Raw genomic sequence first — 72,089 nt, forward strand, 5'->3', positions numbered from 1 at the left:
TTTTAATTTAAATAGATAGGAATAATAGATTAAAGGAGCAAAAACTACAACTCTATACATTCATTGAGGCGCGAGATCGTGTTTTTCCCTCTCGAGAAATTCTTCAAAGGGGCCCCAATGGGTAGGGCTAACACTACTGATAAGGGCTACTGATAAGGATAGCGTCCCTACGAGATGGTAACCAAAAACGAACCACATGATTTAAAGCAATTACTAAGTATTTAATGCAAGAACATAATAAAATGAGCATAATAATAATAATGATCATAATAAATAAATGAATTTAAAGGTACTTTAGTGACAAATATTTGATTTAGCTTAGAGAAAAGAAGTTCTACTTATCTGAACGCTCCGTCTTAGTGCTGCAAAAGATTACAAGGAAGAAGAGACCCCCAGGTACAGGAGAACTCACGGCCTTGAGAACGAGACAATGCAGAGGATATTCGCGAAAATTTTCTTAAATAAATGAAGATTTTCCGGAAAACACGTTTGAAAATTCAGGTGCTCTTCCAAGATCCTGCCTCCATCGTACGTGATCACAGCGCCCCCCAGAAGAGTAGCGCGAATCTCCATCAAGCACATAACACATGGTCAACAAAACTCTTTAGTCAATGTTACAGTTACATAAGAAATTTTAAAAACAATAACACAGCAAAACAAAAAATGTTCTGAAAATTCACACACTTAATTTAAAAAAATTAAATGCACATTATTACAGTTATTGGCAATGAGAAATAATTATTACACTTTTCTTTCATAATTTAAATTGATTTTTTTACCAATTTCTGAGCTATCACCAGGCCACTGAAATGCTAAGTTCAAATCCAATGTATTGGACTGGTGCAGCCATCTACTGACAAGATAGTGAAATTCAAAGTGTTCTAACATTACTCCCTCACCAGTAACTAAGTTACGATACTTAAATTGCATTGGTAAGGTCAATAATCGAATAACGTTGTAGGGTTTATATTTATTTTAACTAACATTTATTTTAAGTTTAAACTATCTTTCCTGTCAAGCCTTACTTTCCCCTGGAACTGCCAATGCCAGAATATGTAAATTTTAGTAGAACGCGCAAGGATTCAAATTATCAGCGGAAGTATTCTGATTTAAATAGAAGGAAACGAGTTCGGTGTGTGATATGCTTACTTCACGAGCGCGGAGGTAGTTAGCGAGAAATTGAAGAACCCCGCGTTTCGGCCTATATGCTTGGCGGGAAGTAGTGTTAATCGTTCAAGCGAGCTTCAAGTCTGCTGAATTAGCAGCGGTGTTGTAAAACGCTGTGAGTTAGTTATTTTAGAGAGCCTCGTAGTTAGAGTCTTGTCTTTAAGTTCTTTTCAGGTTATTATTTTTATTTGACCGCCGAGTTGGTGCCGTCTGTAAGCGTCAAGAGCACGCAATTGTAATTTATTACGTTGAATAAAAAGGGACTTAAACCCTTTACAAGACTCTGTGTTTTATCCTGTTTTCACAGTCACCCCTTGGTTGCGTGCAAGTTGGAGGCACGCAACGTTATATTGGCGCCCGAACAATTATCGAACTGAAATGGCCGAAAATTGGATGGAAACCGCTGGACAACACCAAGAAATGACAAGCCAGTTAGAAGGATTTGGATACCTGGTCCAGACTTTGAGAGCGTCAATCAAGCCAAACGTCCATTTCGACGGAAAAAATTCGGTGTCCGTATTTCTAGAAGGTCTAGAAAACCACTTTCAGCTCTACCCTGTTCCCGAAAGACAAAAGGTTGCCATCGCCACATCAGCACTAAGAGGACAGGCCACGCTATGGTGGAAAAACATAGACAAATTTTTATTAGGGGAATTTGGCAGCCAGACATATATATTTGAAAATTTCAAAAAATCGTTAGTAAAGGCCTTCCCCATAGTGAAAGATCGCGCACGGCTGGAAGCCGAACTATATAGTTTCTATCAACGGGATACAGCAGAATTGACGGACTTTATTCTACGAAAAATCAAGCTAACGGATATGCTGTATGGAAAGAAACCCGATGCGGAGATTATTGAAATAATATTACCAAGATTGTTACCCGCTGTTCAAGACTACTTTGAAATTAGAAACCCAAGAACATTGCAGGAACTTTTCGAATTGGCGGTGAAGTTTCAAAATCGCAGAATAGCGGAAAAAGCGAGAGGGGAAACATATTCTCAAAGTACCCGAAGGAAATCGTCAAAGGAGGAAACCAGAAATGGAAATCGCTCTTATGGGGGAAAAAGCTATCAAGCTAACGCATCGAAACTCGAAGGTCAAGGCCCAAAAAGAAAATTTGAAATAAGCATCCGCGTACTCAGAAGACACAGATTGAAAGGAAAGCTTTAAACGAGTAGAGGGGCCTGTGAAAGGGAGGGTCCAGACCCCGGAAGTTTAAAAAAAACCCTCAAATAGACATTTAAATACGGTCATCGTAAAAAACTCACAGCTACCAATTATACAAGTCCTGGTTGGCGATGTACCAGTAGAAGCCCTCATCGATACAGGAGCAGAAGGAAATTTTATGAGTGAAAATTTCTTCAAAAAGAATTTTTATAGGGTACGATTATTTAAAACCAAAAATACGGAAATTATAGCGGCGCAAGGAAAAACATGTCACTGCATCGGGAAATTATCATTAAACTTACAGGTAAAAGAGGAAAGTCTCAAAGTATTAATTTTTGTGGTGAAAGATCTGCAACATTCTCTTATTTTAGGTATGGAGTTTTTAAGGGCCGCGAGGGCCAAATTAAATTTTCAAGATAGTTCCGTGGTGTTGGAGATGGACCAGAGGGTGGTGGAACCTGTGGAGACACCGCAATTGGACCTTAGCCATCTGAATGACCATGAAAGGAAAGCAATACAGCAAGTGGTGAGTAATTTTTCTCATTTGTTTTCAGAAAAACAAGGAAACTGCCAAATAGTGACGCACAAGATTCAATTAAATGCCGAAAAACCTTGTAGGACTAAGCCATACCGTTATGACAAACAAAAAGACTTAATCATTAAAAGAACATATTCAGGAGATGTTAAAGAATAAAATAATAACGCCCATAAATAGTGAGTACGCGAGTCCAGTCGTACTATGTAGGAAAAAGAACGAGTTTCCTCCTTCGGATAAAAGGGCTTGGAGGTTTGCTATTGATTACAGAAAACTAAATAGTATTACCAAATTTCCAGTTTACCCTTTGCCGGTTATAGACGAGATCATTAGACAGATCAAATCGACAAGATATATGTCTACTTTGGACTTAACGTCTGGCTACTATCAAATAGCTATGAGACCCGAAGATATACATAAAACTGCGTTTATAACAAAATCGGGCACTTATGCATTTTTACGCATGCCTTTTGGGTTGTGTGGGGCCCCATCAACATTCCAGAGAGCTATGGACATTGTTCTAAAGCCTGTCCTAGGAAAATCAACTTTAATTTATCTAGATGATATAATTATAACGAGTAGTACGTTGGAACAACATATGAATGATCTAGAACAAGTTTTTAAATTATTAAAAGAGGCCGGTCTTACAATTAACGCCTCAAAATGCAAGTTCGCAACTAAAGAACTTAAATATCTCGGGTATAAAATTTCGCAAAAGGGCATAGAAACGCAAGATTCAAAAATAAAAGCTATCAAGAATTTCCCACCGCCCAACACCACCAAGAAACTTTCTTCTTTCCTTGGGTTATGTTCTTACTATCGATCTTTCATAAAAGATTTCGCTAATATTGTTGAACCACTCTTAGTAATCAAAAGAAAGAAAGGTAAATTTACGTGGACAGCGGAAGCAAACACAGCTTTTGAAAGATTAAAAGAAGCGCTTATTAATGCCCCTGTTTTAAAATTCCCGGAGGGGGACGAAAACCTGGAAATTGCAGCAAATGCGTCAGACTATGCGGTGGGTGCGGTTCTTATGCAAAATAACCATCCTCTGGCATTTTTTAGTAAAACGTTGAATCAGACACAAAGGAATTATACAGCTACAGAAAGAGAAACATTAGCCGTATTAATGGCTGTACACAAATTTCGAGTTTATTTCGGCAAATCGCCAGTAACAGTCTTTTCGGATCATGCGGCTGTTGGTAGACTTTACTGGGGGAAAAACCTAACGCCCAGGTTAATAAGATGGGCTTTAAAACTCCAAGAATATAATATCACAATAAAATATAAACCGGGTAAGGAAAACAATGTAGCTGACGCACTTTCTCGTATAAAACTGGACGATGAAGGAAATGAACTTAAATGCGCTGTGTTGACTTCAAAAATTTTAGATTCTAGAGATACGGTTATTACTGAACTGAAAGCTGATCTTGAATTTGGAAATATCTATGCTTATTTGAAAGACCCTGAAAGCTTTGAGCATACAGATATCGATGCGATAAGAAATAGAGCAAAAAACTATGAAATAATAGATAATTTATTATTCTATACGAAAACAACAAACGAAAATCTTGAGTATAAGCCAGTCATCCCAGCCTCGCTTCGATTAAGCATTTTGAAGGAGTTGCACGAAGCAAAAACAGCGGGCCACCTAGGGGTCAGAAAGACTTTAAAAAGGATACGCGAGGCGGTATATTTCCCGCAATTATACAAAATAGTAACGGCGTATGTCAGGTCCTGCAATCAATGTCAGTTAATAAATGATATTAATTACAACCCGGCCGGGTACTTAAATAGCATTCGCGCTACATTTCCGAATGAAATTTTAGGCATAGATCTTCTTGGTCCCTTCCCCCAGAGCGAGTTAAATAAAAATCGTTTTCTTTTAGTAATAGTAGATCATTTTTCAAAATGGACAGAAATTGTTCCACTTAAACGCGCGTCAGCCAAAACAGTCGCAGATGCATTCTTACACAGATACATTTTAAAATACGGTGCACCAATAAAAGTCATTAGCGATAACGGAAAACAATTCATTAGTCAAATATTTGAAAACATATGCAATGGACTTGGCATACGCCATATCAAAATGGTTCCGTATAGACCACAGGCTAACATAGCAGAAAGAGTTAATAAAAACATAGTAAAAATAATTCGCAGTTACGTGAGCACACATCACAAGCGCTGGGATGGCTACATAAATGAATTAGCTTATGCTTTAACCCATTAACGGTTTGGCCCGGATTTTCTCGTTCTTTTATGCAGGTCTCTTAACGGTTCGTTAAGGATTATTGTTAGTTTAAATGTACTCTCGAAAACGGACAGTCCCGTGTTTTTGTATTATCGAAAAAGCACGCTAAAAAGGACTAGCCCGTATTTTTGTATGTCTTCCAACCCCCAATGCCTAAGGGGACAAGGATCCATGCAATTCTGACGACAATGGGTAATGGCTGTCATTAGCGTGGGGAGAAATCTTCTTGATGTTTTGGGATAGAGGCCTTACACTGACTCTAAAGAAACAAATTTATTACCAGTTATAAAGTGGATGCATATATAAAGGGATTTAAGAATTTCCGTTTTAGAGCAGTTATTGAATAAAAAATAGAATTTTTTTACAAAATGAACGTTTACCTATAAGAGCATTAATGAATTAAAACGAGAAAAATAAAAGTAATAAATGGAAACATAAAAATCTGAAAATGCAAATCTTTCAGATTTTACATTAGGCCCAAAGGGCGTTTTTTTAACGGTTTGTGGGTTACCTTTATTTTTAAATATCGTGTTCTTAGCACTTAAACCGTAAAACTTCAGTTAAACAGCAATACCGCAAAATAAATTTTAAATGAGCATATCTTTAGAATTTCCGATACACAGTCTCGCCCGTTGAAGATAATTTTTTATATTATCATTTTCATACAGTGTTGCCTTTGCTCGCTTTAAAATCGTTGAGTTTCTTAATTAAAAATTCATTGAAGTTTTACGAAATATGAAACATATAATAAAACAAATTCCAAATCTCGGCTTCGAGTTGCTCATATTCGGGTGGAAATGTACGTTATTCAAAATTGGATAGGTCTAGGTACCGTTGTTTTATCACAATGCGAAAAACATACATATATTTATGCAGATTATTCATTATTTAATTTCAAAGCAGATAGCCTCGAGTGCTTTGCTGTAATCTAATAAACCAAAACCATTATTTAATTTCTTTAAATATAATACAGGGCTGTAATATGTGGTAGCAACAGTTTGAAAAGTGAACTGACATAGTTTTCAACGGAAAATGAAAAAATGAAGTTAATAGACCTTCTCGGCTAACGCCCTTTGTTTTAAAAATAATGTATCGTGTAATTTAATGGGAATACGAATTTAAATAATTCTCTTTAAGAAATTTATCTACAAATTTATATCACGAATAACAAAAACGTGAGGCTGTCTTGATAAATTTATAAATATTATGCATCTGACAATGCCATTCAATTATTTGATTTCGTAATTTAAGAACCTATGATTCTTCTTATAAAACTGTACAAGAATTTAGCAAAGAAGCTATTAAGTAATCTCTTATTACCATTAATCTATGCGATAAATTATTATTATTATTAATACTATTGGTTCAGTCTTTTACTTCCAAGTACCCTTTTACCTCAAATAATCGAAAAGATTATAAATTTAAAACAAAATTCGCCCCAAAATCAGAAATTAGGTTACGAATTTCATGCAAATTTTATTTCAAAAGCCATTTTACGCTCTGTAAAATGATGCAAACTTAAAAATTTTGAGATTTTTAGTTTATTCTTAAATGGAAATATGCGCAAAAAATTTCTTCGACATTAAATTTTAAAAACTCTAAATCGAATTATTATCATCCGTAAACGGTGTGTGTACAAAATTTGAATTCAATAGCTTATCGATAAGTAGTTCAAAAATCGACGACGAGCTTTTGATTAAACACCGTGAATGAACTGAATACAATTTTTGGAACAGCTCTATTTTTAAGCACTTTGGAAAGATCGGTAAGTTGTTGATATATCATAACCGTTATTTTTATAACATTCTTGGCATTATGAAACGTGTAAGTGACATTCATAAGCGATTCCCAACAGTTCTGTTCATTTGTCAAAGTGGCTGCTTTTGAAAATATTGTAAAGCTCACTCGATGTGCTCCACTGTCTATGATCTCATTAAAGATATTTAATTATGTTAATTATTTCTATACAGAAATACTGGTAAAATTAAGAGGTCAAATATTTAATTATTTGAGTTATATAACTACTTATACTGTCTCAAGAAATTTTGAGTCATTTTGTAAAAATAATCTTTTTTTTTAAATTCCTTTTTCCCCTCTACCCCCTATGCTTCATAATTTTATTACTATTCTGATGAATGGAAGGTTTGTAGAGACATTACATTTTTTTTAATAGCAAGAGACATGAAAAATGAGCAATGCCTTACCCGGGACGCGAACCACGGACATCTCGAATGCGCGCCGAGCGTACTGAGACCACGAAGGCATGCTAAAAGGGCGGGAGAAAATACCGTATATACTCCCCCTTTTAAAGGGCGACTGGGGATTAGGGGACCGAATCGCCAAATCCTTGCGGCGGAGAATCATCATCCACCACCTTTTTTGTTTTGGGTGCCACTATAGAAACATTAGGTTATTTCGAAACAGGACATGTGAAATAGGAGCAATGCCTTCGCCGGGAGTCGAACCACCAACCTCTCGAATACACGCCGTGCGTGCTGACCATTACACCACGAAGGTATGCTAAGAAGGCGGGAGAAAATACCTTATAGGTTATGAAAACCAAAAGTTGAGTAGGTAGTCACAAATCTAACTAATAAATGCTCTACAAATACAACTTTTAATATTTAAGCAGAATTTTTTGGAAACGTATTTATATAGATTGTTGTAGAAATCGACACAGTTTGATGCCAATTTAGAGGAGAGGTTGTTTATGAGCGTATTAAAAATGCTTTTCCCACTCAAAATGTTAACTACTTTAAAATAATAATTCATAATCGCATTGAATCTGATGTTTACGATTATTTCCCCCGAGATTTCTTTAAAAAGAAAGAATTACAATTGTGTTTAATGCAGAAAATTTAATGGAATTGGCATCTGCGCAAGAGGACGGAAACTATCAGGGAGGACTTTCTAAGGAAAACTAGATTTCCTTCACACTGAACGTAGAAAACTTTCACCGAACAAGCGTGTTCACCAGGATTTGAACTTATTTAGGATTACCAGTTCTAGCGCTTGGCCACTGGGGCCCGCAGACCGATTAAAAATCTTGTTTAGAAACCTTTTATATTGATTTAGTGTGACAGGTGCCGTAGTTTGGAGGTTAGGATTACTTGAATACAGCAAAACACACGAGGACTATCTGCTTTTAAGGAAAGAGATGCCTTCGTAGAGGACTTTTTAACGAGAAAAGTCTCATATTCATGTTATACATAGGAAAAAACATGGGAAAATACCATTCAGCCATCGTATTCATTCGTCAGGGTGTAAATCTAAGTCGAACTACCAGTATTTACCGGCCACTAATATGGCCGTATTTTAATAGGGGAAATAACTGTTGGATTGTAAGGCATCTAAATTAAGAAATAGAAAAAAATTCACTTCTGAGGTAATCTTAAACCCAAATTAAGTTTTTTATTATAATTATGAAAGAGTTCAACTCATTTGTTAATTTTTAGATCGTTAAAATTAGTGTGGCTGTAATGAATGATTATTTAGACCTGTTACAGGAAACAAATATGTCAAAAGTTTCCTTTAAAATATCAAGAATTATTGAAAAATCTTCTGTAATTTATAAACGAGAAAACGTATTTAACCAGATTTTACATGTGTGAAAAAATAATGAATTTTGATCTTCCCTAGTAGAGACATTTGTAATTATATTTCTAGTTTCAAATTCAAAGTGAAAAATCTAGGTGCCTGAAGCCAGAGAACACTATCGATTCTTCTTGGCTTCTATTTTCAGCGACGAAATAGATCAACTGCATGGAATTTTTATGATTTTTCTCAACATGTAAACTAAATGCTTGTAAGTGTTTCTTAGAAAGCTCGTCGGAAGTAGAATATCTCTAGATAGATATCGTGTGCTTTAGTAAATTTAGCAAATCTAAACGCAGAGCCGACAGCACTATGTTTGAGGCCTTTCTCTAACATAGTCGAATAGTGTATCGAATAGTCGAACAGTGAAATCACTCTACATCGCCCTCTTTTACTTACTTAATACTTTTATCTCAATATTATATATTGCATCCACAAAAAGTTCTCTAAATTAATGTTATTTGCATTCGAAAACCATTTTATGCTTAAATACATCTTTCCAGATGTTTGTCTTTTACTCACTGAGAGTCAATGCTTCTTGAAGATGTCGATTCATGAATAAAAAATTATTTCTTGCTTTTCCGGTTTCCCCTAACTGTTCCCACAAAAGCCGAACACTTGGGCAGAAACAGTCCTCCTATGATGTTAATTCCTTAGTAAAAGAGAAAGCACTGAACGGGGTAAAGTAGTAGAAATCTTGACTTTCCTGTTCACTCAAAATTCAAGCATTCCCAAAATCTGCTATAAAAGATATACTCCCTAAGGTATAAAATTTTTGTGTAATGAAATTAGAAAATGAAATATATATATGCATTCTAATATATACATATGCTAAAATATGAATGCATATATATATCATTGATTATATATATATATCATTGATGACATATATATATCAATTAAACCATTAGACACACTCACACACATACATATACAGATATAGAATCACATAGTATCAGTAGGTGAAAGAAGAAAATAAATCCTACTGGTGAAAGATTGCTGAAGAAATTCATGAATCGACATCTTCAAGAAGCATTGACTCTCAGTGAGTAAAAGACAAACATCTGGAAAGATGTATTTAAGCATAATGAAAGTTTCTTTTATCTTGAAATCAAAGAACTTTTTTATCGCTTTAGTTTTTGGGAGACTATTAGATTAAAATGTAATAAATAAATAAGTATATGGAAGAAAAATAAATCTTTAAAGGAAGAAAAAGGAAAAATAGAACCAAACAATCAAATCATTTTCAGCATTAAAACCAATTTTAAATGCGACAGTATATTTTTCTGCCGACACGAAAACTTAAGAAAATAGACAGAAATCTGCATTGTTTCACCTATCAATATACGAAAAATGGAAAAACGATACAAGAAAAAGTAAATTTGAAAAATTTGCGAAAGCGGAATAATTTCGAATGCTGCACAAACAGAAAGATACCATGCAGAGACATTGGATTTTTTTCGAAGCAAGAAATGCGAAAATTCAGCAGTGCCCTCATTGTGCTTCTAATAAGGAGGTCTTCCAAATTCTAGCTGGAAGGATTTGCATTTATAACAAGATAGTGAGAATGACATAATTCCTTTATTATTTGTTTCATTTAAAGGGCGAGAGAGAAGAAGCACGAGGCACTGTCGGAATAATTCATGTGTTAACGAATTATCGTCTGACATGTTTTCGTTGGGGTGCCATTGAAGAGACATAGCGTTTTTACGAGGAAAAAAAAAAAAAAAAACACGAAACATCCATCCGTTATCCTATCAGCGGAATACGCACCACAGGCATTCCGACTGTTAGTCCGATCTACTATCACTTACACCCCGAGTTTAAATTCTAGCTGGAAGAAGCTCCATTGAGCAATTTCCAGCTCAAAGAAGAATGAGATAATTTCTCATAATCAATACGGTTATATAACTGATGATTCTAAAATTTTATTATCATTAAGACTGGAAAAAATACACGACTTAATTCATTTTCATACATTTTAAAAGAAGTTAAATTTTTCAGAGAGTTACTATAAAATATTTATTAGAATGTCAAATTTAAGCATTTCAATTATTTATATAATAAAAGATGAATTTTATATTTATATAATAAAGAAAAATCGTTGATAATATCACTCTGATTTTAGTGGAGATATTTTAAGAAGTAAATAAGTGAAAGCTGGAGGAAGAAAAACTATTTCAAGTTACATGTTTATCTTAAAAGTAACGAGAGAAAAACTATGTTAAAAGAAAAGGCACGCATATCGAAATTGTTTCCTGTACTGCTGACAAATTGTTATATGGCATGCATACTATAATGTTCATGAATAATTGATTGCTACTAGATTAATACAGGCATAGCATATTTCTAGGGACTGATTTGCTGCAATTTCCAATTTGATTTTTACATACTTTTATATTTAGGACACTAATTACATCACACTGAAGATTACTCAATGCAATAATTCTATTGCAGTTTTTAGAAAATTATAAAATTTTCAGTTTCAATAAACAAATATATAATATTTCGATGACTCAGCAGGTAACATAATTTATTATCTTTCAAGTTTTTTTCGAAAACACCTCGGCAGATATAGAATCAGCCGCAGACTGTACTAACTTTAACAAGCGCAGTATCTGAGTGTTCACATTTCTGTTTATAACTGCAATAAGAACAAGTATAAGTTTGAAAAGTTTACCAATGGCTATGTGGATAAAAGAGATGATCATAAGTATTTTGACCTGGTTTTGGTTTCTGGTCAATACGTTGGCTGTAAGGAAGATTTCGTGATTTTTTCCATGTGAACTAGTTTTCTTTATAAATTCCTCTAAGTCTTTCGTTAAGTACATACAAAGTTGCTACATTAAAGATTAGTAAGTGTTTACATAGGTAAACATTTTAAAAGCGACTAGCGTAAAGAAAGATTATTTAAATTATGTTTTTAAAATGCAAATTCAGAACACTGAAAACCAAACAGTAAACATTATAAGACTAATTTAATAATCTTTGGTTTGGTTTACTTGAAATCTTTACTTAAAAAAACGTTGAAATTTAAAATGTTTACAACAACTATTATTCTGCCATATTCATCGATTGCGTTAATCAAAATCTAAAATTATTTAACGTAAAATGTAATTATCCGAAAATTATGTAAAATGAGAATTTTTTCCCACTATATCTGTAGCTTACAATGGCTAGAAAAAAAAGATAGCTCTAGATAATGAGTATTTCTACAATGAAAAAACTCTATTGACTAGAAATAGTCTTTGGAGACCTTAATGTCAGTTAGCCTGCGGAGGTCAGGTTCCCTTCCAAGTCGTTTTTCTTTTCCCAGGAGGCAGGGGTAGAAAGGATTCTTCCCGATTATTATTACTTTTAGCAAAGACGTTTACAATTATCTATTCAATCCTTGCTAATCAGACGAATTTGAGAAGAAAGGGAAAGTTGTAGATAAATTTTGCTTCTTCCAGTGCCAGTTACAAATCGTACAGTTGTTCAATAACATTTGAACTATATCATTAACGTTGCATATTACTAAAATGTACTTGTTTTTTAAAGTCCTTGATCTGTTCTAAAAATAATACCGCAAAAGTTTCAGAACTGAAGTACAATTTAAATCTACTTAACATTTGTATGCATATAAAACAGTAAAACTGTTTAAAATGCATGTAGTTTAACGCTTCCTGTTTTATTTGGAATAATATTTCAAAAATAAAACTCGTGTTGGTTACGACCCAAGCAATACTTAACGGGATAAAGAGCCGTACTTTGATAATGCATTCAGTTTTCGTCGTTTTAATAAAATCCATTATGATACTTATGCTGGAAATTATAAACTGCATTTACGGATACAGAAGTATGATTAATACACTAATATCACAGAATATACGCTTTTTATGCTCTGAGAAGTTTTGTCAAAATACCAATTTTTTAGTTCATATACAAGTCGTAAATTCCCTAGCCAGATTTCTTTTTTTATATAAATAGATGCATAGAGGACAAAATTGAACGGTTAATTATATTTTTTATTCTTTTACAAAAATTACTTCTTTTAGATATAATTTTTAACGGTAAACGATATTCTGTTAAGTTATAATACAAAAATTATTACTAATAATAATTTATATCCTGTTATTTATATCCTAATTTAATAATATTTATATCCTCATTTATATCACTCAAAAAACAGAATTGGAAAACTTATTCAAATCATATTTAATCAAAACATTTTACGAAGTTTTGGGAAAAAGGAATTTTGGGGTTTGTTTGATTTTTAACGGTGAATTCAATCATTAAAACATTTTTACCGTGTTTCATCATTCATATAACATTAGCAAAATAATTTACTTAATAATTCTTAGATGTAATAGTATTCTTGTTTATCTTTCGTTATATGACTAAAAATAAATAAAAAAGCGGCTGGTATTCAATATTTATTTTTATTTAATTACAAATACTTGGCTATTGGTACTTAAGACATAGTCTTTCCATATTATCACTTTTCTATTCGGCCTTGAAATTATGTTAACGACCTAATAGAATTCGGAAAATCCTATGATTGCATAAAACTGCGGGAGGTGCTAATAATGACAAATTTTAAATGAAAATAGAAATTTATTTAAATAAATTTATTTAAATTCTATTTGTGCGTGTCTGCTTTATGCATTTAATCTATCAAATGCAGAAAAGTGAGAAAAATCCATCCAACACAGAGAAATAATTCTTCTAGTCTGTGCTAAGATTGTATCAAATTCATTTAAACTTCCATTTAAATTCGAAATGCGATCTCTCAAATCAACGAAGGAATACATTTTTTGCTTTAAATTCCAAAATATTTGTAGAAAACCGCCAAAATTCTAGAAATTGCTATAAAATCCCGATAAATATTAGGAAGATTATTGCTTGCCATTTCCATGCTGAAAAGATCAAGCGTTTACGAGGATGAGCTCGACTGTTAACGAACAACTTGTGGAAAAAATTCAACGCTAAAATATAAATCCGTATGCCAAATTTTCCAAACATTCCTGATAAATATTGTACTCTTATCGTAAATATATATGGTCTTATAATGTGATGAAAACAGTCGGTAAAAGAATGGATTAAAATTTAATTTCCAAAAATAAATTGGCCTACTAAAATCAAATAAAATAGATTAGTAAATAGTAAAAAATTGTGTAACAAAATAAATAATGATCTTTCTTAAAATACTGCCCAATAAAACATGTCGAATAATTGAAAATTTACAAGCTTGGAAGATAAAATTCTAAAAAGATTTCGGAAAATTCGGCCGTTACATGTTAAAAGAAACAAGTTCACAGGCTACTAGTACAAAGAAAGAGGAGGGAGACGAAACAAAACGCAAGCCATTCAATACCGGGGAGGCAATTTTATGGCTTATCCATCACACTAAGGGGAAGCAAACATACTGCCTTAGGCTGGGCCATCTTAGAGAGATTTCAGAAAACGAAAGCGATTTTTTTGGAGGGGTTTGTTGTCTGACAACGCGGCCGTTTTAAAATCATTTCGTTCCGAGAGGCGGGCTCGTTGATGGGTTAAGAACGGCACATCATGATACTACGGAAAAAACTCCAGCAGAATTATTCTTAGGCCGAAAATTAATTACGCCTTTAGATAAATTATTCTTTGTGCAACAAAGAGAGCAGGAGTTTAAACAAAAAGATGTGCAAAAGTTGATTGATCAGGCGCTTAAAACCTCGGATACGGCAAGAAATAGGCAGAAACTATATTACGATAGAAAACGCCGTGAAGCAGATTTTAAAGTTGGGGATAAAGTATTGAAGCGGAAATTTTCTTTATCAAGTGCCCCAGACAATTTTATGGCAAAGCTAGCTCCAAAGTTTGAAGGCCCCTATGTAATTCAGGAAATCAAAGGAGTAGTATTATATCTTAAGAACGAGAGAGGGGAGATCTGTAAAGCAAGTCCCCGACCAGGTGAAAAAATACTATAATCCAAATGATTTTGAAATCCTTAAAAGTTTCTTGCAGGGCTCAAGTCTAAACGAAGTAGAAGGTCCAGAAATAACAACAACTATTCCACCACCCAAGAAGCAGAGAACTGAAGAGAGACCTAGCCCTTCTACAACCCGGACGTCGGTATCAAAAAGAAAAAATAACTCAAACTCCAGCGTTTAAGAAAAACAAGAATACAGATGCACCGCGTAAAGAAACCGTGGTAAAGAGGAAAACAACACCTACAACGGATCGCAGGAGAAATTATACATCAAGGAGAACGCGCACACGGCCACAGAGTCAGGTGCCAGCAAGGCCGCCGTTCCGGAAACTGAAACGACAACAGGAGGCACAAAAATACGAGGAACAGAAGAAATTCAAGAAGGACTCCAGACCGGAGGACGTCAAGACCAGCCGTCCCAGGGAGAAACGGAAAGGCCAGCAACCAGACGATTACTCCGCCAAGAGGCCAGCATGTAGAGGACGCGAAAGAAAAAGTCAGGTGGACGACACTCGGAGGGCAGTAAGGAGAAGATTAACATCCATGAAACCTCTAACTTGGGAACAATTTTGCCAAAAACGAATGACGGAGTTTCAAGCATCGAAAACTCAAAGATAAGTTAAAACTTTCTATAATTTTTTTTTCTCTTTTGTTCCGAAATGTTATGCATAAGTACGAAGTTCTATGCTTTGACGAAAGTCAATATGTCTCGGTTGAGACTTAGTTTTGTTTTACTTTAGTTAGCTAAGGCAAAAGTATTATATATTTAAGTATAAAAGCTAAGAACAAGCATCTTCTGTTGGTCGAAAGACTAATTCTGTTATGTTAACGCCAAAATTTGGCCGAAGATAAGAATAACGTCGTATTCTTGTATTAATAAGAATTTTAGTTTCAGTGCCGCCAGCTTGGCGAAGAATGAGTAAAGTAAAAATTTATTTTCTATTATTCATTTTATGGTAAATTGTAAAAATTATATGTATTAAAATTTTGTAAATGTACTTAAATACTTGAATGTTATGTAAAAGTAGAATTTAGTCTAGAAGCATAAAATTTTAGATGCTAAAAGTAAAATGCTCAAAAGGAATGAATTCAAAATTTAAGTATTAAACTGTAGATAAAGTCATGCTTTAGAGCGAAAGCCTGCATGTTTAAAGATGAATGAGGGGGAAGTTAGAATGAATGTGTTTTGTAGGGTTCTCCACCTACATTTGAATTTTTAAGAATATTAAAGTAGCTCATTGAGTTGTAGAATGTCGAGTAAGGTGTGTCTATTTGGTCGTTGAATTCTAACAAATCACGGTGGTTAGGGGAAGTGTTGTAAGACTAAAACACGAATATTCCCGTTTGACACCACACACGGTGGAGAGCCAGGGTAAAGTTAAATTAATGCTTGAAAAATTGAATGAATGTGAAGTAAGCAATAACTAAGAAAAACGAATCGTTTAAAAACAAAAATTTATTGTGTCAAGAAAGTGTAAATTATAATGTATGTAGAAAGATACTGATACTTATTCCTTCCAGATGCTGGAAGGAAAGACCAAGATTGATTGATGAAGTCCAGGAAAAGTTGCTGTAAGAAGAGAGCTTTATAAGGATCAACAAAATTTTAGATACAATTTGTTACATAAGATTTTTTTGTGTAAACGAGGTTCTCGCCAGTTAGTTCAGAATTAGAGAAACTTACAACAGGTCGTTTGTAGGACCTGCTTCCAAGTTTTCCAAATTCTGGCAGCGGCAAATGTAGGGTTTATATTTATTTTAACTAACATTTATTTTAAGATTAAACTATCTTTCCTGTCAAGCCTTACTTTCCCCTGGAACTGCCAATGCCAGAATATGTAAATTTTAGTAGAACGCGCAAGGATTCAAATTATCAGCGGAAGTATTCTGATTTAAATAGAAGGAAACGAGTTCGGTGTGTGATATGCTTACTTCACGAGCGCGGAGGTAGTTAGCGAGAAATTGAAGAACCCCGCGTTTCGGCCTATATGCTTGGCGGGAAGTAGTGTTAATCGTTCAAGCGAGCTTCAAGTCTGCTGAATTAGCAGCGGTGTTGTAAAACGCGGTGAGTTAGTTATTTTAGAGAGCCTCGTAGTTAGAGTCTTGTCTTTAAGTTCTTTTCAACTTATTATTTTTATTTGACCGCCGAGTTGGTGCCGTCTGTAAGCGTCAAGAGCACGCAATTGTAATTTATTACGTTGAATAAAAAGGGACTTAAACCCTTTACAAGACTCTGTGTTTTATCCTGTTTTCACTGTCACCCCTTGGCTGCGTGCAAGTTGGAGGCGCGCAACGTTATAACGTGATCACTACATCTCATGATCAAAATGCACTTCACGTATAAAAGAATCAATTTCTAAGCTTGCATCTGGTTCTGAATTGTAAGGTTATAGCAAATTAAAATACAAATAATAATTAAGGTAGCTGGAACTTCAAGATATATCACTAATCTTTTTTGTTCCATGCTGGAAATCCACATAATTGTAGATACCACATTCAATATTCTATACATTCATTATACATTTGATTATTATATCTCAAAGTTAATATATACATACATACTCCATATCTGGGCTTAACTGAACAATTCAATGACATGCTTTCAGTGACATGAAAATAGTTAACACCAATGAAAATCTGATCAGTATTACTAAAATTTTCACATTTCATAGCAGGTATTTAAAACACCAAATGCACTTTTCTTATTTTACTCACTCCTGACTGACTCAATGCAACACTGTCCTGAAGATACACCTTAGCAACTAATATTCTTTGAAAATTATTAGTTTTCTGAAAAACAGGTATTAGTACTGCATTAAACTGCAGCTGGATAGAAATTATATTTGCTCTAAAGCTCATATATGCCTAATACCAACATGATTAGAATACTACTTATTTACATACAGCTCAAATTCTTAATTTTCAATACTGCAATCTAACATTAACAAATTAGTGAAAAAGACATATCTCATAATACATAGATATATGTGTAATAAATACACTATATAGCACTGAAATATTCTAACTGAAACAATAATTGTATTTTATAAGATAGCTTCTAAGGAGGTAATGCAGATGTTATGCCTAAGCAAAAACACACTGTATTCCAAAACACAATAATACCAACCCTTACAGCTAATACATGCATATAGAATTTGAAGCAAAAATTTCTAGAACAGTAAAAACAATATGGAAAGTATATCTGAATATATTCATGAACAGTAATATATTGCTCAATATCTACACCACTACGACTCTGGTATATTACAGAAGATACATAAATTAGAAATTATAAAATCAGTATACATTATTGTGAAGGAGATAAATACGATATGACATTAGCACTAATTGGGGAAGTAGATAATGAATAATAATATTTGCAGTAACAAGAAATAAGAGTTGTGATTTAGTTTTAAGTTCGAAACCTAACAGGAAGTTTTATTTCTCTACCACAACGAGTGTTTGTTGGGAAATTACTATGATACATTTCCTTTGAGGATCCACCATTGACATCGTCGTCAAGAAGCTGATTCGGTAGCTCTGGCATGCTATCTGCATTCATAAGGTAAGCAGGTTTCAGCCTATCAATAGAGATGTTAACATCTTTTCCTTTAATATGCACAGAATAATACTTATCATGTCTTTCTACTACAGGAAATGGGCCATCATATGCAGGCTCTAGTGGTTTTTTCACCCGATCAACTCTTACGAACACATGAGTACAGGTCCTTAAATCTCTATGTACAAAACCTTTTTGATAAGATTGACATGTATCTGCAGACTTCATTGGCTTTACTAGGGCCATCTGCTGCTGAAGATTGTACACAAATGTGTCAGGTTCAACGTGGACACTGGGTTTTTCAAAAAATTCACCAGGAAGCCTGATATTGGTACCATATACTATTTGAGCAACAGAATAGTTTGTACCATCTCTGATAGCACCTCTTAAACCCAACAAAATAGTGGGTAGCATATCACTCCATTTTACATTATTGTGAGCTTATATTGCAGCCTTTAGTGTCCTATGAAAGCGCTCTATTTTCCCATTACATTGGGGATGATAGGGCGTTGTATGCAGAAGTTTAGCACCACAAATAGCAGCAAGATTTTTAAACATTTGGGAGGTAAACTGGCGACCTTGGTCAGTTACAATACACTGTGGCACTCCAAATCTGCTCACACAATGGTCATAAAAAGCTTTACTCACCAGTTCTGCAGTGATCTCTTCTAATGGAACTACCTCCATCCAACAGGAAAATCTATCAATGCATGTTAGACAGTAAATTTTACCATTAGATGGTGGCAAAGGCCCAATCAAATGAATATGGATGACGCTAAATCTGGCATCAGGTTCTTGATATGTACCAAAGGTCGATTTGGTGTGTCTTGTTACTTTAACTTTCTGGCACTGCAGACAAGCTCTATCCCAATCACTTGCTTGTTTCTTCATCCTGGGCCATACAAATCTGGCAGTTATCTGTTTTACAGTGGATCTGACACCAGGATGTGCAAAACTGTGGATATGATCAAAAATTTTCTTGCGAAAACTTTGAGGTACATATGGGCGAATATTGCTAGCTGAAGTATAACACCATAGGACATTTTTAGATTGTAGTACATATTCCTTGAAAATTAATGAGCTGTTACTTGCAATTAATTCTTTCAACTCAGGGTCATTCTGTTGTGCCTTTGCAATTTCTTCATAATCAATTACAGATATCTCTTCAATTCTGGAGAGAGTATCTGCTACAATATTGTCCTTTCCACTAATGTGCTGTATATTTGTAGTAAACTGGGAGATGTACTGTAACTGACGCAGCTGCCTAGGCGAAGCTTTATCATTCTTTTGCTTGAATGCAAAAATCAGTGGTTTATGATCAGTGAAAATTTAAAAATCTCGTCCTTCCAGCATGTATTTAAATTGCTTCACAGAGAGATATATTCCAAGCAATTCACGATCATATGTACTGTATTTTCTTTGAGCCCCATTTAGCTTCTTTGAATAAAATGCAACTGGTTTCCAGTTACCATCTTCATACTGTTGCAAAACTGAACCAATTGCCCAATCTGAGGCATCAGTGCACAGAGATAATGGGCATTCAGACTTTGGATAACTTAAGAGGGCAGTATTAGCCAAGTCAGTTTTGCACTTCTCAAATTGCTTTATGCTTTCTTCAGTCCAAGGTACTTTACTTTTATCTTTTTTTCTTTGCTCCCTTAAGCATTTCATGTAGCATGGCCTGGGTCTGCGCTGCATCTTTCAAGTACCTCCTATAAAAATTTACCATGCCTAAAAACGTTCTTAAGCCATGAAGAGTGGATGGCAGTTCATAATCAAGAATAGCTTTAACTTTGTTTGGCAGAGGTTGCGAACCAGAAGGCGTAATGAGATACCCCAAAAATTCAATTTAACTCCAAATACGGACTTTGACACATTTAAGCATAGGCCATATTTATCAAGCCTTTCGAAAATTAAGCTCAGGTGTGTTTTATGCTCATCCTCAGATGACGAGGCGATTAAAACATCATCAAGATAAGGAAAACAGAAATCAAGCCCTCGAAACACCTCGCGTACAAATCTTTGAAAGGTTGAGGGAGCATTTCGGAGACCAAAACTCATAACGTTAAACTCGTACAGTCCAAATGGTGTAATAATGGCTGTTTTTGGTTTATCCTCCTCAGCTATGGGTATTTGATAGTATGCTTTGAATATGTCTAATTTTGAGAAAATAGTTTTCCCACTCAAGATTAAATGAAAATCCTCAATCCTAGGAATCGGGTATCTGTCCGGAATAGTCTGCTCATTCAGACGTCTATAATCACCACATGGTCTTAAAGTTCCATCTTTCTTTCTAACCAGATCCAGAGGACTAGCCCAATGTGATTTAGATGGCCTGATTATACCATTGTCTAACATGAACTGAAACTCTTGTTTTGCCAAATTCAGTTTCTTAGCATCAAGCTGCCGAGCACGAGAGTAAACTGTCTGTCCTTTTGTAGCAATATAGTGCTGGACCTTATGTTTCACTTTGGTGTTCAATAAATTGGGCTTCGTAATACCAGGGTACTTTCGCAACAGCTCAGAAAATTTTACAGAATTGTTCACTGTGCTAATCGCAGTATTTTCAGTTACTGACATTACATCACTATATACAAACATATTTGTCACACCATCAATTAATTTTCTCTGGCGAATATCAAGCAGTAAGTGAAACTGATTTAGAAAATCGGCACCTAAAATGCCTCTGTTTACTTTTGCTACAACAAATGGCCATTGGAATGGGCGACGTAGTCCGAGGTCCACGGTCAACACCTTACTTCCAAACGTTGGGATTTCAGTTCCGTTAGCTGCGTATAGCTTGTATGAAGTGCAGGTACTTTTAGATTTCGTATCAGCTGGAATCAAGCTGATATCTGCTCCACTGTCAATAAGAAATTTTATTCCTATTTTTCTGTCTTTGATAAAAAGGCGAAATTTGCGGCAATTAATGTTTCCAGTAGCAGCAGGGCTTGCCGCTGATTCTACTGCTAGTTGCAGTTTTCCGGCTGCTTCCAACTGCAGGGAGGTTTGCATTTATCAGGGTAGCATTTTTTTCCAAATTTCAAATGGAAAAAACTGTATTTTCCATCTGGGTCAAAACGCTTGCGGGATCTGCTGCGATTCCTATTTCTTTGATGGCTTCGACTTCGTCGTCTGTCTCTCGTGTGTTGAACACTCAGAGTCGCAATTTGTTGCTCAAGTGAAGAAATTTTTTGAGCAACATATCATATGGGCCAGCTTCTTGGACCACATTCCCAAGCTCTATCCGGGGATTCATCTCAAGAATTTTGTCGGCCATTGTGGCCAACTTATCAGTACCTTCATCACTAACAATTAAAATGTTTTTTACTTGGTCTGGCAGTTTCTCCATCCATAAAGTTCTCAGAACTTTATCAGACACATCATCAGCATCTCCAAGGGCACGCATTTTTCGGAGTAGTTGGCTCGGCTTTAGGTCGCCCAATTCTAGTCCAGTTAGCAATCGCTTGATGCGTTTGTTTTCACTTTCTTTAAAAGTGCTCAGAAGTCTTTCTTTAGCGGCTGAATATTTGTTTGGCGTGTCGTCTCGAATGATGTCCCAAATGTTTTCTATAAATTTGGGTTCAAGTTGTGCAACCAGGTAATTAAATCTTGTGTCTTCGGAAGTAATTCCACTGATTTTAAACTGTGCCTCTACGGTGAAAAACCACATTTCAGGTTTCTCTACCCAAAATGGCGGTATCTTCACACTCACTTTACTAGCTTCAAGTTTTGAAGTAGATGCAGATTCACTGTCCAATGGCATGTTTGCAATTTTAAGTCAAACTAAAACATTAGCATTCCTAATAAAACACGGGTCACCAGATATTAGTTCAACTCATTGCAAACTTTTATTCATAATCATGAACAGCACTAAAAACTTATACAGAAAAAAATTACAGACGTCCACCTTCAGCACACCCAACACCAACACATGTGGTGAACGAATAAAACACATGGTCAACAAAACTCTTTAGTCAATGTTACAGTTACATAAGAAAATTTAAAAACAATAACACAGCAAAAAAAAATGTTCTGAAAATTCACACACTTAATTTAAAAAAATTAAATGCACATTATTACAGTTATTAGCAATGACAAATAATTATTACACTTTTCTTTCATAATTTAAATTGATTTTTTTACCAATTTCTGAGCTATCACCAGGCCACTGAAATGCTAAGTTCAAATCCAATGTATTGGACTGGTGCAGCCATCTACTGACAAGATAGTGAAATGCAAAGTTTTCTAACAGATCATTAGATATGTTTTGTATTTCCTAATGCAAATCACAGTACAGATATTTATAGGGCATTCAGTATGATTTGAGGTACATTATGAATGCAGGTGCTACCTTGATAAAAAAAAAACATTTATCTTTTCTGCTACACTGATGACCACTAACATTTCAAGAGTAATATCAACATGGTAGTTACAGATATGGCACTGTTTGACTTTTGTTTTTACTTATCAGAGATTAGGAAATATGGCATAGTTTGAAATTATTATACACACAATGTGATTTCAAAAAATTAAATTAGTAATTATTAAAAAGACACACAAGTTCTGTTTTAAAAGCAAAACAACGCGAGTAGCTTATTACACGAGTAAATTATGAATAAAACGTGAGTAAATTATGAATACAACATGAGTAAATTATGAATACAACGGGAGTAAATTATGAATTCCGAGTCTCAGTTTGGCCATGTTTGATCTGTACATAAAGTATATGGCATATAATTATAAAAAAATAACTTCTCAGAAACAGTATATTCTTAATTTGTTTTAAGAATATGTTCTGAAAATTATTCAGATTTTTGAAGTTTTCAAAAAACAACACTTTTTTTTCCCTTTCATACAATACATAAATTGCTATTTCAGTGTCGATGAAGTATCAGACTTTCAGTACTCAGCTACATAAATTTCTATCCATAAAAATTGTTTTCTTACTTTTTCATCAGCAACTAATAACCGATTTTATTTTAGATATAAAAATTGCACTCGGATATATATGTTCTGCTTTACCACTCAGAAATAATACTTGAGCGAATTTTGTGGCATGGGCTATACTTTCACATCATTTTGAGTTTATTAACTTTCTTTAGAATATGGTCACTTTTATCTGGTTGCATGTGTAGTCTCCCTTTTATTTTTTGTTTATTATCTCTGTCTTTAAAATATACTGAACTCGCATTCTCTACATTGATTATATATTCTTTATGCAAATGAATATTTAGACAAAATAATGCATAAGACAATTAACATTATATAACATTACAGAACTAATTCTAGAATGGCTACTATGTGGAAGGCTATCAAATACTGCATTTTTAAAGTAAATAATAGAAGCATATTTCTATCGTAGTTATATGAGAACTGAATAATATGAGCTTATAGTATAGTTAGTTATACGAGAATATCTGAAATAATATTTTCACAAGCATACACATAATGTTTCAATACTTGGGTTTTCAAAGCAGAAAAAGTTATAAAATAATACACATTAATTTTAATGCTAATTTAGCAACATAACAGAACAAAATTAGGAATCAGATGCCAAACAAATATAAACACATCTTAATCCCGTTTTGGTACAACTCTGATATACGCCCTAATTTCACCAAATGTGGCGATATGTGTTCTGCGCTGGTTTTTGGCGCTATTGCGTGTTTTTGTATGGCAACCCTGTTGACGTTGAAGAATCTTTCACTGGAGTTCGTTGGTTCGCGTCATGCTTTATGTGTGAGAAGCTAAAATGGTGGAAGTTGTTGAATTGAAGTTCGGCAAAAGGAAATATCGTCGTGGCCATTCTGTTGAGGGGCAGTGTGTATTTGGAGGTGTGGAAAGAAGGTCTGGGAGATTATTTTTAGTGGCTGTGCATGATAGAAGTAAGGATTTGTGATTATTTGTTATTTTATTTTATTTGTGAACTAAAGTATGGATTTTGTGGATAGTGTGTCTGGGTGTCATATAAATCCGATAGTGATTACGTGGCAGCATGTTAAAGGCGGTATGAATTTGGTATTTCTGCTGTTAGAAAAAGCATTGATTCATGGTAAGTGCATTTTATTTTATTCTTGTTCTTATTTTGTAGAATGGTATGTTCATTGTTTTTGTAGTATGAATTTCTGTCGTTATTGTTTTTTTTAATTGTTTGAAATTTATTTTAGTTATTTTGTTGATTAGTGCGTATTGTCTAAATTGTGCAATTCGTAGATGCTTTTTTAAGTTGAAACAGAACGCTGTGTACATGGTATTCTTTGAAATTTATTGTTGTTATGTTAATTTATTAAAGTGAGGTGTGCGTAGTTTGTAAATTCGTTTGTTGCCTAAATTGTGCAATTCGTAGATGTTTTCTTAAGTTGAAACAGGACGCTGTGTACATGGTATTCTTTGAAATTTATTGTTGTTATGTTAATTTATTTACGTGAGGTGTGCGTAGTTTGTAAATTCGTTTGTTGCCTAAAATGTGCAATTCGTAGATGTTTTTTAAATTGAAACAGAACGCTGTATACATGGTATTCTTTGAAATTTATTGTTGTTATGTTAATTTATTAAAGCGAGGTGTGCATCGTTCGTAGATTCGTTCGTTGCCTAGATTGTGCCATTCGTAGACGTTTTTTGAAGATAAAACATATCGCTGTGTACATGGACTCTTGTCAAATAATTTTGGTTAGAAACTTTACGGTTTTGCTATCTAAAGTTTTTGTTTTTGTTTCGGATTTTCAGCTTAAATTGTGTGTTCAGAACTGTTTTGCATTCGCGAAAACCGTGTTTTTGGAGACATTTTAGGCTTAAAGTTCGAAATGTAGACAAAAAATTTAGATAGCAATATGGCAGCGTGGAGTTTCTCGCCAAAAATGTTTGGCGAGAAATTTGGCAACTTGAGGGCGCATATCAGAGTAGTTCCCCCGTTTTTCCCCATGTATTTTCCTTTTCTCCTTAGCACCTATTCCCCACATGATATTTACTTCTGTTGGCATAATAAAATGTCGCCCATATCCTTAAAGGTGCCAAGTTGGCGCAACCAAGGCTGTCCTCCGAACCTTATCCCATAATGCCAGTTTTATTCTGAATATTCTTTGAAAGAGAAATTTAAAGACTAAATTTGCCTAGTTTTTCTAAGTTTAGCTTAATCAGTGAACTTGACAAAGCAATCGTATCATGTAAAAACAAGATTAAAAATAGCTGATAGTACTAGAATATCTTACTGAAGATTTTTTTTAAGTGCACGACATTTTCTATATAAGACCAATCTAAAAAATGATCACTATTTATTCTTTCGCTTTCTTATACGGAGAAACATAACCATGCCATTGAGTTGTATAATGCTCGAAATCGTTTAAACATACATAGTCACAGATATCCACAAAGACTTATTTCAGATTTCCGAATTTCCGAAGATTTCCGAAGTTGGGAACCATGTGTACATCAAACGAATTTGTTGATGCTGGGCGGAGCTTCGTTGTGATGTCCATTTACGAATTAAGCGATGATCACATGACCTCCCTGCGCGTTCGGGGATTTAACGCTGACCAGACTTAGCGGGTGTCTACTTTGTCTGTCTAACCAAAGTCTAACCGCTTGGTATGCAAATGTTTAAAGAACCCGCTGATGGCAAGTAACTTTGATCAGAAATATGTGGTAGACTTTTCTACAACACGGAAAATATCGTAACGGCTCCTATTTCCTCTCCTGTAGGCCGTGAATATTTTCCTAGCAACATTGTTGTGTACTTTTAAAATGACTTCATCTCTTTTATATGTAATTTGGAACAATGAATGAACGAACTAAGCTTTATGAGTGCTAAGTCGAGAAATATTAGTCCAAAATAAAAACTTATTTTTTCATGACATGTTTGTTCCTGAATATCTTACCATGTGTATAATGCACTAAATGTGTCTTCTGTTCAAAATGCATTAGTGTTTTATATCATATATGCACGCACCAAATACTTTCCGGAAATTGTAACAACTCCCAGAATGCCATTGAATTAGTGATACATTCTTGATTATATTTCCAAAAAGACCCAGTCAGTTTTTCGAATATATTTCAGTACAGTGTGTATTCGAAATTGTCATACGGAGAAAGAAACTTCTTAAAAAATTCATGCCTACTCACCCTACAGTTACCTCATATATGTGAGGTAGGTAAAAGTCATTTACACGGAAGCCTCAATAAAACCTGCATTTTGCTCCTAATGCAGGATAAGATGTAATCATAATGTGTGGTATGTAAATAAATCATTTGCCGATATATCTAGTTTCAAAGTTCATACGCTTATTTACACAAAAGAAAAGCCTCGCGTATGAAGTGTGTAACAAATCATTTAAACTAAAGAGTTATTTTAACAAACATATATGTATTGACATAGGGAAAAAACCTGGTGCATGAGTTATATAACAACTCATTTAGACAGTATGGTTCTTTAAACAAGCATATGCATACAGGAAAAAAATGCGTGTATAAGGTATGAGAATTTATTTAGATGGAAAAGGACCTTAAACATGAATATCCTTATTCAAGCAGGAAAGAAACATTATGTGTGTGAGGTATGTAATAAGTCATTTACTGCAAAAGGTAATTTAAAGAACCATATGGTTCTTCACACAGGTGAGAAACCTCATGTCTGTGATGTATGTAATATGTCATTTGCTTACAAACTTTGTTTAAAGATACATATGGTTATTCACACAGGAGAAAAACCTCATGTGTGTGAGGTATGTAACAAGTCATTTACTCAAAAATGTCATTTAAAGGAACATATACTTATTCACACAGGGAAGAAACCTCATGTGTGTCTGTTATGTAATAAGTCATTTACTAAGAAAAGTCATTTAGTAAGACATATACATCCTGTGCATATTTACACAGGAGAGAAACCTCATGTGTGTGAGATATGTAATAAGTCATTTAGGTCCAAGGATAACTTAAAGATACATATGCTTATTCACACAGGAAACAAGCCTTATATCTGTGACGTATGTAACATGTCATTTACTCAAAAAGGCCATTTAAGTAAGCATTTACTTACTCACACAGGAAAGAAACCTTATGTGTGTGAGGTATGTAACAAGTCATTTACTCGCAAAGGTTATTTAAACGAACATATAATTATTCACACAGGAAAGAAACCTCATGTGTGTAAGGTATGTAACAAGTCATTTACTCAAAATTGTCATTTAAATGAACATTTACTTATTCACACAGGAAAGAAACCTCATGTGTGTGAGGTATGTAACAAGTCATTTACTCAAAAAGGTAATTTAAATGGACATTTACTTATTCACACAGGAGAGAAACCTCATGTGTGTGAGGTATGTAACACGTCATTTACTCAAAAAGGCCATTTAAATAAGCATTTACTTACTCACACAAAAAAGAAACCTCATGTGTGTGAGGTATGTAATAAGTCATTTACTCTAAAAGTTAATTTAAACCACCATATGCTTATTCACGCAGGAAAGAAACCTCATGTTTGTGAGATATGTAATAAGTCATTTGCTTACAAACTTAGTTTAAAGAGACATATTCACACAGGAGAGAAACTTCATGTGTGTGATGTATGTAACAAGTCATTTACTCAAAGAAGTCATTTAAAAAAACATATACTTATTCACACAGGAAAAGAAACCTCATGTGTGTGAAGTCTTTCACAAACATAGTTTAAAGAACCATATAGTTATTCACGGAAGAGAGAAACATCATGTGTGTGATGTATGTAATAACTCATTTGCTTGCAAACTTAGTTTAAACAACCATATGTGTATTCACACTGTAAAGAAACCTCATATGTGATGTATTTAATAAGTCACTTGCTCAGAAACTTAAACTGTCATATGCGTAGTCACGCAGGACAAACCTTATGTTTCTGAGGTTTGTAAGAAGTCATTTACTCAAAAATCTAATTTAAAAAAGCATATACTTATTCACACCAGAGAAAATCTAAATTATATGTGTAACAAATCACTTGTATGATAGAAAAATTGAAAGTCTCATGTCTATACTTGATGAGAAGGCTAATATTTTTGTGGAAAAGTTAGATTAATAAGAACATTTGCCTATGTGTGCTAAGGACTTGTCCATGCTATAAAGAAATGTCTGGTGTGGGGTGTGTTTAACTTGTCATATCACCTCAGTTCTTAATAAATCATTTGTTTCCAGAAGAGGAAAACCTCATGTTTGCGATATAAGTCACAAGTCATTTTAAAGTGCTCCTGATTTAAAGGAACATTTTCTTAGCCTTAGTATATAATTAGTAATGAAAGTTTTAAGTCAACATCTTTGAACAATGAAAAGTTACACAGATTATACTGTTCTAAATAACGAAATTGTACTGATGTCGCATTCCTCTCATTCAGGTAATGTCATGGATTGTTTGAAAGCTGGAAATGTTGAACAGTTTCATTTGAATGAAAATCTCATTTACATTTTGCACTGTAATCCACTTTTCATTACATTTTTCTAAAAAAGTACAAAATATGAAACATATTATGGAACAGCTTGAGTATAGACCCCATTGGCGATTTTTTGGCTTGGCGACAGTTGCCGAGCCATGGAAAAGCCGTTAAAATTGAAAACACAAGTTAGAAAGCACGTTTTAACCAGAAAAAATTTTAGAATATATGTTTAAACAGCAAATTTGAAGGTGCATAAGTAAGTAGGGGCACATTTTAAGTAGTAATATTAACAGATGTTAAATAGACGTTAGATGAAAATAGATGTTAGAATGCACATTTTAACAAGAAAAATTTTAAATACAAATTTAGAATATATATTTAAACAGTGAAACTGAAAATCAATAAATAATGGCATATTTTTAGCATTCATACTGAAAATACAAATTACAAGCTGTAAAATTGAAAATAGGAGTTCAGAATACATGTTTTAATTAAAAATATGAAATTAAAAATAGGAGTTAAGAATGCATGTTTAAATTAAAAGTAAAGAAAAATTGAAAATACACAAGTACATGGAGGCATATTTTAAGCAGCAGTATTGAAAATGCAAGTTTTAAGTTATAAAACTGAAAACAGGAGTTCAGAATACATGTTTAAATTAAAAATAAAAGAAATGCTGGAAAGTTAGTAAAGTTTACAAAATCATGGTAAATTTACAAAGAAATCCTATACTCTGCCCAGTTTATGTCCCTTACAATTTCGAGAAATTTGTTGAATACAACAATATTTTGCTCCTTCAAAGAAAATGTCACTTTCCAGTTTAAAACACGCAGGAATGGGACAGGGTTGCCAAAGTGGAGTATTCTAGAATTTGCTGGGTTACCAGAAAAACAACTGTCCAAAAAAGTGCGCCAAGCCAAAAGTCGCCAATGGGGTCCTATACTCAAGTTGTACCCATATTATTTTGTGGTATCTTTGTGTGCTGTAGGATTTAAGTATTTTTTTCATCCTCATCAACTTTGGGAACTTACTTTTCAATGTTGAGAATGCTTAAAATTTAGATTTTTGCAAGCTTATGTGTTCGGTATCCTTTGTTTAAAAGATTAATTTTGATCTTTGTTCTTGATACCACTAGACACTTGTAGTGTAGTGTCTATTGAATGAAATCAAAATTTCTTGACGAAGTGAGGTTTTTTTTTTTTTCCTCATACATGTTAATGCAGTCTCCTTAATACAAGTTGATATTTTCAGTATATGCCAAAAATCTGGCAACAATGTGCATAATCATTCTTCCAGCAAACGTGATTATTATAATCCTTCAATCACTTCTGCCATTTTCTATGTGTTCTTTTTTGTTGTATTCCAAAGTTCAACAGTTTTTATAAACAAATCGTGATATTTTTTACCTTAAATTTAGTTTTAAAATATGGCCTTGCAGAATTTATGAGCAGTTTTACCACAATTCTGGGATAAAATTTCTGCAAGAACACAGAATATTGATAAATGCAACAACGAGGAATGCTTTTCCTTGATAGCCGAGTGCTGGATGAACCCATTTCTCCCATTTTTTTAAGCAAAAACAGGTTGTATACTTGGGGACGAGAAAAGTGCCAAAGATTTGAAAAAGAATGCGATTTATTTTTTTATTCATCACGTAATGCTTATTTTATAATTGAAATTTGTATTTTCAACTCTATTTTCTTTTGATATATTGATAATTTTTGCCAATTTATAATAGATATCAATAGTTTGGGAATTATTCTGAAATTGCACCCAATAAGTAACTTTTTACTTTTCATCTGTAAAAAATCAAAAAATTGTATTAAGGTAATTGCTTTCATATATATTACCTTTTTTCTTACTCCTGGGTCCATGCAAATGTTCAAATACATTTATACCTATATATGCCTGTTTATTGTCTGTTATTAAGTATTCAGCTTTAACATCTGGTTCTTGTGGAATCTGCTAACTTTTATGCTACCAGCTTCAAATGCTTCTTCTTGTGAGATTCTGAAGAACGGTTAAAGATTTCTTCACCATGTGCATGCTGTAGCTTGCAAGTTCATTTTTTTTTTAACTTGGCTCCTTTTTGTTAACACAAAATTTAAATATAGTTCATTGATTAGGTGTAAAAATATGTTTCTCAGCTTCAATAAGCTTTCAGTCAATTTTTTGCATATATCAGTGCTGTAGAAAAATCCATGTGCATAAATATATAAAAAGGCACTTAGAAATATCTGTTTCATAAATGTAAAAAACAGTTATGTACTAAATAAGTCTTTAAGGAACTGTTTTAAAATTGCCAAAAGAAAGCATAATTTTAAGTTTTCAAGGACACACTCTGGCTTTCTGTGTGCATGTACCAAAGTAGAGTCTCATGTTTATTTTAAATTTCCTGCATAGTTTTGGAAGTATTTCTGGATATCAATATTAAGACAAATGAGAACCTAAATTTATTTTGAAATTCACTGATGGAGCATGGTGAAATATTTCTCTTATAATGCAACTTAAGAATAGGAAAGAATTTTCAAAATTTTGTACATTACTGTTTGCTATTTTTAACTCAGACATTCTGTGCAAAAATTATATTCAACTGATTTTTGCAAACTGGACTTCTCTAACAGAAATAAGAATTCTAATCTGGGCAAATTATTCTCTTAACAGAATATAATTTTGTCAGATAATTTTAATTGTATTTCACGGGATTGATTGAAGTAACATTGCATCTGTTGTACTCTTCTTATTTTGTTTAATAAATTTTTAAATTATTGCTATAATTTTTTTTCGTCATAGACTCTAAATAGAGTGAGCCAAAAGCTGTATAAATGAATGTATTGATTTTAAGGAAATATTTAAGTAGAAGAATTCTAAAATTTGTATTGTGAAAGTTTGCAGTTGCATGTTTTAAATACCTTTTCCAAATTTGAAAAGATTATTTTGATTTAAATAAAATATTAACTAATATGTGTATAAATGTAGGTTATGGAATGAGTGTTGCCAGTGTCACTTGTTCTTAAAAATTAACGTTTCTTGAAATGGTTTTAGATTTACTTATTAATTTATTTCTAATACTTAATACATCAAGCAGAAGTGTAAAAGAACAGATTTTTGTCAAAAATTCTCTAAAGGCGCCACAGTGAGGAAAGGAGTTTAGTAGATAGCCAGTGTTACACTATGCTGAGTCTATGATGTCTTTCTAAGACATCATGAACTAACTATCTAAGGCACCACAGACCATCTAACGTAAAACAATTTGCTACATGCTTGGGGAGAAGAATAGCAGAAAAAAATTCCAGAATTCATTGGAGATGAATGTAAATGTTTCATTCTCTTAATGTATCACATCATCCTCATTTATTAATTAAAATTTTTATTTTATTTGCTGATGTATATTCTTTTTTCATGTGCTTTTCCTGAACTTAAAAATAGTGTGTTTGTTTGGGAATCTTTTTAAAAGAATGTATGAAAACCACTATCTTACAGCCAATAAGTGACTTTTACCTTTCCATCTACTAAAAAAAAAAAAAAAAAAAAAAAACACTGTAGCGCATTGAGATGGCTTTGTTAATATGGAAGTACCAAAATTTTTTATTAGTCCAAAGGGATTTGAATCCCGAAGGACTATTAGTTTCGTTTTGGCATTTTGCGTCGGACTCATAAATGTCGGTTCACTTTTCAAACTGTTGCCACAAAATGTTAGAGTCCTGCATTATATTTGAAGAAATTAAATAATGAAAAATCTGCATAAATGTATGTATATTTCTCGTATTGTGATAAAACAACGGTACGTAGAGTCATCGAATTTTGAATAACGTAATCCTCCAACGAATATGAGCATGTGGAAGACCAAATTTGAAATTTGAAATCTGTTTTATGATCGGTTTCCTATTTTTTAAAACTTTGACGAATTTTTTATTAACAAACTCAAGGATTTCAAAGCGAGCAATGGCAACGTTGTGCAGAAAAAACATTTTTATCTCCAGCGCGTGAGTCTCTGTATCGGAAATTCTAAAGATATGCTCATTTTAAAACTATTTTGCTATATTGCTGTTGCACTGGATCTTATGGTTTAAGTGCAAGGAACATGATATTTAATAAAGAAAGGTAACACACAAAATGTTAAAAAACGCCCCTTTGGACGTAATTTAAAATCTGAAACATTTCAGATTTTGTTATCTTGTCTTTTATATTTCATAAGTAATCAGAAAGTTTAATCATATATCATTCATTGCAAATAATATGTTTTGCTCTGCAATAAGCTTTTCTTCATAAATATTCCTGCTTTTAATACTCCAAATAATGCATATAAGTATGTCAGCAAACACATACAATGCAGGTTTATTCATGTTGTAGAACAAGGAAGTGAACATGTTATCTCTTTCAGACAAATACAATATTTATATATATGTATGAATATTTACAACAGTTTTTAAGTATTTAATATTATTTGCAAGATAAACCTAACCATACAATCAGAGATAACTCATTGTTAATGTTAATTGTATATTTCATATTTTTTATTAGTTCTTGACTGATAGAGAGTGTAATACTAAACAGCTACCTTTATTGGGTAATGTCTACTAAATAAATTACCTTATTGCAAATACATAAATTGATGTATGTACAGAGTACTTATATTAGAATGTGTTTTATATTTAAAGTAGCAAGCTAATTACAAAATAATAAATAGTTTGAGTATTAATTATAAAATTTATTGGTGGTACTAGTTATATTCACTAATTGATTATAACAAAATAACTATCAGATGAATGTGTTTATATACAGAGTTATGAATGCATCTCTAAATATAAATGAATATATTAAAGGTATATGGAAATATTGAAATTGGCATTTAATTAAGTATTTTTGTCATGATACATCATTTCTACTGCATCCTGTGCTTTAAAACAGGTATCTCGAATCAAAATTTTCCACTTTTTCCTGTTTCTTCACAGCTATAATAACATTTTAGATAAGAGTCCAGTCCCTGAACATACTTTTCTCATTTCCATTTATAGCTAGTTGTTAATGGATTAAAAATTATTTGAATTATCATCTCAAAGGACGAGGAGAAAATTATTTTAGTGAAGGTGCATTTCATGCAAAAATCTGGATAAACTGTAAAATGCATTTCTAAGGTTATAGGATATGTTACCTACTGGTATACATATCAAGTTCATACCAAATATCAGTTATGGATGTTGGCATGCAACGTGCTAAGGAAACGAGGCAAAAATAAAAGAGATACATGCAAGTACTTAAATTTGCATCTACTAAATATATATTTACATATAAATTAACAAATTTAAATCTAATTATAAGTTATTTAACTATTAAATCTAAGTATAAATTACAATTTACAAGATAGTTAATCATAATATTGTATGTGATTTATTTATGATTCCTAGCAGTTTCATTCATAAAGTGCTACAGAATTGTACTAAATACAAAAGCTTACTGGCAATAAAAGCAACCTACACATACACCTGAAACAAAATATGTGTAATAAAGTTATATTCTTGCATTCATACCATTATATTTATCATTTGCAAAGCAATTTGCTTCAACAAATTAACATAGATAAGATATTAACCTTTTTTTTTTTTTTTTTTTTTTTTTTTTTTTTTTTTTTTTTGTTGTTGTTGCTTACAGAGTGATGTTATTGCATTTTTTCTCAATAATATTATGGAGTTCTAAAATTAGCATGTTGTCATAATAAATTTGATATACTCCAAATAAATTTAAACCTCAGTGCTGATGAAGATAAAATTGCTTATTAGTGGTTGTTTAAAGTCTCACAAAGAGTTGGGATATACAGTGGATGGACAAAAATATGGAAACACCTTGTGAAATTCATGTTTGAAAAGAAAGATTGATTTTAATGAAATATGTAGGTGGCGCTGGCGTTTTTGACTACTGACGCCACCTATACAACTTCGTAAATGTGCTAAACATTTCAGTTGTTGTCGGAGTACTGTTATGGGAGGTTGTCATTGCATTATGTCAGAGTTAACAGACTTCGAACATGGGCAAATTGTTGGAGCACGTATGGTAGATACTTCCGTAAGCAAGGTAGCCGAGGTGTTTAGTGTTTCAAGAGGTACTGTATCGAAGATTTATTCCGCATATTTGAAAAGCGGAAAAACATCATGTGCTAAATCACAGCGCGGACGAATGTGTGTCCTGAGTGATTATGACAGACGATCATTAAGGGCAATTGTGACGAAAAATAAGAAGACCACAGCTGCAAAAGTTACTGCTGGAATGAATGTTGTGTTACCGAACCCTGTGAGTACCAAAACAAGTAGAAGGGAGCTTCATAAACAGGGAATTGCTGGCCGTGCTGCAATTGAGAAGCCACTCATCGGTGATGCTAATGCCCGTAACACGAAAAGGTGGTGTTTAAGTCATAAAGCCTGGACTATAGAGCAGTGGAAGCGAGTAATATGGTCTGACGAGTCTTCTTTCACATTGTTTCCCACTTCTGGCCGAGTTTACGTCTGGAGAACGCCATCTCAAGCCTATAATACAGACTGCTTGTTGCCAAGAGTGAAACATGGCGGGGGTTCTGTTATGGTTTGGGCAGCCATATCGTGGTTCTCTGCTAGCCCCATGATAACTGTGTCAGGGCACATGACTGCCAAGACTTACGTGAACATTTTGGTCGATCAAGTTCATCCCATGGTACAAACTTTGTTCCCCGATGGTGATGGTGTCTTCCAAGACGACAAAGCCCCTGTTCACACAGCTCACATTGTCCAGGACTGGTTTTCTGTGCACGAGGATGAGTTGTCCCATCTCCCCTGGCCACACCAGACCTGAATATTATCGAACCTTTGTGGTCTACATTGCAACGGAAAGTGCGTTCTCGTTATCCACCGCCAACATCGTTATCTGAACTTGCCACAGTTTTGCAGGAAGAATGGTATAATATTCCCTTGGCAAACATACAGGAACTGTATTTATCCATTCCGAGAAGACTGCAAGCTGTTTTGGATGCCAACGGGTTTCCTACACCATATTAAGCAAAGAAACATGTTTTTTTTAAAGGTGTTTCCATATTTTTGTCCAACCCCTGTAGATGTGTATGTGTATGTATAGCCGCAATATTGTTTCCGCAGCTAGGCGGGACTTCGCTTCAGGCGGGGCTCTTTTTTTCTAGGAATCCTCCCGTTTAAACCAGTGCTACCAGAATCTCGTTTTTCAGAAAAGTCCCGTCTAGCAGAGACTGTAGTCATGTCTCTTATAAGAATACAAAGAAAATACAGTACTTTATGGATTTTTTTTTCCCCTCTTCAGAAAAAACACAAAAATACTTTCTACATACACAATTTAGATGAATATGTGTAACATAAATATAAGTAAATTTCCCTTAGAAATTAATACATGAAGACATCACTTCTATTAGACAGATAATGCTTGTGTACCTTGCTTTAAACATTTAGTGGACAGATTGAACCAATTTTGCATCACTGAGCAAGTTTGATGCCTGCAGCTCAAATTGTGTATGGTTTTCTCACTAGAAAGCAAGAAAGAAAATCTACAGAGCAAGCATGGCCAAACTGAGTCTCGAATTCATTTAACATTGTAATGGAGTAGTTTTACTTCTGAAACATAAATGTCATTTGAAACATAATTTGCGTTTTTTAATTTATGTCTATTACGTTGTGTTTATGTTTAAATTTTATGTCTTTTTAATATTCACTAATTTAATTTTTTAAACCACATTGTGTGTATAATGATTTCAAACTATGCCTTATTATTATCTAATCTGTGATAAGTTAAAAACAAAGGGCAAATAATTCCATACATGTAACTACTGTGTTAATATTACTCTTGAAGTATGTTGTGGCTATCAAGACAGCAGAAAATATAAATGTAACCAGCTGTGTTCATAATGTACCTCAAATCGTACCGAATGCCCTATGAATAAGTGTTGTTGTGATTTGCATTTGGAAAAACTTAACAAGTCTAATGATCTAAATTTCCAATGAATTAGTTACGTGATGCAGTATTGAGTTTTGTTTTGTATACCCCCCTGAATTTAATTGTGTGGGCTCAATGCCCACATAATAGAGAGAATTAACTATACTTTTCTCTAATTCCAATACTTTGACATCTGACAGCTGTAATTTTTTTTTTTTTTTTTTTTTTTTTTTTTAACTTTTTCATGTTTGTTACCATTACTATGAGGAGACTGTATAGGTTAAGAGTCAAGAAAAATTCCTAGTTCTATATTCTCAAATTACTGCATGATTTTTACATTATTGTAAAAATACTGAACTGAAAAAAAATTAAAAACCTGAAGAAAAAGCTTTATTTATTATCTGAAAAAGTAAAGTGTAGAAAAGTTTACAGTTTGTACATCCAAGGAATATGCTTCCTCGAATAAAGAGGTAAAGCAAGAACTATTACATGTTTATGTTTGTAAATAAGCATAAATGCTAAAATACAAACTCTTGTTAATTTCCTTAAAATGTATATATATATACATATATATATATATATATATATATATATATATATATACAGGGTGATTATAATTAAAGATTAAGTTTCAAAACGCTATAAAAAAAAGAACCACTCATGAAAATGACGTCAAATTTGAAAGGAATGTTATTGAAGAAGGCGGAAAGCGTATGGCAGAAGAAAAAATTTAGTTTCAAAAGTTAGCAACAGATGGCGCTGCAAGCGGAAGAAGACGTAAATTAAAATGTTAGTTAAATTTCAGTGTTATAGAGCCGCCAGGTACCAGGCTGTTCCTCATTTCGCGTCTCAGACGTTCGCCATGGGTGTTTCACTGCAGGACCGCGCTCTGCTGGTAAAGCTGTATTACAAGAATGATGATTATGCAAGAGTAGCTCTGCAAAAATTCAGGACACTGAAGGGTATAAAAGAAGGCGTTGGTCCAATGAGTGTCATAGGTCTAAAGAAAATGATGCAAAAATTCGAAACGACAGGTTTGTTTGATGTGCAATCTGGAAGAGGGAGAAAACGAGTGCATTCGACGGTAGTTGAAAAACTGGCCACAGCATTACAGGAGGGTCGGCCGGTGGTGTGCAACCGTGCAGTGCACGAGGAATTGCCCGAACATTGGACAGGCCTACGAGCACGGTGCTGAAAATTGTACGAAACATCCTGCAATGCTATCCGTACAAAATTGACCAAGTGCAGGAGTTGCTTCCGTCTCACCTGACAGCTAGGGAGACGTTTGCGTTAAAATTCCTGGCTCGCATGGAAGTGGATAATGAATGGCCGTGGAAAATTTTGTGGACAGATGAAGCCCATTTCCATCTGACAGGATACGTGAATACCCAGAATTGTCGAATATGGGCAACAGAAAATCCACTGGCAACGCACCCCGCACAACTTCATCCTGAAAAGGTCACGGTATGGTGTGGCTTTACGGCATCATTCATCCTACAATTATATTTTTTCGAGCAGATGGGTGCTTCCGGTCCTGTTAGCGCAACCGTCACTGGTCAGAGGTATGCGTCTCTTTTGCGCAACCACGTGATTCCAGCTCTGCAACAGCGTGGATGTGTGGATGAAATCATTTTTATGTAAGATGGCGCTCCTCCGCACATTGCACATCGCCTGAAGCAGCTGCTGAGGCGCCATTTCGGAAATGTTCGAATTATCAGCCGTCATTTCCCTACAGCCTGGCCGTCCCGATCGCCTGATCTTACTCCGTGTGATTTCTGGCTGTGAGGATATCTGAAGGATGTTGTGTTCCGTGCTCTAATTGCAAATTTAGCGGAATTAAAGGCACGCATTTTGCAACACATTCTGAACATCACCCCGGAGACACTGCGATCCGTTGTGGAACATGCTGTTTGTCGCTTTCAACTTGTTGCACACAACGGTGGACATCATATTGAACATGTTTTGCGCCAGTCTCGCGACAGTTCCGAACTTCTTTGATGAATGGTTCTTATGCGGTATGTCGCCGCAAAACTCTTGAAACCGATTTGTCCCTTTCGATGTGATATGTACAGTCATGCAAATAAAATTATTCAACAATTCTAATTTGTCAATGCGTTTTGATGTGTAACTTCCACCTTAGCCGTTGTTTTACGAATCATTTCTCGTTTCTCGTCGTGATTCTGCCGCTTACAGCGCCATCTGTTGCTAACTTTTGAAACTAAATTTTTTCTTCTGCCATACGCTTTCCGCCTTCTTCAATAACATTCCTTTCAAATTTCACATCATTTTCATCAGTGGTTCTTTTTTTATAGCGTTTTGAAACTTAAACTTTAATTATAATCACCCTGTATATATATATATTTGGTTTGTTCAAAAGCTTTGCTAATTTTGAAACATGATAAACACCTGTTGTCTTTCTTGAATATTTCTGAATTTTTAACATGCAGCATGATGCCTGAAGACTTTGAAAGAGACATTAGCTCTAAGGTTACAAATGGAACCTTAGAGCTAATGTCTCTTTATGTACAGACTAATACAGGAATCTTAATGTACAGACTAATACAGGAATCTGATTGTCTGAGAGAATATTCTTATATCTTTGTGAAACTTGGCCAGTCTTTATGAACCAGCATGTGTAAAACACCACTCCAGAAACTACCTGCCAACCAACTCCAGAATCTACCTGCTACTGTTTAGTAACAGGTAGTTTCTGGAGTTGGTTGCACAATACGATTTTTGCTATTTTCAACTCTTCTAAATTTTTAGTATCTACTCAACATTTTGTGAACTTAGGATTATAAGTTCAGTGCAATAGAGCATTTGAGAATTTATTTTTCTGCATTGTCAAACTAAAGTTGTAACATGAAAAATGATAATACAATGCACAGGTTTTGTGAACATAAATGTTACAGTAATATGACTAATCTAAAAGTCCCAATCACATTATGTTTCTAAAGGAACAATACTCAGAATCCGCACAATTCCACGAAACCCACATAGCTAGGTTACCATTTTCACTTACTACAAAGACTTGAACGCCAAACACTAATCTATTATCGCTCAGATTGGGATCATGTGAGGCTTCAGAAGCAGAACTTTTGTCTGATTGCTTGTCTTTACCAGGACTGAGGTCCAGCCGAGACATTTTCGGTGAAGTTTGAAAAAATCCCGTGTAGCCGCAATATTGCTTCCGCAGCTAGGCGGGACTTCGCTTCAGGCGGGGCTCTTTTTTTCTAGGAATCCTCCCGTTTAAACCAGTGCTACCAGAATCTCGTTTCTCAGTAAAGTCCCGTCTAGCAGAGACTGTAGTCATGTCTCTTATAAGAATACAAAGAAAATACAGTACTTTTATGGAATTTTTTTTTTCTCTCTTCAGAAAAAACACAAAAATACTTTCTACATACACATTTTAGATGAATATATATACATGATGAGGTAATGTGATCTCAAATGAACACAAAAAGGATATTACTTTCATTCATCAATTATAAAAGTATCTCATATGTATGGCTTTTGTTCTAATAAATACCAGAACATAGATGTATTAAAAATAGTACAACAATTTATTTTGCCGCATGCACTCCTTTCACTACCGCTAGAATATCCTTCCTCCCCCCCCTCTCCAATTCTCAAAAAATGCATGTACATTTATTTTAGATTTAGACTTTGTTTTAACATCTTTTATGAATTAAACATCAAAGATGTAGAAAATTTTGATAAGTGCTAAAACCTGAATAAAAGTAGTTTTTGTTATTCATAAACTAAAACTAAGTACTTAACATATAAATAAAAGGCTAAAATTTTTGCTTCCTCCCTGTGGCAGAATTCCATGAAGCAGGGAAATTTCCCTTTTGATTGAGAATTCTGTTTGTTGAAGATATATCAAGATAGGGAAGGAAATAAAGTAAAATTTTTAAAAAAAAAAAGTAACATTTCATACTTTTAAAATGAAGTTCATTGTTTTCCACACAAAAGCATTCAAAGCATTGCCCACTATGAAATAAACACCTGGCTAAGGGATTTTCTAAGGATTATTTGTATGTATTTATTTTAGACGTCTAGAAAGCCACAATGCACAATTTTTTGCCAGTGGGAAAAGAATTCAGATTGTAACTACTACTTTTCAGAGGTTTTATCAATTAAAGTGTATTTTGAAAAATATTTTAGCTAATTGAGATCATTTTCATAAAATATTTAAAAAGTTTCAGTGGAGGCATTAGCAATTGTCAACTGTTATACATCGTGGTGAAGTAGTGCTACCAAATATTCAGTAATGATTGTTAACTTGTTTAATTAATTATGAGTACACATCCAGTGTACTCATAATTCAGTATAGTATGCATGTTGGGTCAAAGTGTCGCTAATAACAATGACAGTAATACAGTGAATTTTAACTTCTCGTGAAATCAATAATCTGTATATGAATAATAATGTGGTTAACTTTATAAAGGAGTGGCAAATTTGGTGGCCGTCTAATGTTTTGAATGTAGCAGCTGTCATTGGTGCATGTTAATGATATTATTGATGCGAATAATGTACAGTACATTCCCATATAAAGTATTTTGTGAAATAGCTTTATTCAACACTTTTAAACTGTTATTTAAAGAGAAAAGACCTTTTTGAATGTTTTATTTTTATGGTTTCACTTTAGTATCTATTGTATTAAATATAAGCTTACACATTTTAATAAAGATTTTTTTAATCTGAAAGAAACAAAAAATGTGAAGTACCTTAAAGTGCATACTGAATACATGATTAACTTTTATTAACTATTTGTGACAGATTAATGCGATTCAATACTCAAGTCTTATAGTTATAACCTGTTCACTTTAAATTTATTCATTACGTTGAACTTAAATCTTGGCTTTCTTTCTGAGACTGAAGTCGTAAAGTTTATTTTAAGAAATTTATTTTTACTCAGACGTCTATTTGTATGAAAACCATGAATCTGTTTAACCTTTTATTGCTGTCACGAGCATTCAATATTGCTGTCGTATAGTTTGATAGGTGATTGGTGTTTTCCCCCTTTTGTAAATGGGTCCCACCAGCGGCCGAGCGGTAAAGTCGCTGAACACTGGTAGTTCGGTCTGAGGTGCGAATCCCGCGAACGGGCTGGCTGCATGGGCATTTTCGTGGTTTTCCCCATGTGTAACGTGTATACGAGCTAGTTTCCCTTAGAAAGTCCTCCACGAAGGCATCCCTCCCCTTAGGCAGATAGCCCTAGTGTGCTTTGCCATAATTAAATAAACCAAACCAAAACCCTTTTGCGAATAAAATAAATATAATAGATTATTAAAAGTTTTGTAATGTGGCAAACAAAATGACAAATTTCATTTTCCATTTTACAAAATATTTAATGTCGAAGTAAGGCTAGACCTAGCGGAAAACATCCATAAAAAGAGAAATGTTGCACCAAGTGTTTTGAAATGTCTTCGTTTTGGAGACAGTTGCATATCCACCTACTCTGTGGTTCTCAGTTTAACTGTCATTTTAAAGTTGGGCTTTTCTTTCATTTCTTACACACCTGCAGGATACATTGATGTCGAAGTAGTAGCCATATGTGTAGCCCTAAAGCAATTATTAGCTATCTCTTTCAAGTTTGCAAAGGCAGTCATTTTAGTCTGATTCCCACGCAGCCATTCAATCAATTAGCTCTGTTGAACACCCCATAACATCTGAAATTTTGCATTGTCAAGAATTCTTGAAAACTCTCACTCTAGAAGGAAGACAAACCGTTCTCGAGTGGGTGCCTGACCATTTTGGCATTTGGGCCAATAAACAAGCGGACTTTCTTGCAAAAGGAGATGCCAGCTTACTACAATATCCTAATACAGCCATTTCTTATTGGAGCCTTAAACTGTTTTTAAAACTTATTTACGTCTAATATTTTACAAGATCTTCAGACTCGTACAGCCTTAAAAAGTTGAAGAATAATAAGCCCATTCTCTTATTCCCAAAAGTCCAAGACGCAATGCAGTTACGTCTTTCTGTCTCTTTACAGGGTGCAATTGCCTTATCGCCCACATTAGAAAGTCCTCCATGAAGACATCCCTCCCTTAAGGCAGATAGCCCTCGAGTGCTTAGCCGTAATCTAATAAAACCAAACCTTACCGCCCACCTGAACCGCATAGGCATTTCAAGCGTTCCTACTTGCCCACTTTGTGATTCTCGAGAAGAAATAGACACTGACCACCTGCTTTGATCTGGGGCTCTTTGTGGTCTTACAGCAGAACAACGTTAGTAGCTGCATTTGAAGTAGTTCTGTTTCCGCGATTCCTCTTTCCGCATTTTTCAAAATTATTCCTGTTCCACTTAAATCGGAGAGTACAGTCCCCCTTTCGCAGCTCCTCAGGAGATGTCACGAGGAGTCATTACAAAGAGCTGGGCAGTTTCTTTATGAATAAGTTAATATTCGTTAGATTGAAGGCGTGTCTTAGTTTATGCTCTTCTCGAAAAGTTTCATTCCATTTGTAATCCTGCTACAATATTAGCTGTTATTTTCGCATCTTATGTTAATCAATATGGATGTTTTAGACATTATTGGAACTGAAAGGAAAAAAAAACCTTTAGAACTTTATAAAGGTTACCAGTATCGAATTCAGAATAAAAATAAGGAAAATGTAGTTTATAGGATTTGTATAACTGAAAGAATTAAAAACTGCAAAAGCGCAATTAAGACCAAAGAAGTCATTCATTTTAGAAGAAAGAACGTCGTTTTATAACGAATACTTATTCTGAAAGATTTTATTATAACTCACCTTTACGGAGAATTTTGGAACAATATTGTTTTTCACTTTAGGAAAGAATCTTTTAGTTCATTGCCAAAATCATCGCACAATTTAAACATCTCTCTCTCTCTCACCTTTTAAATACAGTATTATTAGCTTCATTCATGCAAAGATCTGAGATCGTAAATATTTTTCAATTATTTCTTTTAAAAATTCTTTTTGAATCTAAAAATTTTTTGCTTCCCTACCTTTCGGGAGAGGCCAAGCTCCACTCGGGCTCCCACTCTGTAAACCCTTTGAATGATAATGAGGACTGATGATTTCGCGGAAACAGAAACGTTTTTGACAACCGCGGAAAAAGGAAGACACCCCACATTTTAGCTAAAAAAATAAGCACTTTTCAAGCACATTTTAAGGAAAAAGAAAAAAGTACTTGTTTAATTACATATATGCACAACTACATAACCTTAAACGAAAAATTAGACTTAATCGTAATTTAAAATATGAGAAATTCAGCATTTATTAAGAGAAAATCAGCATTACTCAACCATGGAAAAAAAAAAAATTACAATCTTTTTTAAACTTTAAATAACAGTTCGGTTTACAGACTTGTTTACGATGAGAGGGGTTGGAACCTATACAAAACTAAACTATATTACAAGATTTAACCGGCTTAATGGTGAACTTTCAGTTTAAAATAAGAAAAATAAATAATAATAAACTGTATTTATTATATTCATACAAGGTACTTTACGACATAAAAAAATTATGCTTATTAATGAATAATATTCTTTTTTTCACATCAGAAGTTTTAAAATATGTAAGGTATGTCTGGATAACATTTTCGATAAAATTGAATGTATATCCTTTGAAAGAAGAATGTTGTTGCATTCTTCTTCTGCAGTGTGAACTTTAGGGGGGGGGATGCATCAATATACTTTTCATTTTTCCGTACGCTTTTGTGCTGTTTTGCGCCATATACTTGGGATTCACAGAAAAAGCATTTAGAATTAGTGAATTATTAACTGGACATTTCTGCATTAGCTTTTCAAGTAGCTGTAGAATAAAAGTTTGTGAGTTACGTTTAAGAGTGAATTTTGAGCCAGCATGAATGTAGCCTTTTGGCAATAGATGGCGCTGACCGTAGCACCTGTCATGGACCTTATAAGAAATAGACTAACCCAAACGGGTTTTCTCCCTCGTCTGAGGCGTTACCGGCTGTCACCTTGATCACATCCGGAGGAGTAGGGACGTCTTGCAGAAATTTAACATTGGTTGCCTATTGCAGCGTGTATAATTGTCAAGAAAACGCTGGTTGTAGCGCCTCATTTCACAAATTAGAATTTCTTATTTACATATTTTTATTTTTGAAATTGAGCTTGATTTTTAAAAATTTAGCATATTTATCAAGCATAATTAACTTTCCAAATAATTATAAAGCTATTGCATGCTTTCAGGGCTGGATATTTTTTTAGCTTTTCCTACGCTGTAAGGAAATTTGTAACTACTTCTTTTAGAAAATACTTTAAATCTGAACTAATAGAAAATTTCAAACAAGCAATTTTCTCTTGCAATTTTTATGTTTTTTACTGGTGTAAATAATAAAATATTTAAAAACGAATTTTCGAAAGTTTTATTTAAAATTCTAAATTGTGCTGCTTTTTTAAAATTATAGATGAATATTATAGCATAATTTCTATAAAGGAATTTTATTTCAATTATATTTCATAATACATCATAGTTATAAACACTTTTGACTCCTTAAAAATTTTTATACATTTAATTCTAATATTAAAATTGTATTTAACCGTAATAATTAATTTGGCTTGTATTTTATAGTGATTATTTTTTTATTTATTTTTAGTTCTGCATGAGATTTTTTTTAATTTACTGTTAATTTAATTTATTAGACCAAAGCGGCGGTAGCCTAGAAAGGCTGTTAGTTTCGAAGTGGCATTTTGCGCTATTTTACTATAAATGTCCGTGTCTCCTTGCAAATTGTTGTTACCAAATATTATCGCCCTGTATTATATGTAAAGAAATTAAATAATGAAGAATCTCCATGAATACATGTATGTTTTTCGCACTGAGACGAAAACGACAGTATCTAGAGGCATCAAATTTTGAATAATGTAATCCTCCACCCGAACATGGGCATCTGGACGGCCGAATTTCGAATTTGTTTTAATCTATTTCATATTTTGTAAAACTTTAACGAATTTTTGATTAACACTCAACGAGTTCAGAGCGAGCACTGTACAAAAAATAACAGTTTTATCTCCAGTGCGGAAATTCTGAAGATATGCTGTTTTCAAATGTATGTGGTTTACGGGCGAAGAACATGATATTCAATAAATATAGGTAACACACAAAACTTTGAAAGAAAGGTTCCTTTTGGGGGTAATATAAAATGAGTGCTTCTAGATTTTATTTTATGTTTTTTTTCTTTCATTACGCTTAGAAAATTTTATGCTCCGAAATTTATAAATTATTAAAATAACTAATCCACTTTAATGTTAATAATTTAATGATCATATAATGAAATAAATATGATCGTTTCGTAATGTTATTGTAGTTTGAAAAATCGTTGCCTGAAAATGTTCATTAATTTTTTTTTTTAATTATCAGATCTTGTTTAATTTTACCTTATTTATTTCAAAGCATCGCGTACTATCAATCTTATTTAATTTTACTTTATTTTTACGCAAAATTAAGTTCATAAATTTTGTGCTTTTGTTTAAACTTTTAAATAAATTTTGTGCTAAAGTTTTTACCGTTTTATCAAAGTAAAGATATTTGTACAAGAATTACGCGTGAAAAAAATGCGCGAAATGCAGTAAAAAGTGCTTTAATGAGACATATTAAATCCTATTTGGAAAAAAATGTGGCTTTCATAGTCTCATCACTATACAACGTATCACATTTAATAATTAAAAAGAGTTATGTGATACAAACGCCATAGGTTTCAGTGTTAAAGTAAACCAGATCGTCCCTACTCTTTCTTGCTGACATGTCGGTGACGCGCACCCCGCCCACTGGGTTAGTTTATCTCTTATAAGGTCCATGATCTTTTTAGCCTGACGTCATAAACGGCAACCAATAAGGACAGGGGTGGTGGTTGTTCTGACGTCATTGTTCTGACGTCAGAATAATGGGTTGCTACCTTTGGCAGTATTCTCGCTGAGGTCGTAGGCGGACTGTTAAGTTTTCTTCGCTTAGGTTTATTACTGTAATCTTCCCCTGAGATTTAGCAGGTACCTTTGGTTACAACAAAATGTCCTCTTTTAGGACAGATGACGACTCCTCTGGTGATGATATGGAATCTGACCGATGGATGGTTTCTTCTAAATCTGCGCAGTTCCCACTACGGCGTGAAGATTTTGTCAAGACACCCAGGAGGGCGAGCAAGAAAAAGAAGATAGTTACTTCGGTTTACTTCACTGATGAAAGGTTTAAAGAATGGAAAAAAAGCGGTAATGCTGGAAGTCTTACGGAAAAACCCTGAACTGGTGCTGCAATTGCAAAGACATGATGATAATTATTGCACTCCTGCAGCAGTTGCGAATAGCCCCTCGGAAAACGCTACCCAGACGGAAAATGAAAAATCGAAGGAAAACCCATGGACGTCACCCAAGAGAACGGCGAGACAACCCTTCAATACTGAACAGATGGAAATATCTACTGGCAATAGATTTGATGTACTGAACGAGACTTCGAAGGAACCGGAAAAAGAATGCACGGAAGAAAGGCCACCCCCTATTGTCTTCAAGCAGGAACTGGTTGACTGGCTTATAGTCGAACGCGATCTAAGAGAAATTTGTACAGATGATGTTGAAGCGACTATGAAAGTGAAACTTATTTACGTGAATACTAAGAATATGGTGGACTATAAAAACGCTTTGAAATTCCTGAAGACCAATGAAATCCCGTTGCACACGTACCTGACGGATAATGAAAAACCGTTGAAAGTAATCTTGAAAAATCTACCGACCAAAATTACAGAAGAGTCAGTATTTAATGATCTTGTCCGAAGACAGTTCCCAGTACTTAAGGTTAAGCAATTCTGCCGAAGCAAAAATTTAACTCGGAAAAGCTGCCGATATGGCTCGGAAAAGCTGCCTATATGACTAAAACGAAACGACACAGGATATGCAATATACCAGCTGAACTGTATGTTCAGCATGAATATAAGGATTGAATAATACAGCCCGAAGAAACGACCACTGCAGTGCTTCCGATGCCAGGAGTGCGGGCACTCCCAGCACCTATGTACTAATGAAACAAGATGCTGTAAGTGCGGCGAAAACCACCGCAGTAATACCTGCCCCAAGAATCAAGATGGTACTCCCACTTGTTTGTTCTGTGGAAAAAATCATGTCGCCAGTTATTGTGGCTGTGAAGTATACAAGAAAAAATTTGATAGAAAACCAGCCCCTCGGAAAAACACAGAATCAACCCTTAAAACTGATGTGTTTCCAAGCCTGACCGCAAAACCTGATGATAATATCCCCTTATTGAGGTGAACTCTCTACAGCGAAATGTTAAAAAAGAAGTCGAACCAAGACCAAGTGGAAAAGGTCCCTCTGGGGCCCGAGAAGACAAGTTACAAGACTTCGTTAAGAAAATCATGCACCTCCTAGGAAGCATTAAGAAAGCCAAAACAACTGCTGAGAAGCTCTCATGTGGTTTTAAAGCTGCTGTATACCTCATGAAAATTGCTGACAAGAACTTCTAATGATCTACATTTACAATGTTCGCAGTGACTTTCTGTTTTTCTCACCTTTTCTATTGCGCTTCTAAGTTTCTGTTCCGGGATTCTCAAGCAGCATCGTGCCGGGTCAGTTTCTGGGAGGGTGATTTCCCACGTGACTGGCTCTGGCGAATCAGCAGCTAGCACCTCAGGAAATCATGTTTTTCGATTACGCACAGGATTGTTCGCACCAGCTAGACGGCTATCTACTTGTATCATCTGTATTTACAGCTTTCGTAACCAAAGTTTAAGTACTTTTTATGCTTGTTTAATTATCTTTTTACATTTGTTCTAGGTTCTTGCTTGGTTATTTTATCTCAGCATTCGAAACTTCAAAATGTTCTACAAGGGGTAGGGCCTTCGGCCCAAGTACCCTGTGTACCAAAGCACCGCTCCACTGAGTGCATTCTCGCTGAGGTAAAAATGAAATTTTTTGCCAAAGAGAGTTGACGCTAATGACCCGGGTAACCATAGCAACACCGCATTAGGATTTAAATAACACAACCCCTTATGCTAAGAGCACCATCTGAAATACTTTAGAATGGGAAAAGACTTCATAGGGGGTCTATAGGCATTTTTTCAAAGGATATACATTCAGTGATCGTCTTTCACTTATGCAGTGTTAAGCTCTGTAATGAATTAATACTTTCTATTCGTTCATTGCTTCTGTAGATTTAGTAAATTTCATTTCCAATATTTAAAAACGCTGATTCGCTTTTCGATAAGATTATAAACTCTAGGATAACAATTATTAATAATCAAAGCTATCTTTCTTTCTCTCCCTCCCTTTTTTTTTTATGTCCTTGTGTTGCATTGGTACTATTTTTATTCTTGTCTTATTTAGGAATTTTGATTTGCCTATTCTGCATCGGACATTATAAAAATTTTACCGCATTAAAAAGTAGTAGGAGCTGTAAAATAAAAATATAACTCAATCGTTTTATAGCCAAATTTTTTGTGTGATAACTGAAGACGACCACCTCTTAAAATGACCAGTCTTTCTCAAAATATACATAAAGCATTGCTTTTAAACAATCGTCTTCATAGAAAACCAAATATTTTAGACATGTCATCCAATGTGTCAGCCAAGTAATTTGATAATTGTAGCGTTTAAACAGTAAATTATTGTAGCGACAATTGTAGGGTTATATTGGCAAAATGACAATTTTATGTGCTACCTCACTTGCAAGAAATATATCTCATTTTAAAAGCATGAAAATATTTTAAGACTTGTTTTTGATATTTTTCCTCTCTTATTATACAGCCAGGATTATATACGCCATAAGTTTGGCATATTGTTACTATTTTAGGTTATGTGCTATTAATATGCACTACGGTCTTACAAGAAATAACTATCTTAAAATTTAAAGTTTAAAAATTATGCCAATTATTTTAATTAATAGTGTCAAGCTGATATAATTACAGAACAATTTTCAAATTTTAATTAAAATCAGGTTTTTTAATACATAATGAATGCAATCTTTCATTGAACATTTTTATAAACAAAATGGTATATGTCAAAGGACTATTTACTATTAATTTAAATGGAAAAAGGTTCTCGGATTAGCGGCGGGGGGGAACCTTTCAAATTATATTTAAACAAATTAAAATATAAAATGATGTAATAAATACATTGTCTAATTAATATATCTATATATATTATTAATTAGCCTTTAAAAGGCCAATAAGTGCATTATAATTACAGGTGGTTAAGTAATGATTATGTTTGTTATCCTGAGTTGTCAAAGATCTCATATGCAATTTTTTTTGCAGAAAGAAGAACGAGGATGATTTAGTAGTATCTTAACCATTGCTTGAGTGTGTACTGTTCCTATGATTTCTATGCCTGTCTTCTCCCAGCACTTGCAATTCAGGTTTATATTGTGTTATGGTTAGCATAAATTATTAAAATTAATATATTCAGTAAACAAAAATTTGGTTTTATACATGATCAAAGCATTTTGAAAAAAATGTGTTAGATCAGTATACTTTCTTAAAATTAAGGCGTACGTTTTTGCAGTCATTATATTAAATAAAAATATTAAATAATAATTTTACTTTTTTATTCTAGAAAAATGAAAATCCATGCTTTCTTTTATAACCCTTAGTTCTTTCTGAGAGTAAATTTAAGACCTTTGTAAAAGAGAAGTGGCATAAAGGATTTAGTTATTATAGTCATATAATTCGGGAATAATAAATTTCCAAATATTAAAAATATTTATTAATCCGAAATATTTATTTTTAATATTTAGGGATTGAGTTTCTACTAAAAGAACAGAACTTGCCATTGTTCAGATATAATTTATTTTTTTGTTTCAAATTATCGACGTCGCATAAGAGATTTTTGAAGAAAGGATCACAAAAAAAAGTTGAGTACCACATATATTTTTGTCTTGATGCACTGTATTCATATGATAAATCTGTATTTATTTTGAAAAGTTTAGAATGAGAATTAAAGGTGTGCAGGTTGGTGGCATTTAAATTTCTCTTCCCTTTGTGGCGTTAAATTGCGCCGGAGCCCGGCTCCGGTACTTTTCAGTTTTCGAGATAAATTATCATTTTGGCCAAAAGGGCTCACGCACTTTTTTTATGCAAGTGAACCACAATTTTAGCACAGAAATTTTGTTTTAATAGTAAACATGTCTTAAAAATCGGATTCTAACTTCTGAATGCAAGTCTGTCTTTCCATGCATTCAAGCCTTGCATAGAGGTTGAGACTTTTGAGGAAAGAAAAGCCCCCAATTATATGTCAAAGGCTTATTCTCCGGGATATGCAATGAATTTATAAAGGCGGGTAAATTTTGTATTCCTCAAAGAACTAGAAGTGACACTCTGGATGTGCACGTTCCATGCTAGTGACTTCCTTCTGCAGAGCTGTAGACTTTCTGAATGATGTAACCAAACGGCGGGGCGACTTCTGCCACTTGTACCGGAAGTCCTATGTTTATTCTCACGTTGTATTTAGGAAGAGTAATCAGGGAAAATTTATGCTTGACGGTTAAAATTATATAGACGGGGCATCGCGATCAGGTAGTCTTGAACTCTTCCCGCTTTATCTTCAAAGCTCCTTTTCAGTTAAATTTTTTTTCCATACCCTCATACTCTTTCTAGAATTCTCACTATTCTCCTTAGTGGAGCTTTAATCGTTTTATCTTTTCTTCTTGGTGCGCTGCAAAAAACGACTGATACTTGTCATCCCTTGGAATAATACATTTTATGTATAATCAGCGCTTAGACGGAGACTGGCTGAGCTGCTTCTTAGCATCTAAGTGGAATTGTAATTCCGGACAATGCCTCAAATAAGACGAGGTCCGATACTTTTTTTTCTATTTAGCTATTCAAAATTAATTTAATAATTTATTAAATTTCTCTTTATCTTTACACTTTTCTTAATTTAGTTAGTTAATTTAATCAAATTAATTAATATTAATTTAAATTTATTATTTAATTATTAGCTATTTTAATTATTTATTTCTTTTTTCTTTTCTTCCTCACAGTCTTCCATAGGGCTCCGGCACTTCTAATTTTAGAAATTAAGCCCTGGTATATAGCATGGAACAATAAGTCCTCAAGAGTTAATAGGAATAGAAGAGGGGTAGATGATCTTTGGATCTGTATCCTGGTCATTGTTTCAAAATGAGATAGAGCTGCGCAAATTCATATCGTCACCTATAATGTGTCCAAGGTTTAGACTAATGACAGACATAACCAATTGCACTCTTGGTCAATGATTTCGTAGACGTTTTTGATGTTACTATCAGAGGAGTCTGTGATTATATTTAGAATTTAACTAAATCAAAAGTTACTATGTGTTTTTAATTGCTTCAACATTCAATTAATTTATTAATAAATAATCAATTAGTTAAGTGATTTTTCCTTCTATCGTGTCTGAATAATTTTATATTCTGAAGCTGTCATTTCAATATACATATAGAAACTATAAATTTATTCATTATTCCATAATGTAATGGATGGATTGATATGCTTAACAATTGCAATCTAATGTGGTTTTCAGCTGTTGCAAAAAATGCCGTCAAACCTTCTTAACTAAGGCAATTAAAATAATGCCGATATCTTAAGTAAAATTCATTGTACGAAATATGAAGTACTGAATATCACGAAAAGTAATAAAAGATATTGGCCATTAGGTAGAACAATTCTATTTTCAGATACATGTTTATGAGACTGCCTTTATCGTTACCATTTTGACGGTATTTACTAACAATGAAATCTGTGGATGTATAGCAGAATAAAAAGATTATTGTGTTGTATTTTATATGTGTTGGGTACTGCTCAGTTATGATTACAAGATGTACACAAACATTGTTTATTCTACATTACTCATCTACTATTCTATATTACAGTTATAGTTAAGATAATAATAGATACAGTTACAGTTACATATATAACATCTCCCTTTTTTATAAAAAATAATAATAGTAGTAAAATTAAACATATTCTTTTAAATAATAAGGTTTCTTAACAGTCCTACCAGATCGAGTGACGTAGTTATGTCCATTTGAAAAATTTGATGATACTATACCTCTTTTGCTATTTGGTGACACAACACTTCTGTTAGATTTTGAAGGACTTACAGGCACATCTAAATTTGAAGTGCTCCTACTATTTTCATGTATCTCGGGTTCATCTATAACTTCATTCTCATAGTTGTTTTGTATTGCAAACTCTTCCTGATTAGTTCCTTTAAGAAGGTCTCTTCTGTTCCTTTCTACAATTCTTCCATCTGTTCTTATAATCCTATATGAACGTGGTCTTTCTGCTTCTTCTATAATTTTCCCTCTTTCATTTAGTTTTTTTCCTTTCTCTTTTATGTAAACATGATCTCCTGTTTTCAGTCGTTTTAATGGTCTTGCATTCCTATCATAATAACTTTTTTGTAAGATTTGTCTCTTCAGTAAATGTTGTTTATGGTCTTCATATCGTTTAGCTTGGACAAAATTCTCTTTTATAGGCATCAATCCATTTACTTTTCTTCCAAACATCAATTCTGAAGGTGACTTAATTTCATCTGAAATCGGAGAGTTACGATATTCCAGTAAAACTAAATATGGATCCTTGTTGTCAACTACAGCTTTTTCTAACATTCGCTTGACAGTTTGAATATGTCTTTCAACCATTCCATTAGACTGTGGGTATTTTGGACTTGAAGTTCTGGTTTCAAAATTCCATCTTCTTGCAAAATCTTTATATTTCCTGCAATTATATTGTGGACCATTATCCGAATATACTATTTTCGGAATACCATGTCTTGCAAAAATTGATTTCAATTGCTTTATCACTGCTACACTTGACAAATCTTCCAAATGTCCAATTTCAACATATTTGCTAAAATAATCTATAACTATTAGATAATCCCTTCCTTGAAAGTAAAAGAGGTCTGTTCCCAATACTTCCCATGGACCATTAGGTATTTCTTTAGATATCATTGGTTCTTTAGTATTAGCTTTTTGTAAACTTAAACATGTTTGACAATTCAGTACCAAATCTTCAATTTCTTTGGACATTCCTGGCCAATATAATATTTCTCTTGCTTTGATCTTGCATTTTACTACTCCTAAATGACCATAATGAATTCTGCTTAACATATCTTTTCGTAAACTTCTTGGTACAACAACACAGGAATTTTTAAATATTAATCCATTTGCTTCTGATAGTTCTTCTCTGAAGTTAAAATATGGTTTTGCCAGTTCTGGAACCATACATTTTTCATCTGGCCATCCAGTTTTAATTAATTTTCTTAAAACTTGTAGTTCTTCATCTTTTTCTGTTTCCAGTTGAAATACTTCCATTTTACCATTAGACACTGGTATACATTCTACAACTAATCCAACATGAGCTTCTATTTCTCCTTCAAAGAAATCAGATCCTTTATCAGTGAATGATCTTGATAATGCAACCGCTATAAAAAGTTCTTTTCCAGGTTTATATTTTATCTCAAACTGATATGGCTGTAATCTTATACGCATTCTTTGTAGTCTTACAGGGCATTTATTTAATGGCTTTTTAAAAATTGATTCCAGTGGTTTGTGATCACTTTCCACAGTAATATTTTTTCCAAATATATACTGGTGAAATTTCTCACACGCAAATACAATAGCTAAAGTTTCCTTTTCAATTTGAGCATAATTCTTCTGTGTATCTGTTAATGCCTTAGATGCATATGCCACTGGTAAATTATTCTGCAGTAAGTAAGACTGCTCCAAGTCCTTCTTGAGATGCATGTACAGATAAAACTACTGGCAAGTTTATATCATAATACTGTAAAACTGGTTTATTTACCAAGACATCTTTTAGTCTTCTAAATGCTTTTTCATGTGTTGCATTCCAGTTCCAGATAACTTGTTTTTTCAACAAAACATGATGTCAATTCTGATACATTAGGTATAAATCTAGAAACATATGTAATCATTCCTAGGAAAGTTTCTAATTCTTTCACATTTTTTGGTGGTTTTATATCTAGAATAGCCTTAATTTTGTCTTCATCTGGTTTTAAACCATCTTTAGAAAATATATGTCCCATATATTTCACTTCATTCAGCCCAAATTTACATTTATTTAAATTAAATTTAACATTCTTTTCTCTGGCTCTGTCCAACAACTTCTTTAATCTTAAATCATGTTCTTTTTTATCTTTACCCCAAACTAATAAGTCATCTATATATATTTGAACTCCTTCTAAATCACTAAAAATTTCAGAAAAACTTCTGTGGAAAACTTCTGGTGATGAACTCAGTCCATATGGCAACCTTAAAAAACAATATCTACCAAACGGAGTGTTAAATGTTGTAAATTCACAACTTGAATTTGACAGTTTAATTTGCCAAAATGCTTTGTTTGCATCTAAAATACTAAAGACCTTTGCATTTGTCATTTGAGATGAAATTTCTTCAAAGGTTGGTATGTGATAATGTTCTCTCAGTATATTTTGGTTAAGATGCTGAGGATCTAAACACACTCTTAAATTTCCATCCTTTTTCCTTACTACCACTAATGAATTCACGAATTCTGTTGGTTGGTTAACTTTCTTTATAATACCATCTTTTTCCATTCTTGCTAATTCCTTTTTTAATGGATTTAATAAGCTAAGTGGAATTTTCCTACAGGGTTCTATTTTACCAACAGCTCCTGGTTTTAATTTAATATGATATGTATATCCAGTTAAATTCCCAGTTCCTTTAAACAAATCTTGATATCCTTTTAAAAGTTCTGGTAACTTTTCATTAGAATCAGGATTTACTGTACAAATCCTTTGTATTAGGTTTAATTTTTGCAATGTAGGTAACCCTAAAATAGCTGGAACATTTTTATCACATGCTACGACTTGAAATTCTATTTCATCCTTGTTCCCTTTTGATGTTTCACATAATAATTTACATTTTCCAACTACATCAATTGTAGTACCATTGTAATTATTTAAAGTGACTTTTGATTTAGTCAAACATTTCTCTCTTAAATTTAATTGTTTAAATTTAGGCAATGGTAGCACATTACACTGAGCTCCAGTATCCAACTTAACAAATAAATATTTAGATATGTTTACTTTTAGTTTTTCAAACCATTCGGTTTTATTTTTAGAAAATGGATTTATATCTTCTACTGACCCTAAAATATATTCATTACCATTATTATGTAACTCATGCTCTAAATTATTCTGTACAACATTAACATTTTTAAAAGTGCACATTTTAGAAAAGTGATTTTTCTTTTTACAGTACAAGCAAATCTTATTATAAGCAGGACAGTTGTATAACTTATGAAAAGTTCCACATTTTCTACACGGTTTTGGATTATTGTACTTATTTCCTTGATAGTTTGAAGAAGATTTAGTATTTTGTTTTACATGATAGTCTTTCTTACAAGGCTGACTTTTTTCCTCTGAAGGTCGAAATTTATTATGTTTGATAGCTTCTATTTTATTTTCTTCAGTTAAAGTTTTCAGCTGAAGTTCTGCTAATTCAGAAGCTTTACACATTTTAATACATTTCTCCAATGTTAACTGATCTTCCCTTAATAATCTGTCTTTGAGATTTTTATTTAGAATTCCACTTACTATTCTATCCCTTATTAAACTATCTTTTAATTCTGCAAATCCACAGTTGCTACTTAATTTCTTTAAATCGGTTAAGAAATCATCAAACGATTCACCTACATGTTGTGTTCGACAGAAAAATATATGTCTATCAACACTTTCGTTTGCTTTCGGTATGCAAAAATGTTCGAAAGCTTCAATTACTTTGTCAACATCCTTCTTATCTTCTTCACTTAAATTAAAAGTATTAAACTTTTCAAGTGCTTCTTCACCAATTATATGCAATAAAATAGCTACTTTAATTTCAGGTAATTTAGTAATACCACCAGACGCTAACATATAAATTTGGAATTTTTGTTTCCATTTCTTCCAATTTTCGCTTAAATTTCCTTCGAAACTTAGATTACTTGGTGGCTTTAATCCATCCATATTTAATTTAGGACATTAAATAGTTTATATATACTTATTTTTAGCCACTTCCAATAAAAATAAACAACTCACTTACCAGCGATATAAGTTTCGATTTCACAGTAAACAACTTCCCATGATGTTTTTGTTTAGAACATCTTTACCGAGGCTGCATGGTTGTTGAAAAAAGATTTTCTTTTTTAATCAACCACGGGCTGCGCCATGTGTTGTATTTTATATGTGTTGGGTACTGCTCAGTTATGATTACAAGATGTACACAAACATCGTTTATTCTACATTACTCATCTACTATTCTATATTACAGTTATAGTTAAGATAATAATAGATACAGTTACAGTTACATATATAACAATTATATTATTAATTATTATTTTAACGGCACGAAAGTAGTTGATGAACACTTCTTTCACCGAATCAGTTGGGCGTAAGCAATTCCACGCTTCAGCAACATCACATCGATGTGTATGCCGAAATGAAACTTTAATCAAAAGTGCACAAATTCTTTTTTACATACTCATCACGACATCTTGTATATTTATTACTTTTTTTTTAATTCTGACATGTAAAGCAGCTAAACATTCTTTATTTCTGAAACTAGCCTCTTTCTTATTTACTCTTGCATGTTGACACACATAATCTTTCTTAAAAATAAACTTCACTGTTTCCGATTTGCATTGTTTTGCTTTGGAAAATACAATCCAATGCACGCGGGAAACAGCTTCAAAATGTATTTCCCAAGTCTTCCATCTATCTCCACTATTAAGATCACATTTGATCTCAAAGTCGAAGTCGCCTTTTCTTCCGAACTTGGAAGACACTACTTCGTAGGAATATCCATCAAATAAAATTTTATAAAATTCATTTTCCACTTCCTTTGACATACTCGCAGCCACCATAAATTTGAAACATAAACTGACAACGTTATTTCTTTTTGCGCAACGTTATTTCTCACAATTTCGCCAAATTTAGTCCCGGATTGCGTTTCCTATGGAGGAAGTAAAAATAGGCAGACGGGTAAGTGGGCGGAGTCGGTGATGGAAAGGGTGGTGGTTGCCAGTGCGGTAAAGCGTTGCAGTTGAAATCGACTTTAGCAGATGATAGTAGGAACGCCTCTTGCCAGCCGAAATTTGCAAATTGCCAGAGCGTTGCAGTTGAATTCGCCCCTATAAATAATATGGTTATTTTAACTTAACTACTACTTTCACCTAAGATTTTCAAATTATGTTTTTGTTATTACTTTTCTTTTTCGCTATATGGCAACAAGTATTATTTTTTTGAAATGTGCTTTCGTTTTTACGTAAAACGTAGTGTTCTCGGCTTGTTTTGATGTTATGTGTGTCAACAATGCCAGTTTAATGCTGCATTTTCACTGAATAAATAGTAATTTCATTCATCTGGGGAACTTGTAGTTATTTTAGTGATTTGAAAGGTTTGTAGTTCATTTTAGTGATTTGTAAGCTGTCCGTAACTTTTTGTTTGCAGTGGTTCTTAAGAATGGACAACTATTATCTTGTACAATCCGCAACGAAATCCACAGTAATCAATCATTTAAATTAAAGCGCAGTTTAAAGCAGCATATGCTTATCCACACAGGAGTGAAACGTTATGTATGCACCAAGTCATTTATGTGGAAGGGTAATTTAAACTCACTTATCCTTATTCAAACTGAAGGGAAACCTTATGTCTGTGAAGTATGTAACAAATCATTTAACCGCAACCAACATTATAATTATAAACATTATAAACCAACATATATTATTAAACCAACATATACTGCTTCACACAGGAGAGAAACCTTATATGTGTGATATGTGTAAAAAGTCATTTACACAGAAAAGGAATTTAAACAGACATACGTTTATTCACTCAGGACAGAAGCCTCATCTGTGTAATGTATGTAAAAAATCATTTAGACAAAAGAAAGGTTTAAACATGCATATGCTTGTTCACGTAGAAGGAGACAAACCTTATGTATGTGAAATATGTAGCAAATCATTTAGATTTAAATCTCGGTTAAACCAGCATATGCTTATCCATACTGGAGTGAAGCTTCATGGTTGTGATATATGCAATAAATCATTTAGACAAAAGAATCACTTAAACAACCATATGCTTATCCATACTGGAGTGAAGCCTCATGTTTGTTGTATATGCAATACATCATTTAGACAAAAAGATCAATTAAAGAAACATCTCTTAATTCACACAGGAGAAAAGCCTTATGTGTGTGATGTATGCAACAAGTCATTTAGGTTTAAAGGTGGTTTAAATATGCATACTGTTATTCACACAGAAGAGAAAACTTATGTGTGCGAAGTATGTAATAAATCATTTAAGTTGAAACCTCAATTAAACCGGCATATGCTTATCCATACTGGAGAGAAGCCTTATGTTTGTGATATATGCAATAAATCATTTAGACAAAAGGTTCGATTAATCGAGCATATGTTTATCCATACTGGAGTGAAGCCTCATGTTTGTGATGTGTGTAATAAATCATTTACAGGAAAATTTCAGTTAAACAAGCATATACTTATTCACACACGAGAGAAACTTGCGTGTGAGGTATGTAAAAGTTCATTCATACAAAAGGATCAGTTAAACGAGCATATGCTTGTTCACATGTTCGAGAATTACCATATGAGTGATGTATGTCATAAATCATTCCAACAAAAGGGTAATTTAAGCAGTTGTATACTACATCACACAAGAGATAAACTGTATTCATGTCAAGTGTGTAATAATTCTTTTAGATCAAAGCAGACTTTAAGCAACCATATGCTTATTCATACAGGAGAGAAACCTCATGTGTGTGAGGTGTGTAAAAAAGCATTTAGATGCAAGAGTTCTTTAAACTTGCATATGCTTATCCACACTGGACAGAAAATTCATATATGCGAGGTGTGTAGCAAGTCATTTTCATACAAGGATGGTTTAAACAGGCATATGCGCCTTCACACAGGAGAGAAACCTTATTCATGTGAAGTGTGTAAAAAATCATTTAGAGAAAATGGTGCTTTAAATAAGCACATACTTATTCATACAGGAGAGAAACCTTATGTATGTGAAGTATGTAACAAAGCATTTAGACAAAAGGGTAATTTAAACACACACATGATAATACACTTGAGATAATCTCATAAGTTATGTAACAAGCTATTTAGGCATAAGAATGATTTAAACTGACATGCTTATTCATACAGGTGAAAAACTGCATAAATTATGTTTGTAACAGTTCATTTCGACAGGACAAGAATTTGGAGAAAAACAAGTTTTTATACATAGAAGAGCATAATCTGCATTTAAGCCTGCAGGAGAGGCTGCATTATTAAGAAACTTTACTTTTATTTCCATTAAGGACTTTTGTGTTCGGTAAAGAAATCTCATTCTGGAAAGTGTGTAAATTGTTATTAAATCTAAATGCCTAATATACAATCAATTTATTTCTCTAATAACAGGTGTAAATATAAGTCATTTTAGAGGAAGGCGATTTTAACCAATATTTGCTTATCCATGGCATGTAGCAAGTTGTCTTATGAAAAAATATCTTAAGTACAGTCAAAAGTCGTTAATCCGGACTCGTCGGGACTTCGGCGATTCCGGATTATCGATTTTTCTGGATTATAGATCATCAGTTTAAATCTGGTAAAATGGCATGCAGAAATTATAAAATTAAAAATATAAAACCATAATTTACGAAATAAAGAACAATTATGATCTAAAGGGTATCAAAATTTACAAACAAAAGCTTAATATTTATTTGTTTACTTTATTAAACATTTCTTTCAATGTAAGTTGTTTAAGTTGATTCATTTTTTATGTGATAATACATTCTCTTTAATTCTATAAACAGACATAATTTCTTGTTCAGTTACAAAGTTCCGCTGTTCACATCCTATAATTGCTGTGTCGAGAATACCGACTAATTTGTCAATCGAAATTTTTTCATTTTCAATAACCTCTGTCACTTTCTTCGCTATCGGAAGCGAATTATAATGACGAGGCATTTGATTTAAATCATATCAAAGATGGAGTATATCGAGATGAAATACTACATTGAGTAAGCAATTATAAGCCAAATAAAATAAAAACATCTGCCCTTAAGATAAGGATAGTGAATTCATTGCACGCCGCCGCCGCGTTAAAGATAAACAAAGTTTAGATAAACAAACGTTAAAGTTTAGATAAACAAGTGTTAAAGTTTAGATAAACAAAATATATGCCTTTATCCATTTTTTGCAGCAATTCCACTTTTTGTGTAATGGGCTCCGAAGATACTTTCGCTTTGTATATCCTTTACATATTAGTAAATATATATCGAAAATTCTATTTGACATAATCGAAAGTTCAAGCTTACTTTTATAAAATTGCTCTAACAGTCTGCAAAAAATAATAATCCGGATCCAATTCGAAGATTAAGGAATAACGCAATCTGCAACATTAACTAAAATAGATAATTTTAGCTTGGCTTATCCCGTCCGTTATACATTAAACGCGCATTCATAAACGTATTTTGCGCACGCGCACACACAAATTCGCAGCGGTAAAGGTCTTACGCGCATGCGTCAACGCAACGTATGCGCAGAAAGGTTGTAGCTTTGAGGTCCGGATTATGGGTGTCCGAATTAACGACTTTTGACTGTACCATATTTTTGGGTTGACTAAAAAGCTACCAATCTGAAACTCTTTTTCATATTCAAATGACTTTATTGGTTTGATATTTCCCTCATCAGCAGGTTTGAATCTTTATCAATTAATTGAACTTTTCACAACATTAATGTGAAATGTACTGCATTTTTTGCAAGATTTATGTAAAATGTACTATTTTCTGTCATCTTTATTGCTGCAGCCTGAAATTTCTTGCTTTCTCAACACTTTTCTGTTATTGGGACCAGATTAAGAAATGTGTGCATATGTTTAATATACCTATGCATTTATATACACATGCATGAATTTCTATATCCCAAATCCTGCCTAAATCCAGTTCAATACCTCTTTCTCACTAGAACAGGAGCTTTCATATATCTACCATTCCAGTGTTAAAAATATCTAGAAATTGGATGTCACAAGCTTAAGATTATGCGTATAGTTAATAAAAGGTCACTTTCAGATAGTGATGTTTGTACAACAGTAAAAGTATGCAACTTGATTTAATTAGGTTTTTTATTCTTCTTTGCAATAGTGGCCCCTGAAATTGAATTGTCAATCAACTGAAGTATCTCACCAAAATCTGGCTGTGCATTTTCATACCTTGTGCAGAGTCAATAAACTGTCAAGGTTGATCTTGGTTGATCTTTACAATATGGTAACTGGTAGTTTGGCGACATTTTGGAGGCGATAAAGGTTACTACCTGGCACTTTGGTAATAATGTGAGCAGTATTCAGTTCCGATTACGCATTATTTTGTGTGAGGGAAATGAGAGATCATGGGATATGTCATGTGATATTAATGGATGAATTACGGTTCTTTAATCGAAAAAGGGGGGAAATCGGGAAAAAATCTGGAAATTTTGTATTTGGCTTTATTCTGTGTTGTGTGAAACAGTGTTCGTGAATTTTTGGATCCCATGGCCATAACTAAAGTGAATTTGAAATGAGTATTTATGTATGTATTAATTTAATGTATGTGCTCATTTATATTTTAAGTAGTGTTTTTGAATTTAATTATATTTTAATTAAATGATAGTTATTTTGTGAATTTTATGTTTGTAGGAATTTGGTATACGTTTAAGTTGAAGTAAACGTGCATGGAAATAATTTAAATATTTTATACTAAGTATTTGTAATGCTTGCGGTATGAATTCGTTGGTGACGTGTATAATGTAATAGATGATTTAGAGGTAAAAGTTTTTGGATATTTTATTTATTTTATATGTGGAAATGTTCATATTTGGAAAGGGTAAATACTTTTTCGCGATCAGGTAATTTCATGTATGTTCTTTTTACCAGGTTTAAAGATTGAGAAAATTGTCACGTATTTTCATGAAATTTTTCTAATTTATGAGAAAAAAGCAGTGTACATGGATATAGTGAAGAGTGTGCGCAATGCCATTTTTGTGCAATTCTGGGATGTTTTTTTAAGTAAAAATAAGTCGGCGTGTACATGGTTTATGTGTATGTGTTATTTTGAAAAACGTGTAAGGAGTATGGTATTGTGCACTTTTTCCCAATTTTGCAGTGAATATTTGTCATGATTAAGCAGTTTTGTTTGATAAAATTTCTAGCATAAGTGTAATTCGGCTAGTAGATTGTTGGAAGAAGTGTTCAGTAGATAAAAAGAAAAGTTCAGTAGATAAAAGATAAAAAGTTCAGTAGATAAAAAGAAAAAGATTTTGTCTTTACTTCGTGAAGACAAAATGGCGGCGGAGAAAAAAATAGAGGGTTGCTGTAGGAGAGTTGGTCGCCAAAAAAACGCCAAGTTACCATAATGTAAAGATGAACCGAAGAAAGACGTCCATGTTAGAAATTGGTTCAGCAGTTCCAGAATAGCATTTATTACTGCTATTAGATTTATATATTCTTGGGCAGAGGAGTTGACTTCCATGAAATGATATAACAAACAGCTTAATACAAGTGAAATTACTGGAGTTGATTGGTTTGGTTTGGTTTTATTGGATTACGGCAAAGCATTCAAGGGTTATCTGCCTTAAGGGAGGGATGCCTTCATGGAGGACTTTCTAAGGGAAACTAGCTCGTATACACGTTACACATGGGGAAAACCACGAAAACGCCCATGCAGACAGCCCATTCGTGGGATTCGAACTTTGGACCGACGAGTTGATTGGAAAAATTACATGCTATAAAATAATTTATATTCACACTTCACAAGCTTGGTGGAATTATAGCCGAGGTGTTGGTGCAAATCTGAAATCACTAAATATGTTTTGAGGCTGCTGTAACAAAGACGTGCTGTTTTTCTTTTCTGTTCCTTGTGGCTCTACACTCTTCAAATTTTTGTTGCATAATAGCCACTATATATTGCCTTGAGTGTTCAGTGTTGAAATCTGCCTTATGCCTTGATATATTCTGTATTTATAGGACTCATTGCAGTAATTTTGCATGTATTTATTATATTTTTATTGATGAAATGTCATTATCTTTCTTCAAAAATTATAATCATAAAAAAATGCCGGATATATGTAAAATGTTAAAAATATTCTAAAAGAGATTTATATAAATTGTATATTAGTAGTTTTAACTTCCTTGAAAATATTATTAAGGTTTAAAGAAAATGTTAAATAATATCTATGGAACTTATGGATTGTGGATTGAGTTTTGCAAGTGCCACTTATACCTTTCAAGATGGCACATCTTTGTTTAAGACGTTCGATCACAAGAGATGGAAGTTGAAAGGAATGACGGCACTGGATGAGGGTCTTGCATCTGCTAAGCGTAACTTTAGAAAAGAAAATTACAAAAGTATTTACATCATAATTTTTGGTATTATTTTAGATTATTACTTAAGATTACATATATGCTTAAAATTAGTGTTTAATATTCTTTTTTTTCTTTGCATAAAAATACAAAAAAAAAAAAAAAACTTTGAGAAATAATTTTCAGAAGTGCTATTTAAATTAATAAAAAAAAAAAAAACACAAAAAGGACAATTTAGAAGTAGAAGTAACAAAATTTTTCTTGTGAACTAGAAGGCAGACACTTAGCTGCGTCTCTGACAAAATATCTGTGTGAGAATCACTAAATGTATCATGCTCTAACCCTTTAAAAAAATTAATCATCATTCTCACTCATTCTTTAATTGGCTTATGTAATGATTATATCCTTCATCTGTTAAATAAGGCTTACCATAATAAAATGAAGTCCAGGCTTTCTGAAATAAAAAGTGAAGTATGCAAAACGTAAGCAATAAAAGCAATGCAAAGCATAATAGAACCCCACATAGTAACCTTAAAATACCTTGAAAAGTAGCAAAAAAAAAAAAAAAAAGAGTCGAAGGTATATTGGAAATGCTAGTATCTTCATCATGGCGAGCTAAAGAGCTGATTTGTTTGCATTACACTTTGCCTCCACCCCCCACAATAGCTGACACAACATTACATAAAACATGATCAAATATAAGGTCAGTATCCTAAAATTATAGGGTACTGGCAGAAATATACAACGGCCAGGAAATAAGTGTGTTTCTCAATGTCATTCGGCATGAAAGGGTTAAATAATTTTAGTTTTATGTATTGATTTCTGTATATTTTGCAACAGCATTTATTTATTTAGGATTATTTACAAGATAAAACTAAATCATATTAGTATAAAAATAATGGCTCATAATCCGGACCTCAAAGCTACAAACTTTCTAAACTAAACAAACTAAAACGAAAACATTTCGATTGACAAATTAGTCGGTATTCTCAACACAGCAATTATAGGACTTGAACAGCGGAACTTTGTAACTAAACAAGAAATTATGTCTGTTTAATAGAATTAAAGAGAAAGTATTATCCGATGAAACGAAGCAACTTACATTGAAGGAAATGTTTAATAAAGTAAACAAATAAATATTAAGCTTTTTCTTTTTGTAAATTTTGATACCCTTTAGATCATAATTGTTCTTTATTTCATAAATTACGGTTTCATATTTTTAATTTTGTAATTTCTGCATGCCATCTTACCAGATTTATACTGATGATCTATAATCCGGAATCGCTGAAGTCCCGACGAGTCCGGATTAACGACTTTTGACTGTATAACACTTTGCTTGCTAATTTTCCTACTGCATTTCCATAAAATATAAGTGATGGAATTTTAAACAGCAAAAACAACATTATACAGTGCAAACTTTTGGATACCTATTGTTGGACTAAATGCCCTGTTTGTGAAGCTATGCAACACTTTTACCTCAGCACACAAATTTCTCAATCCCAATAAAAATAATGGACTTAATAGAAAATGATCTAGTCAGAAGAATGGCCATTGGATTTTTTAAAGTGCAAATCCATGTGTATGAGACGACCTGTAAATGCTTTGACAAAATCCTCGGTTGCCACATCGCAAATCAATACTTTTTTGTGATATTTTGGCAAAGAAGCCAAATTATGAGAAAGTGTCCAATTTTTTACAGAGATATGTCTTTATAGCTTATAACAGTATTCATGTTTTAAGTAAAATATTATCAATAAAATGATTTTAAAGTGAATTATTATATTTAGTAATTCTTTTTTACAGACACAACCAAACATATTTCTTTTGTTTATAAAAATTTTATAAATAATAATCTAAGTAATTTGCAGAAAACCAGTACTACATGTATTTTTTTACAGGAAACTGGACAGTGCATGTTGACATGAAAAGATCCTTTTAATTTTTAAGCTACACATATATGTTTTGATCAAGTGCAGCGATATCTTTTTTTTTTGGATCCTTTTCATTACAGGACAACATATAACATTTGATATATGTTACATAACAACATAATATGACATAAAATTTTTTCTTCAGAAACATGCATGCACCAATAAATGAGCTATTCACTAACTTAAAATTATCTCTGTACTAACAGTGCTTCTTGTTTTCAGACCAAATATAATCAACAAAAGGTTTTTAAAGTTTGTCAATTTATTTCTTCTCTGTACACTAATGGAATTTATTTATGAGATATATCCTACTCTTGTGTTATTTACATAACCCTCCCTCAGTCACCAATCATTGGTGGCTACTTTTTTCGCCAACCAAACATGTGAAAGAAAGAAGCTTTAAAAAAAATTTCGGCTGTCCGAAAATTACATACATTTACACAAAACAAACATCCATGATGAAATACTCAAGATTTCATAAAACAGTAACCAATTAACTAAATTAAAAATGCTAAAAACATCCATAATGAAACAACTTTATATTTTCTTGGTCTTCTGTCTGTGCACAATGATCTGTTTTAACTTGAAAAATTTCAGACATTGCCAAATTTTCAGTTTTGCAGAGCAATTTGGCACTGTTCTCCATGTACACATCAACCTGTTTTAACTGTAAAGGAAATTTTACGAGTATTGCACAAATTATTTCATGGAATGCACATTCCTATAACCTGTACTAGTAGGCAAAGTGCTATATGTATCTGAAAAACAATGCAACACTTTTCAGTGGCATTAAGATTCATTGCAATAAAAAACTCCACATGATAATCACAACAAACATGACCTTTTAATTTCAAAGCCACACAAATTACTATCATCACTAAAGATAGATTATGTGCTTCCGTAACAATTAGTGCATTGCCAGATAAATACATTTTCCTAAAATTCTGGACTGCCTATTTTAGCAATACTGTGCTCTGCCTGGTGATTCTTTTCAATGTTGGACAGATAATGTGATAGTCATTTTATATTTCAAACTGTTTTGCCATACAAATGAGCTGAGGATGGATGTATGTCCTTCTCATTGGAATTATCAAATCGATACATAACGTATTTACTTGTGCATTTTCTCCTGTAGCTTTCCCATATCACAAGGTTCTGAAAATTTTTTTAATACTCACCTTTTTTTCTTTTGCAGGCTATTTAGAATGAGAGATTCTGTAAATTTTTAAACAGATTCATCTATGTAGTGATTGTTTTTGTTTTAGTAATTGATTTGCTGATGGATTTCAGGTTTAGCGGCTGTGACTGATGAAGCAGTAATAGTGAAGAACTTCAAGAAAACTAACTAGGCTATTTAATGCATATGATGATTCTAAAGATCACTACATGTGGGCAGGCAGTCACAGTGGTGATGAATATAATGGCAATGACTCACAAGCTGTAGCAGATGACAGACAGCAGTTCCAAAAACATTAAATGATGTGCAGTCTAAAGAGTGAGAAATGGACGACAACAAACAGCAAGCAAGATTCAAGATACAGGGAAATAGAAAGGAAAAGATACTGCAATTTAATATCACTGCGTATTCTTACTGGAATGCTTCTTTTAAATAAATAATATTATGGTAGTTACCAGCAGTTTATTCATGAACAGTTTGCATTTATTATGTTCTTATTGTAACTGCATCTTTCCAAAATTTAATTATTTGCATATTTTTTCTCTCTTGGTTTTCAAATAATAAAATTAGTTAGAAAAGGAAGAATACACAAATAAATGCAGTATACCTGTACAAGTAAAACTGCTTGGCATGTCTTATCCCATAACGAAAAAGTACTTGTCTTTTCTTTTAACGTTATATAGAACAATAAGACCTTACAGTAACATTTCAAGCAGTAAAACATTGAAAACTGGCAGTTCTACACAGATTTAAACCCATCATCCTACAGAAGTCATTATCATGGACAATCCTGTTGAAGAAACACTTCAGTGTGTAAGCAAATTTCTAATTCTACTGTGTATGCTAAAGCTTGGTAATGGTTCAAAGAAAATTGCTCATACAGTTGACCAGAAAAAAAAAAAAGAGTAGAATTTAAATTTTATGTAGCTTAATATTATTGATACATGAAAACAGTCCATCCAAGAGTTTCTGTATTTATTTACATTATGACAATAAATACCTTATTAATTCAGGAAAATATTTATATGAAAATTTAATTTCAATTACATTAATTTCAGTTTGGACTGCTCATATTTCCATAGAATTTCTAGTTATAATAAAAATTTTAATACTTAAATATATGGGAGTCATTTATCTGGCCATAACGAACAGATATTAATTTCTAAATAAATTTATTATACTTCTAATATGAATATATATTTTTTTAATTTATGGAAGTAATTTGTTTAATCTAATCAAATGCCCTTTTCCTAATTATGTCCATGTATAAATAAGATTAGGATTATTTGGAATATAAAAAGCAATCTCTGGCTACTTGCATAAGAGGAAAGCCCATTAGCCAGAACTTTATCCAAGATTAACTACCTGTGTGCAACAGTTTTATTTCTGTATAAGCAGTTTTTAACCCCTCATAATCAAGTTTACATTCAAATATAATTATTAAAAATGCAATAACATGCTTATCAAACTTTGAAATGCTAATAAGTTAGTATAAAATATTAAACAAACATTATTCTGCTATTTTTCTACGTTAATTATATTGCACTGCTTCCTTGACATACATGATTTTGGGGATTAAATGTTTGGTATATCAGTAAAATTATTCAAAACATAATAAATTATTAATTATTATTTGTATTTAGAATTATATAAAACATAACAAAATGTTTTTTTTTTTCATAAAAAATGAATAAAAGTTAATTAAATTTGTATCTTCAAATCAGATTTATATTCATAAATGTTTCTGATGTGTTACTCATGTTGGTGTTTAACGAATGTAATGTAAAATCAGACTTCAAATAAATAAAATATTGAAACCTTTGCACCAAACACATACCTAAAATATATTCACGGACCACATAAAATTTCTTCAGAGGCTTGCCAGTTTGAAACCACTGTTATAGACACCATTCAAATTGCACAAAAATATTTTATGATTCAGCTAACCAAAATGATTTAAATTTTCATGGAATGAATACAGGCAAATTCAATTAACCTTATCCTATTTTATCCGTCTCTTTTCTAAGTTTAAAGATTTGCATAACATCGTGAAAAGCCGTAAAAGCACTTGTTACAAATCTTGTTTCCCTATAGTTATGCATTCAGGAATATATTTCTTTATCTACATGAAAAATGTTTTCACACTTCAAGAAAAGGAGAAAAAAAATTTTAACTTTATTAAGCGAAAGTATGTACATAAAAGAATCTGCAATGTCCAACATAAACTGGAGTCGATGATGATTGAATAGCCTGGAATACATTTCACGGATGCAATATTGTTGTTGAAATACATGTATACTTTATCTTTTAAAACTTTTTAAATTATGCGATATACATTGCATTTGCATGATCATTACTGCATTTATATAGAGAACATGTTTTTAAACATATATAAGAATTATTATGGATAATTGTTCAAATTAAAAAAGAGAAGTATTAAAGTTAATACAGTACAAAGTTCATAATCCGGACTCGTTGAGACTTCGGCGATTCCAGATTAGGGGTTTTTCCGGATTATATATCATCAATTTAAATTTAGTAAGATGGCATGCAGAAATTATACAATTAAAAATATGAAATCGTAATTTATGAAATAAAGAACAATTATGATCTAAAGGGTATAAAAATTTACAAAAAAAAAGCCTTAATATTTATCTGTTTACTTTATTAAACATTTCTTTCAATGTAAGTTGTTTAAGATGTAAGTTGTTTTGAAAGCACCTTTTGACGCTCATTTCCCTCTTGGTGTCAAAACATTCCTCCCGAGGATTTGGCTATTTTTCATGATTCAAGATGGCAATAAAACTGCGCCAAGTGCTGCTTATCTGAGACTTCACCTTCCTTCCTGAGCAGATGATACAGAATTAAAAAAAAATGGTTACTTTTAAAAGAAAGATGTCAAAATGTAATTTCAGAAATCGTGTTTTCATTCATGTTCACAAAAAAAGATGAATGGGTGAAAATGAGGAAATGAAATGTTCTTCAAAAGTGTTCTTGTTAACTTAAAGAATCCAGAAAGTCTTTCAGTTTTGCAGACATGTTCAGATCTCATCGAACAGATAATATGAAGAAATTGTTGAAAAAACGCATTACGAAACATGGTAGTTATTTCAAGTACATTAACGCCATTAGTTTAGTCTTTAGATGTATCTATCAATAAACCATTCAAAGAATATTTTGAATGATGGTATAATACGTGGTTGTTAGATGGTGAAAAAACATTAACATATGAGTGGCTAGTACAAGCAGGAAATGAAATTAAATCAGACATAATTCACAAGTCATTTTAAAAAGGCAGCATATCTAACAATCGAAATGGAATGGAAGATGATTATTTATTTATGTAATTATGGTAAAGATGAAACAGAATACGATTATGTCCTTAAAAATGTAATGGAAGGCAAATAAGACAAAGTTTTCATGTCATCAAATAATGAAAATTTCATGTTCAAAATTTACGTCATTACTGTTGAAGAAACAGCATTTAAGTGCATGTAGAAATATAATTTTTGCATTCTCATCTTTTCCTTACTTTTAAATCAATTACAATACAAAGTCCAAAATTCGGACATACATTATCCGGATCTCAAAACCAACATTTTTCTTGTGGGCTTTACGCATGCACATTTCATTCCCCCCTTCGTGCATAATAAAACATCTGGAAAGTCCCAATTCTTAATTTCACTATGATACTAAATAAAATACCTTGTTATTGAAGAAACAATCATTTTCACATAATTTTGTACGATCAGTAATTTGGCTCCGTTGCTGCGTATCTGCTTGGCATACATCTCAAATTGAAACATTCCACATAGATACATCGTTGATCTCACGCCAACCTGGCGAATTATTATTTATTATACTTTCCTTTCATCACTGCATGTTTGTCAAAACATGACAACTTGAGTAATGACTCATGTAGCGATGCCTAAACAATTTTTTTATATTAGTAACTGAATAATAAAGGAGTATGGTAACCTTTAATGTTGAAATTATGCTTGGCGATGATTACAGATTTAAGTTAAATACGTTAAAAATGTTGACGAGGAAAAATTTCTTTCCATATGCTAAAAATAGATTTTGTTGATGGTACTCATAAACCCAAAGATTACATTTAGGGCTACTTGAGTTAAGAATAACTAATTTGTTATTCACATAAACCCAGAACCAGCCCCAGGGCTCATATGGCTGCACCGAGTCGTGAGACTCACAGAGGCAGTACGATATCTAGCGCCGGCCCTCAATAAGGCTTAAGTATATGTGAGAATTTATTTATTCAGAACTCTGATAAGCCTTAAGCATGTGCAAGAAATAGACATAAGTATAAATAACTAAACTAATACAATTTAGGCTTAATTGTCTCAGGGTGCGATAGAAGCAAAATAAAATTTAACAGAACGACTTGTCGTTAGTCGCCAAGCTCATGATGCATAGTGAAGGATAGCTAAATTTGATGATCATAGCTGCTAATTTTAAAGGTTTTTGAATATCACAAAACAAAGGTGAAATTTTCCAGTTAATGGATTTTGTAAAGAAATGTGAAGAATCGGTAATAAATGAAGATGATATAAAAGAAGTTTTTCATTGTGATGACAATGCTTTTCAATCATCAATCAATTAACGAATGGCAAAATCTGTAGTATGGTTCTAGATCCAGATAATACCGCTACTAATAGTGACAAAAGTGACAGAGAAGTTACTGAAAACGAAATAATTTAATAATAAACGATTGACAAGTTACTCGGAATTCTCGAAACAGCAGTTACAGTACTTCAACAATGTAACTAAACATGAGATTATGTCTGTCTACAGAATCAAAAAGAATGTATTCTCACGAAAAACGAAGCAACTTGAATAACTTACTTTGAAAGAAATGTTTAAAATGCAAATAGATATTATGGTTTTATTTTTTGTACATTTTGATACCTTTTAGATCATAAATTACAATTTCATACTTTTAATTTTATAATTTCTACATGCCATCTTACTAAATTTAAACTGATGGTCTAATATCCGGAAAAATCCAAAATCCGGAATCGCCAAATCCAGATTTCAGACTTTGTATTGTATTTTTATAATCTGGCACATAAAACACATT

The 72,089-nt window shown here is 33.0% G+C and overlaps 2 protein-coding genes across 4 annotated transcripts; both read left to right on the forward strand.

Moving 5' to 3' along the window:
* The first annotated feature begins 25,627 nt into the window (after positions 1–25,627).
* LOC118202053 (uncharacterized) lies at positions 25,628–32,006 on the forward strand. The gene has a single exon (XM_035374210.2). It carries the CDS (start codon positions 26,734–26,736, stop codon positions 27,871–27,873), a length of 1,140 nt encoding a protein of 379 aa, XP_035230101.2. The 5' UTR covers positions 25,628–26,733; the 3' UTR covers positions 27,874–32,006.
* Positions 32,007–57,696: 25,690 nt separating this feature from the next.
* Positions 57,697–69,752, forward strand: LOC118202054 (uncharacterized). 3 transcript variants are annotated; one of them, XR_004760351.2, is made up of 2 exons: positions 57,697–57,938; positions 67,105–69,752. XR_004760351.2 is itself a non-coding variant. In XM_035374211.2 (2 exons), the coding sequence occupies exons 1-2, from the start codon at positions 58,190–58,192 to the stop codon at positions 67,108–67,110; spliced, it is 891 nt and encodes a 296-aa protein (XP_035230102.2). In that variant the 5' UTR covers positions 57,945–58,189; the 3' UTR covers positions 67,111–68,816. The 3 variants fall into 3 exon arrangements, 2 of the variants coding, with proteins under 2 accessions (XP_035230102.2, XP_085682807.1); XM_035374211.2 differs by lacking the exon at positions 57,697–57,938 and adding an exon at positions 57,945–59,074 and having other exon boundaries at positions 67,105–68,816; XM_085826681.1 differs by lacking the exon at positions 57,697–57,938 and adding an exon at positions 59,082–63,928 and having other exon boundaries at positions 67,105–68,808.
* The last annotated feature ends 2,337 nt before the right edge of the window (positions 69,753–72,089 follow it).

Source organism: Stegodyphus dumicola, chromosome 11 (assembly GCF_044657685.1).
Source record: "Stegodyphus dumicola isolate Sdum_Otavi_A_Nest chromosome 11, ASM4465768v1".
Taxonomy (NCBI): Eukaryota; Metazoa; Arthropoda; class Arachnida; order Araneae; family Eresidae; genus Stegodyphus; species Stegodyphus dumicola.

Bases quoted from the DNA above. Each gene is read 5' to 3' on its own strand.
- LOC118202053 (XM_035374210.2), top strand. From the start codon at position 26,734: ATGAATATCCTTATTCAAGCAGGAAAGAAACATTATGTGTGTGAGGTA.
- LOC118202054 (XM_035374211.2), top strand. From the start codon at position 58,190: ATGTCTGTGAAGTATGTAACAAATCATTTAACCGCAACCAACATTATA.